The sequence below is a fragment of the Xenopus laevis genome, chromosome 6S (assembly GCF_017654675.1).
Source record: "Xenopus laevis strain J_2021 chromosome 6S, Xenopus_laevis_v10.1, whole genome shotgun sequence".
NCBI lineage: Eukaryota > Metazoa > Chordata > Amphibia > Anura > Pipidae > Xenopus > Xenopus laevis.
In genome coordinates, this window is record NC_054382.1 from 112,438,581 (window position 1) to 112,510,669 (window position 72,089).

At 40.1% G+C, this 72,089-nt stretch overlaps 2 protein-coding genes across 4 annotated transcripts in view; both read right to left on the minus strand.

Annotated features, from left to right (window-relative positions):
• Positions 1-22,251, minus strand: part of pip4p2.S (phosphatidylinositol-4,5-bisphosphate 4-phosphatase 2 S homeolog) — a 35,025-nt gene extending 12,774 nt beyond the window's left edge. The window contains exons 1-2 of one of the 2 annotated variants that reach the window (XM_018223857.2): positions 21,942-22,251; positions 1,476-1,624 (exon numbers count right to left, since the gene is read on the minus strand). In XM_018223857.2, coding sequence (XP_018079346.1) covers positions 1,476-1,624; positions 21,942-22,197 — 405 coding nt within the window. In that variant the 5' untranslated portion in view covers positions 22,198-22,251. The remainder of the gene's footprint in view (positions 1-1,475; positions 1,625-21,941) is intronic. The other variant, XM_018223856.1, reaches the window with a different exon arrangement.
• A 10,428-nt stretch (positions 22,252-32,679) lies between these two features.
• otud6b.S (OTU deubiquitinase 6B S homeolog) lies at positions 32,680-43,534 on the minus strand. Of its 2 annotated transcripts, none has more exons than NM_001098705.1 (7): positions 43,351-43,436; positions 42,503-42,705; positions 40,513-40,605; positions 38,702-39,014; positions 37,111-37,172; positions 34,429-34,535; positions 32,680-32,936 (listed from the first exon to the last, which is right to left on the minus strand). In NM_001098705.1, exons 1-7 carry the CDS (start codon positions 43,424-43,426, stop codon positions 32,858-32,860), a joined length of 933 nt encoding a protein of 310 aa, NP_001092175.1. In that variant the 5' UTR covers positions 43,427-43,436; the 3' UTR covers positions 32,680-32,857. The 2 variants fall into 2 exon arrangements, with proteins under 2 accessions (NP_001092175.1, XP_018124021.1); XM_018268532.2 differs by having other exon boundaries at positions 32,681-32,936; positions 42,551-42,705; positions 43,351-43,534.
• Between the last annotated feature and the right edge of the window lie 28,555 nt (positions 43,535-72,089).

The following is a 72,089-nucleotide window of genomic DNA, read 5'->3' on the forward strand; positions in this document are numbered from 1 at the left end:
TCACTGCATACAGTCAGGTTTCTTATAAAAACGGTACACAGTTTTTAATTAAAGTATATTGGAGATAGGTTTCTTTTTCATTAAAGTAAAAATGGGATTTTATTTTTTTGCCTTTACATGCCCTTTAAGGCCCTTTATCCCTATAACAGTAACGATTCAGACCTGCACAGGAGCTTACCATCTTGGATTTTGTTAGGCCATCTTTTGAGTGTCACTGACACTACAGGTGGTTCTGCCTCAAGTCCAGGGTAGTAGTGACCAAGGCTAGCTTGAGAACAGAATCCATCCAAGTGAAAGGGGCTCATGGGGGAATCTGCATACACAGAATTTTATTGTTTCTCAGGGATAACTAAAGTAAAACCAAACAATCTTATACTCATCCCTTTTCTAGTTCAAGACATTGTTTTATAACTCTAAGGCAGGATTAATTAAAAGTCATTAATGGAAAAAAAAATGATAAATATTGTTTCTTTGTACAAAATTTTTTGAGCGAAGGTTATTTGCTATTCATGAACCTAGAAAGTATCTAGGGACCCCATCTGCCAGTACAAAAGAGATTCCGGATTTTATCATTTGCACCAGTGCCCATTGTATTAACAAAAGGAACACCAAGAGCCCCAATAGTGTAATATGTATTGGTAAGGGATAATGAAATAAGAGTAGATAACATATACTCACAAACCAAGGTTACCAATAGGCAACCACTGTAAAGGCAGGTGGGGAGATTGTCCTGACCCCACTCAGGATTAAGAAGTCGCTCTCTGTAGATAGAAAAAGGGTATCAACCCTCCACCCAGGGTGGACTTAGTATTGTATAAAAAGAACAGAGGCGCCAAAAGAATAAAAGGATATAAACGAGTTTAAAAACCAAAACTTGGTAATCAGAGGAGGCAGTAGTGGACTTACCTCCTCCAAGCAGACACAAAACGACTGTAATTAAGCAGTCAAAATTTATTAACGAACTCCAATCAGTGCAACGCGTTTCACGGGCTCAGACCCGCTTCTTCTGGCAATAAACATAGGAGTTACAGCATCTGGCAGTAGTATACACACTTAGCGCCTCTGTGTATACTACTGCCAGATGCTGTAACTCCTATGTTTATTGCCTGAAGAAGCGGGTCTGAGCCCGTGAAAGGCGTTGCACTGATTGGAGTTCGTTAATAAATTTTGACTGCTTAATTACAGTCGTTTTGTGTCTGCTTGGAGGAGGTAAGTCCACTACTGCCTCCTCTGATTACCAAGTTTTGGTTTTTAAACTCATTTATATCCTTTTATTCTTTTGGCGCCTCTGTTCTTTTTATACAATACCCATTGTATTAACAGTTTAATAAAGAATATTACACTGTGAAATGCTAATTTTTGTTCTTTTCTTCCATCTACATCTTTTATTGAATTCATTATATCTCTTTTATACAGGAGCCAATAATCTAATGTTTCATGAAGACTTTTTTTGAATCTCAAAAATAAGATTTTACCGTGGCTTCATTGCAGACTGTGCATTTCACCACATGCTGATGAAGCTTGCCATCCAAATTAATAAGAGACTGACACACGCGACAGTTTATCACAGGAACACCGCCGGCATCTGGGCTGGCAATGGCTGTATATGGAGGTGGCAGTTCAGCTGCGGAGAGACAATATTTCTTGTAAAACTACACGTCAACATTTGTTAAACACAAGAACAGAAGGCAGTACAAACAGTAGGCACAACACTAAGGACAGAATAAGTTGCAGTTTGTTGCTATTCTTGAATTTTAAATCTAATCAAGGGCTGAGTTAACTTAATGCCAATGCAAGAGCCATTAGCAGCCATTGTATCTAATGTAGGTTTAGCAAGAGCTGTGCTTTGTCTGACATAACTTTCTGCGACTGATGCCAGGAGTAAATGTGCTTGTACTGTTCCCTATTTATAAGCATTAAAATAATGAATCCTGTATTATATAATTCTACCAGCTCATAATCCATTCTGAAAGTAATAATCCTTTTAGAGCAGTGATAGTGCTGTTGAATATGTTTCTCTCTTCCATAAAGCAACATTTATGAAAGTGCCTGGTCTTCAGTGAAAGGGGGAAGCAGAAAGGAATCAAGGTATACAGATTAAATAGGCTCTAATCATGCCTGTTCGTTGGAATTAAAAAACTATAATAGTATGAGACGTCACAGTAATAACAGTAGAACCTCAGCTCAATGTTCATTTTGAAACAGAATGCCCCAAAAATCAAATGTGCCATGCTTCACAATTACTCCATTAGCTCTTTGCATCTCCTCTGTTGCATTGTCTGTGATTATGTTAAGCTATGGAACACGCTCAAGTATAAATGATAACAGAGGACAAATGGTCTAGTCTCAACAGTTCTGTTGCTGGTCAGTCAGCAGTGGAGATCAAATGCATCATGTACCCTAGCTCTAACCAATGGTTGCCCAATATGCACATTAAGACACTTTCTTCTTCTCCTACATCTACTGTCCAATTGGCAAGTTTCATATGCCCGTTCCTCCTTGGCTTCTGTTAGCTCACCTCCTGACAGACCTCTCTACAAGGAAAGACTACTAGATTCCTTTCTTTGAGACTAAGCAGCCTACTACTGAGTAGCTGCAGACTTCAGTAAAAACACAATACATACCATAATCAAAGTCACATGTGTAGACTGTATTGCACATTCAGGTGCAAGATATAGAGAGTGGGTTTAAAAAGTCCAGAAGGCAGGTGTAGAGAATGTGAAGACCATTATGGAAACGGAATATATAATATAATTTAAATAGATATTAAATAGATGCAAACAACAAATGGTGGGGAAGTCTGAAAACTATAAGGAACTTAAAGAGGCAGCAGAATAAGATGAGCTGATGAAATCTGTGTGTTACTCTCATCAACAGCCAAAAATAAAAAGTAGAGGAGAAGAGAAGAGAAGAGAGCTCCAGCCCAATTTATATTTGGTGAAAGATGGTTGTAGCATTTTATAATAAATGATGAGGACACTTCTTCATGTGTCCATTACATGAAGGCCATCCTTCATAAAAACGAGATCATCTCAAGATCAGCCTTCTGAAGGTACAAGGATACTGGTGGGTTGTGCAAGTATGAGTCAGTTATCCATGTCCCCAGTGTTGCAAATTGATTTCAGTTTGCACAGAAATAAATTGTGGAGCGACAATAATAAGCCATTCTATACATTGTAGTACAAAAAACATTTTTTAAACATTTTTTAATTGCTGTAATAAATCATAATATGCTTTTCTACCCTTCCACAAAGCAATATTTTACACGTTAGCAGAACCTGATTTAAGTTATTTGGAAATTATTTTAGCTCTTTTACCTTTTAATATATTTTATAATACAACATTTGGGCTTCTTTTATACATCACACTCAGTGCATTTTTTGTATTGTAAACAACCACAGTTTATTGCCATGACAGTTCCTCTTTAACCTAGAAAATGGCCAAGACATCCAGCCTCCTCCTGACCATTAAACATGCTTCATTTTAAACATATTATCTACAAATTATACAACCGAGACATAAGGTTAAAACCCAGCCTGAAATACACAAATAGATGACAGTTATGTCAGTCCATTATCTTCATGTGACCCTGTCAAGCTGCACAGATAGTTGCATCCACTTGACAAGAAATGAGCACTATAGAGAAAGCCTTTTCCTAAAGCTCCACTGCAATTATATGTATATACAGAATACAATTCAAATTGGTGCATCTGTAAATTATTTGTTAATGCTGAAGTTTATATAGCAACAATAAGGACCATATAGGACAGTAGTTTTAGCAACCGGATAAAGGATCTTCAAACCTCAAGTCTACTAGAAAATCATGTAAACATTAAATAAACTCAATAGATTTGTTTTGCTTCCAGTAAGGATTAATTATATCTTAGTTTGGATAAAGTACAAGCTACTGTTGTATTATTACAGAGAAAGGGGAAATCATTTTGAAAAATTTGGATTATGTAAATAAAACAGAGCCTATGGGAGATAGCCTCTCTGTAATTCAAAGCTTTCCGGATAACAGATGTCATACCTGTATTTATTTATTTATATATTTATTTATTATACAGCATTGAACAACATGCACTGAAACAAAAACTAGTACAACTACAGAAAATAAATGAGAGGATAAAATGAAGAAAGTAGTTGTATTTATCCCCCTATATCACTACTGCAACAGTCACGGTTGAAGAGGTGGTACAGGCCCTGGAGATTTTGGTAAATGCCAGAGGGGCTGCTATTAGATGCCATAGACAGAATTTATTTATTGAATCCATTCCATGTACTTGAAATGCCAGGGCCTATTTTCTATGAAAATCTTGAATCGGTTTGTCTCCTTTAAAATAAAGGTGAGGAGGTTGTTGATGTGATATGATGAAAAGTAAAGTGTGATAATAATTCATCTTTTTGCATATAATTTGTCCTAGAAAAGAAGGTCTAAGGAATGCAGTAGGGAGTACAATGATGGGCTAAGAAAAAGGTATATTTGGCTACTGGTTGTTAATTTATTACAGTGTAGATAATGTTAAGGGTTGCTTGACCTTGGAAGAAGGCTCTTGCTCTAAAAGAAGCACCTTACAAGCAATGTGTCATGGGAGCAAGAATGCTCCCCTTATTGTAATGGGTAAAACATTTCAAATCATGAGACATCAATGGAAAATAAAGCATTTAGGCAGCCTACAAATAAAATTACATATATCTACAGTATAAAACAGACTTGTTTCTCTGAGAAGAGTCTTTTGCACTATTGGCATCCACTGGGCTGATGCCAACTCACATGGCATTATCATAACTCTGCCTGGTGCTGAGCTTTAAGCAAAAGACTGTCAAAATAATTCTGACATTTAGTGACTCAGACTTCAGAACAGAAAACCTGTCAACTCAAAGGAATTTGGGGAGGAAGCCGCATTCTGTGAAAAGATTTAACCCCCTCAGAAACCAGGAAAGCATTACTGAGCTCTGGACAAAAAACATGCAGTTATGGATAATCCTCTTTTCGGATGCAGCCCCCTGTATTGTCCCTTCTGGTTACTCCAGTCATAGGATTGCTAAATTGTAGTTCTACATATTGAAGTCATGAATGTCAGAATATTTTGCAAATACAGTATTTATGTGAAAATAGTATTGCTGGCATCTCAAATATAATATGCCATCCCCTCTGAATCATGTTATTATACTCAGTATAAGGTGTTTCTTCCTGTGTTACAGGGACAAAGCAGGGCTGGGACTCAGTAGGCAATAGAAAAATAATGAAATTGATGACCGGTTCTGTCCTCTGTCGGTTCACCTTAATACACAGTGACTTACAGCACCAGCCTGGTACCTTAATAGTCACTTCAGTCATTTAATACTTCAGAGCCCTGGCTGGAATTAAACCTTCTCCAATGCCAACCACTGCACCACCATATGCTTTACTTGAAAGCATTCAAAGCTTTGCAGCATTATACAAAGAGGTCTGTGGAATCCACGCATGCTGGGGCCAAAGAAATCTTTTTGCAAGCCACATCTGGCCTGTGGATCCCTAGTTAGATATTCCTGTTCTATATCACGCATTGGGGATAGTCTTGTCTCAGTTCTGAGATCTTACAATTATCTTTGCTGATGTTTTTGAAGGCTGCGATGATGGATTCCAAAGATGGGCCAGAAGTTACCGATTGAAATAAATTATCATCCCAAAGGGAATTTAAAAAAAAAGTCCCATCAGACAGATATTACTCACAGCTGTGATGACGTCCTGGATGGATCTGCCTTTCATTAACCTTCAAGTGAGAAGCAGAAAAGGAGTTTTTTTTTTGTATGTACCTTCAGGGGAGCATAATTAGTTGTAAAAAAATCAAACTTTACAGAAACAGTGACAAGCCGCAGAGATATTTCTCTGAAAGAAAGAACCCAAGAGAAGTCTTTTCCCACAGGCAATGGCAGTTCCTAGTAATTACATCCCCAAATTACCGCAACCTAGGAAAGCTGTGTGGAAGTTTAAAACTATAAATAAGGAACTGTTCAAAATAAAGAGATGCTTGAACGGCCCACAGGAGAAGAGGGTACAAGGGACAAACACATCAGAGATGTCCACCCTGCAGCTGCAACTGCCACTATCAAAAGGACAGGAAATGTTTTATTAGACGTCTAATCATCTTATCTCTCTCCTTACTCACAAATCAAGGTAGCCATATGCAGGCTGACCCATACCGTCAGGACCACCATCAGAAATCGCAGGGCCCCATTCGACAAAATTTCCTGGGCTCCCTGGGCTGCACCCACCGCAAGCCCCACCTACAGATCCACCCCCACCACACAGTAAAAAAACAAAAAATACATTGGTGGCTAGGGTTCCCACACGTTACTAAAAAATAAAAAGATATTGGTGGCCAGGGCCCCCCCATTAAAAATATTGGTGGCTAGGATCCCACATTAGAAAACAAATTGGTGGCCTAAATTGGTGACCAGGGCCCCTTAAACGTCCAAGCCCTCCCGAAGTCAGCAGCTCTCAGAAAGATGGGGTGCCCGACTAATCAAGTAAGTGTGGCGTGGCTGGGCCCCCCTTACCCTCGGGCCCCCTACAACTTTCCCCCCTGTCCCCCCCTGATGGTGGCCCTGCATACCGTACACCAATTGATCAGTCTGCAGAGCTGCAGATCCTTTTTACTTCTTTTCCATTAAGACTGATACTCAACCCACCAGGATTGCAGAATTTTCAGCCTAAATGGCCCTCAATATACCCTCCATACTTGCCCAGAAAGTATAGTTGAAACTTGTCAACCTGCTGTTCCAAATCTGGGCATGAATGGCAACATTAGGAGTGGACGTCTAAAATGGTAGGGGAATACTACTTCTTGTACTTCCTATATTTTTATGTTATGCATTTTATTTTGGCTTAAATCATGGGTTCTCCGTTATAGGATTTTTGCCACAATACGGGACCCCTTTTCTTAAAGCTGTGTAAAAACATGTAACTTTTTTTAAACACCCCAGGGTGGTTAAACCAATACATTTATAGGACTCTATGGGAAATGGCAATGCCATAATTTGGAGCCTTCTGGATAACAGATTTCCAGATAATTGACCATACTGGCTAAAAAGGACAGCATGTCTCAGAGGCAGAGATTCAAAGAATGATAGTATTTCAGCTCAGGAGGCACAGTTCATCCTGTCCTATTTTACACTGAACTGACACTAGCAGTGAGGCTGAAAACCAGAATCAACTTTGCCTAATGTCAGTTAGTATTAACTCATATTTAGAATGTCCCAACATATTCTACAGTGCTGTACAATAATTGGGTGTATATAATCAACATACAGACAACATACAATGGTACAACCAATAAGCTAAAAAAAGAGTTCTGCTTGGCTTTATCAATCGCATACTTTGTGTGAAAAAGCAAAGCTTAACTATGGGGAGAAAAGAGGTGAAAGAGACTGATGGTGGAATATTTTAAAGTCAAGTGCAACATTGCTTCTTTGAGATTTATAAATTAAGCATTTTGACACTTGCAACACCAGAACTGCATACAACTCTGTGTGTTTGCCCATAAAATGTTGTATACAGTCCCTGTCTCAATTGGAATTGGTAATATCTTGTTTGGCAAGAATGCTAGGACTGGAGGACTGGGTATTGGTGCTATGGAGTAGCAATCCTCTTCCGGCTTCTTCATTCTATAAATTTCCCAGGGGATACGCATGCGCAGTAGAACAAAATAGCCGACTTTTTAGTTAAAGTTCAGCTTTTCACTCTACTGCGCATGTGCAGCCGGGAGAAGAAAGAAGAAGCCGGAAGAGGATCGCTCCGTGGTGCTCGCTGGAAAAACCCTGGGCCAGTGCAGTTTCCTACTGATAGGAGCACTGGCCCGGGGTTTCAGGTAAGTAAATACAATCACTTGGGGTTGCCTAACATTTGGTGACCCCATGTGGAAGAAGACTTTCCTTTTCCTTTAAATAGCCATTTAACAAAAATACAGTATACGTCCCGTCCCATAATTCATAAAAATGTATGGCCAAAATGAAGAGGTTGGGCTAACCTTATTGATTGATTTTAAGAAGAATTGGGTGGGATTACCCTGGTTTTAAATTTCATGATTAATGTAATACTGGCATAAACACCTATGATTAAGTACCGGAGGGTACGAAGGTGGGTTATATGGGGTCAGTATGTGCTTACTTTTAATCTGTTATTATGCTACTTTAATACATTTTGGACATTTTATGAATTACAACTCACGGGACATATATTTTTGTTAAAGGGCTTAGGGGGGTACCTGCCTACCTGTTGTGCTGCGCTCAGTGAATGTACAGGGCAGCAGGATCATTTGCGTTAATCGCTGAAAGAAGGGAGCCACATAAAGTGGACACAGCATAAAAGTCAAGTGTGAAACCTGTTTTAATAGTGGCACAGTAAGCAATAATGCATTGCTGATATGGCTTCCCCTTCAGATATTGCATGAATGTTAACATATTACATCCCAGATGCCAGGCCATGTTTTTACTGCAGTAGGAGTGTGCCGCAAAGCTACATATCCAATTCACAAGTTAATTAAGCAGATCTGAATGTCATCATGCTTTGGGTACAAAAAATCTAAGCACTAGGCAGGTAATGTCAATATTATGGCTATCAAAGCTAGAGGGAAAGAAGTAATTTTTGGGGCTCCATATTTCACAGGAGCTACAGTGATGAAGACTGCTCCACATGCTGTTTGTTTATAAGCAACATTGTGCAGCAAAAGGCCATGTGGCAACAAATTCAGAAACTGGTACAAAAAAAATCAGAAGTAAAACATCATGTTATGGTCAAATAAGTCACCCATCACTGGTCTAAGTGGCTAATGCCAGAACCATCCTACTGCCTTGACAGCTTGTCCTTTCAAATACCACACTGTATATTTACCAGTCAAGGTTTGGGCCCTCTCAATCTCATCTATTAGAGGGCAAGGTTAATCTACTAGAAGTTATTTACTATCACTACTTTTTCATAGCAGTGCAATATTGCAAATTACCACCCCCTAAGGCACTAGTATCACCAAAGTAATTTGATAACAAAAAAAGGATGCAAATCACATACTATGGTTGACCAGGTCACCAGACCCCATCCCACTGGGCACACTAGCAGATTGTAACTAGGTTTCCAGTTTCACAGTGCAGAAAATGTAAAGTTTGGTGATACCTTTTATTGACGTCAAGCAAAATACCGGACGAAGGGGCCTGTGTGTTCCGAAAGCTTGCAATTGTTATTTATTCAGTTAGCCAATAAAAGGTATCACCAAACGTTACATTTTCTGCATTTTTTACAACATGGTCATAAATCTTAAAACAGTTTCACAATAACAGAATAACAAATAAAAAAACAAACAAAAAGTATTGCAGACGTGATACCTACAGTATATACTTTTTGTATTTGTTTTTTTATTTGTTATTTTTGCTACTGGCTAACACGGTTTTTGTTTTGTGTTACCATTAACAGAATGCGCAAATAAGTGGCATGGCAGCCTTAGGAGAAGAGTTATGAGTGGTCATATACTATGACGCCAGACATAAAACGAATGGGTGGAATGTCATAAAAGTGGGTAAAAGAAAAAAATCTTTTCCGGGGATTTAATATATCTTTTGCGAACTCGGAAACTGTTTAGCGACCACTTCCGACAGTGGAAGAAGGTTTGTGGATTTTATAGTTTGCACCAATGCGCAGTGAATGTAATAAAAGTTTTTACTGATAAAGTTGTTACGTCTGCTCCAAAAGATTACAACCCCTTCAAGCACTTCTTAAAAGTAGGCAATGCGCAATGACAATGCAAAGTGCACAATGAAAATTCGCAATGCAATAACAGTTTAAGAAAGAGTATTACATTGCAAAATGCAAAGTTTTATTCTTTTCTGTGCAAATTGTTTTGCTCTTTGCCACTTTTATTACATTTCCCCCATAAGGGTCTAATGAAGAGCAAGCTAGGGGACAGGCAGGAGGGCACCTATGTGCCTACCCTCCTGCCCTAAGGAATACTGCAATTCCAAATGCTTTATTTATGGGGCACATGCAGGGCTTGATGCTCAAAAATCAAACACAGAGAGACCTACGGCAATTCTTCTACCTATAGGGCAGAAAACAAAGTGCAAAAAAATGGACAAATTGCAATCTTTTTTTGGAATTTGCACCCTGTAGGTAATAAATGACCCCTATTGTGTTCTCGCAAAGCAGTGAATGTAAACCTTTTCATGAAATCATATATTTATATTAGTTTTATTTATATGTTCTGTATGAAAATAACGTCATCACTTTGTTTCTTTGCAAAGTACATTGGAAAAGAAACAATAATCAGAACCTGTAACAGTGATTGACTGTTAGATCCAGTTAGTTGTTTTTTAAAGACTCTCCAGCAAATAGCAGATTCATTATTCTCAAATAATGTTGTGTTTTCCCCTTTAAAACTCCAACCAGAAAATAATCAGAGTTTAGTAAATAACCCCCTAAGAGTCAAATAGGAGACCAGACAGGGATGAAACTGAGGGCTTTTTGGCCTATACCATTTAATAAATATGTACAACGCATACTAAACCACTGATTGTTATATAAATGCCTTTCTGTTAATATTTATTTACTTTTTACTTATTGTTAATGTATACATCACTGTGTAATTGTCATAACATTAAAAAAGAATAAAATTAAAAATACAAACATGTACGGGCAAATTTACATAGGGTCGAATATCGAGGGTTAATCAACCCTCGATATTCGACTGCCGAATGTAAATCCTTCGACTTCAAATATCGAAGTCGAAGGATTTATCGCAATTCCTACGATCGAACGATTCGAAGGATTTTAATCCATCGATCAAACGATTTTCCTTCGATCAGAAAATCGTTAGGAAGCCTATGGGGACCTTCCCCATAGGCTAACATTGGCTTCGGTAGGTTTTATTTGCCGAAGTAGGGTTTCGAAGTATTTTTTAAAGAGATAGTACTTCGACTATCGAATGGTCGAATAGTCGACCGATTCTTAGTTCGAATCGATCTCGAAGTCAAAGTGGTAGTTGAAGGTCGAAGTAGCCTATTCGATGGTCGAAGTAGCCATATTCGATCATTCAAAATTCTAAGTAATTTTTCTTCTATTCCTTCACTCAAGCTAAGTAAATGGGCCCCGTAAATGGGCCCCGTATGTAAATTGGATGAAGGGACCAGTTACGCTGTTACGCTCTGGAGTAGGAATTATTTGAATGTATCAGTCATCCTGTTGTGATTCTAATACCCTCTAAGGAAAATAAGTGCTTTTATTCCCAAATTTCAACATAATTGGTTGTCACACGGAGCATCCAGAAATACATGGAGCAACAAATTAGTAACCAACCCAAAAATTGCCTAAAATATGGGTTACAACTTTAAAAAAAAAAAAAAGGTGGGAGATCTCGTTACTTTCCAACAACTGCTTCAATGGCCACTTGCAATTCTGTGCGGGAGTGGCAGACTAAATCCAATTTCTCTATGAGTTTTCTTCATAGCTTTGATTACATAAGGATTTTATCATCACCTCTGCAGTGAATACATTAAATAATGCCAAGTTCAGTAATTCCTAGTAATTTGTTAACTTTGCACAAACACTCACTCTTCTTTCATTACATTAAATACACTGAGGCATGATTTTTAGCTGGGTTATGCAGGGTTGCTGACATGGGTTGTTCTTTTAAGGGATACTGTCATGGGAAAACATGTTTTTGTTCAATATGCATCAGTTAATAGTGCTGCTCCAATTTAATTTAAGTTTGAAATCGGACATGGGTCAAGACATATTGGGGGTCATTTATAAACTTTTCGCAGGGCAGATTGGTGCGCAAAGTGAATATATTTGACCTGCGCATGGTTATATTTATAAAGCTGAATAACAGGGTGCAAACAGAATTGCGAATTTTATTTTTTCACAATGCGAATGTCTATAGGAGCTTTTTAAATATGTCACAATTCACAAATTGTGAATCTTTATACGCACACTCTGCGACTCAATTACGCAGATAAAATGTTCGCAAAACAGTTTTGCAAACTGCAAATTTAAGTTACTGTCAACGCTATTTTCGCGCACAACAACCTCGCACATTGGGTGCGCTTGCGCAAACTCCTGTCTCATTTGCGCACCATTTGCGAAAATTTATTCACACTGCGAATTCGCAAAAACGGGCAGAGCAGTGACAGAATCTCTTTAAATATAGATCAATGTACCACTGAGTTTAAGTCTGCCATTGGAATTTTCCCAGCTGCCCCAAGTCATGTGACTTGTGCTCTGATAAACTTCAATCACTCTTTACTGCAAGTTGGAGTGATATCACCCCTCCCTCCGCCCCCCAGCAGCCTAACAACAGAACAATGGGAAGGTAACCAGATAGCAGCTCCCTAACACAAGATAACAGCTGCCTGGTAGATCTAAGAACAACACTCAATAGTAAAAACCCATCTCCCACTGAGACTCCTTCAGTTACATTGAGAAGGAAAAACAGCAGCCTGCCAGAAAGCATTTCTCTCCTAAAGTGCAGGCACAAGTCACATGACCAGGGGCAGCTGGGAAATTGACAAAATGTCTAGCCCCATGTCAGATTTCAAAATTGAATATAAAAAAAATCTGTTTGCTCTTTTGAGAAATGGATTTCAGTGCAGAAGTCTGCTAGAGTAGCACTATTAACTGATGCGTTTTAAAAAAAAACATGTTTTCTGATGACAGGATCCCTTTAAGTTTTAGGTGCAAATTACTGACAGAGGAAGATGTTACTGCAGAAGACCAGAGCTATCAAGGAAGCTCCTAACAAATATGGGGGGAGTTGATACAGTATTTCTGCCTGCATAGACCCATGTTGCTCCCTAGGCAACATCACCATGATTTGCTTCCTTCCTCCTCCAATCAGAAATTGCAAGTGACCACAAACACACAAACAATAATATTGTACAAAACAATGCTTTGTAGGGTTATTGATAGATATATAGTGGCCTGCCAATCAGGAAACAGAAAGGTTTGAAAGTTCCATTTGCCAATATAAGGGGCAGATAAGTAAATGAAGAGTAGTCGCAGCTCTCCTTCACTTTCTACTGTTCTGATGATTTGTGTTCTCTGCACAAATGACTATAATAATAAGAGAGGGGGCCATAGCTCATGTGTCCCTGCATACACAATCTCAATGTGGCCCTTGTAACACTAACTGTGGTTGAATGACTTATTCTAACTAAAAGTTGCTCTCAACTTGGATGGGAACAAATTGAAATGATTAAAAAGGAACCAGTATTGATCAGTGGATGTACATGCATGTGTGTGGTTTTATTATATTATGTATAATGCAGGGCAGATTGGTGCGCAAAGTGAATATATTTGACCTGCGCATGGTTATATTTATAAAGCTGAATAACAGGGTGCAAACAGAATTGCGAATTTTATTTTTTCACAATGCAAATGTCTATAGGAGCTTTTTAAATATGTCACAATTCACAAATTGTGAATCTTTATACGCACACTCTGCGACTCAATTACGCAGATAAAATGTTCGCAAAACAGTTTTGCAAACTGCAAATTTAAGTTACTGTCAACGCTATTTTCGCACACAACAACCTCGCACATTGGGTGCGCTCGCGCAAACTCCTGTCTCATTTGCGCACCATTTGCGAAAATTTATTCACACTGCGAATTCGCAAAAACGGGCAGAGCAGTGACAGAATCTCTTTAAATATAGATCAATGTACCACTGAGTTTAAGTCTGCCATTGGAATTTTCATTGAAAATGGTACAATATTATGTACACACAATATGTGGAGAAAGGTGATTTACAATACAGATATTATGCGGTTTCTTATGCATTTGGATCTCTTTTTTGTTGTTGCTGAAAATGACACCCCTCAACACACTTACACCAGTCTCACCAGCTATTGCTTTGTCATGAAGAATTCATAACTACAACCATAATAGGCTTAATGCCATGCTTAATACAAGATATAACAACCTAGCTTTGTCTGGCTCCCGCTTAAACCATGTGACCAGCTTCATGTGATGTTACGGGCTTGGGTAAGAGAAATGAATATGATGTATTAGCATGAGACAGCCATCTTCTATATACCATGGAAACAATCCCAAGAGAATGTTATAATAATTGCCGTTAACTGCAAAAAGCTGAAGAAAAAAACCATAGAAAAAAACCATAGAACCAACTAAAAGAATCAAGTCATATTCGTTTCAGCTCAGTGAAGCATGTGCAGAAATCAGCGTTTGTGGAATAGCTGAGCTACAGTCACTCCATATTAGCCTGTTAGTTCCTGATATTTTATTCAAGTGTTGAGTTTGGCCAGGGTGGAAACTAAGGGCCGTATTTATCAAAATCAGAATTTATCGCGCCGTTTTCTGAAAACTACTCCGACCAAACCCCGGACAGGGTTTTTTTTGCTCTTATTTATCAGTACATTTTCCCAAAAATTTCCCGTGCGGGAAAAAACACGATTGGATTGTACGAAATTTTCTGCACGAAAACCACAAAATCTTAAGATTATTGCACGAAACCCAGCGCAGATCAGGATATCTTCTGCACTTCTCCCACTGACTTATATGCAACCTCGGCAGGTCTGAGATGCCAGTTTTTCGGATTCAAACTTTTTCCATCCTCGGGGTATTTTTTTTTTATAGTAAAAAAACACGAATGTTTCCGGTTTTTGGCATTCAGAATTTAATAAATAACCCCCATATAGTTATGCTTCTCTTCCTCTGATGCTAGTGGAAAAAATAACTGAATAAATATGCCATGGCCTGTTGGAGACTGAGTGGTATGGGGGCAGGACAGAACAATAACAATCAATGAACATTTCCAATTCTCCTGGATAATGAAAGATAATTTGGATAGTGCTACAGCCTCAGTAACCTTCAGACTCAGGGAATGGTTGTTTTGCAGAAATATGCCAACCCAAACCCAAGGGGTTGTTCACCTTTAAATTAACTTTGATGTAGAGAATGACATTCTGAAACAATTTGCAATTGGTTTTCATTTTTTATTATTTGTGGTTTGTGAGTTTTTTAGCTTTTGATTCAGCAGCTCTCCAGTTTGCAATTTCAGCCATCTGGTTGCTAGGGTCCAACTTACCCTAGAAACCATGCATTGATTTTAATAAGAGACTGGAATATGAACAGGAGAGGCCTGAATAGAAACACGAGTAATAAAAATATAAATAAATATAAGTAATAAAAATATGAGTAATAAAAATATAAATAAATATAATTTTTCAGATTTTTTGTAAGTTAAGTTTTAGGTGCAAATTACTGACAGAGGAAGATGTTACTGCAGAAGACCAGAGCTATCAAGGAAGCTCCTAATAAATATGGGGGGAGTTGATACAGTATTTCTGCCTGCATAGACCCGTATTGCCCCCAAGGCAACATCACCATGATTTGCTTCCTTCCTCCTCCAATCAGAAATTGCAAGTGACCACAAACACACAAACAATAATATTTTACAAAACAATGCTTTGTAGGGTTATTAATAGATATATAGTGGCCTGCCAATCAGGAAACAGAAAGGTTTGAAAGTTCCATTTGTCAATATAAGGGGCAGATAAGGAAATGAAGAGTAGTCGAAGCTCTCCTTCACTTTCTACTGTTCTGATGATTTGTGTTCTCTATAATAATAAGACTATAATAATAAGAGAGGGGGCCATAGCTCATGTGTCCCTGCATATACAATCTCAATTTGGCCTTTGTAACACTAACTGTGGTTGAATGACTTATTCCAACTAAAAGTTGCTCTCAACTTGAATGGGAACAAATTGAAATGATTAAAAAGGAACCAGTATTGATCAGTAGATGTACATGTGTGTGTGTGGTTTTATTATATAATGTATATAACTTTCCCTTGTTTGTTATAGTTTATACAGGAGCAGTGACCAGCTCCATGTTGTAGCTCCCACCCTTTCCAGCTATAGTCAGGTGATCCCACTGGTGTCTAATAAAAGGGCAGCCAAGTTTGGGAGTTTTACTTTGAAAGCAGCAAGTAATTTGCATGTAAAACTTAGTCCCTGTGTAAAATGTATAATGAAGCAATAGAATTCTTAATGAATCAGATGAAAGTTGAGTGTAGGACTGGCCAGATATGGGATGACTTTGGCCAGCTTAAATATATTGCAATATATGGACACACCATCCCTGTTTAGTTTAAAGGGTAAGGTATTTTTGGGGTGGTTCACCTTTAAGTCAGTTTTCAGTATGTTATAGAATGGCCAAATCTAAGCAACTTTTCAATTGGTCTTCATAATTTATTTTCTATAATCTTTTAATTATTTGCTGTCTTCTTTTGACCCTTTCCAGCTTTCAAATGGGGGTCACTGACCCCTAGGGTTGCCACCTCTTCTGGTATAAAATACCGGCCTTTCTATATTTTTATGGTTTTTCCCTATAAATAACATTGGCATCAAGCATAATTTTTACCGGCCAGGCCAGTAAAATACTGGCCAGATGGCAACCTTACTAACCCCATCTAAAAAACAAATGCTCTGTAAGGCTACAAATGTATTGTTATTGCTACTTTTTATTACTCATCTTTCTATTCAGGCCTCTCCTATTCATATTCCAGCCTCTTATCCAAATCAATGCATGGTTGCTAGGGTAATTTGGACCCTGGCAACCAGATAACTGAAATTGCAAACTGGAGAGCTGCTGTATAAAACGCTAAAAACCTCAAATAATGAAAAACAATTGCAAATTGTCTCAGGATATCACTCTCTACAACAGTGATCCCCAACCAGTAGCTCGTGAGTAACATGTTGCTCTCCAACCCCTTGGATGTTGCTCCCAGTGGCCTCAAAGCAGGTGCTTAGTTTTGAATTCCAGGCTTGGAGGCAAGTTTTGGTTTCATAAAAACCAGGTGCAGTGCCAAACAGAGCCTCAATTTAGGTTGACAATCCACATAGAGGCTACCAAAAAGCCAATCACAGCACTTATTTGGCACCCCAAGAACATTTTTCATGCTAAGTGTTGCTCCCCAATTCCTTTTACTTCTGAATGTTGCTCACAGGTTAAAAAGGTTGGGGATCCCTGCTCTACATCATAATAAAAGTTAACTCAAAGATGAACCACCATGGAGGCATTTTATTACCAATAGATTAGCTGTAATAGTGCAAGCTAGAATGCTATATTTATTCTGCAAAATGCTTTACCATACCTGAGTAAAAATCTCTAGAAACTCTCTGTTTAGGATAGCAGCTGCAGTATTAGCTTGGTGTGACATCACTTCCTGCCTGAGTCTCTCCCTGCTCACTTATAGCTCTGGGCTCAGATTACAGCTGAGAAGAGGGGGGGGGGAGCAGGGAACTGAGCATGCTTACGCCCAGGGCAAGGAGGTTTAAGCTGAAGGCAAGAAGTCTGATACTGAAACCCATGTGTACACAATAGAAGGAAAGAAATACTGTGTTTCTTTTGACAGAGGACTCAGAGCAGCATTACTTTGAGGTTTTACTGGTGTATTTATATAGACCTTTCTGATAAGGCTTACTTAGTTTTAGCCTTTCCTTCTCCTTTAAGGCACAAAATGTCTCAATGTCTTAAATATATTGTTAATGGATTGAGTGCAGAGAATCTCTTGTATGTGTCACATATATATATATACACATATATATATATATATATATATATATATATATATATATATATATATATATATATATATATATATATATATATATATATGCACATTTTTTTCTGTCCCATGTAATGCTATCACTCTGCTTTCAAAGCAATCCACGTTTGTATGCAGAATGGGTGCATATGCTAAAGCAGCATAACAAAGCTAAATAATGTACACAAGTAGCATCTGTACTGTACCAAGCAGCTCCAATTTTGGCAGCTCAACCTGCAGTCCCTGATTGTTACTGAAATGTCCTGACTTTCTCTTTGATCTCCTGCACTGAACAGCCAGAAAAAGATACAACGTTTCTAAAACTTAATTGGCTTTGGGCAGAGAGCCCAGAATATGTGGCATGTGCATTTAAATACATTTGTTACAATTTAAGATAAGAAAGAAACAAGTGTAACAATTTAAGATAAGCAGGTCTCTTGGGGAAACTGTGACTTGCAGCTTAAAATGCAATTCACCTTCATTGGCAAAACTGTAACAACACATAAAAACCACAGAAATGTGTTCAAACTTTCATAAACTGCCAAATTTTATAACATGAAAATGGTAATTAGGGGTTGTAGTCACATAAATGGTTGTAGACCCATATATTTTGCCATGCAGCAAATCTTTTTGTCCCTCTTTCTGTTTCCAAAATGTTGAAAATTATGCTGTACTGTAGGTCTAAATACACATTTACTAAAGTTATTCCTGGGCCAAATCAAAGCTCAGTTATGTTCTCATTTTCTCATTGAGCTGACAACAGAAAATATAATGTATTCGGTTGCACATACGCGGAGACAATCTGTATGTTTCAGTAGCGCCTCCTATGAAATAACTAGCTATACACTAGGGAGTCTGGACATCAAATGTATAACCTCCAGCTGTTGTGATGTACAATTGCTGGTGTCCTTTGCTCAAGGACGTTGGGCATTGTAGTTCACAATAGATAAGAGGACAACGACTTTATATGCAGTAATAGCAGGTTATATTTTTAAATCATTTTTCCTTGTTGTTTCTACAAAACTCAGGCATGCTCGACCTACAGTCTGGCAGCTGTTGCTGCACTACAACACCCAGCATGCACACAGCCCTGGCATAATATACTGAAACTCACTTAGCATGGATTTTCATCTTATGCAGAGAGACAGCAGGCATTTCTCAGACACACATGCTCTTTATCCCACATGGAGTTTATAATGGACCTGAAAAGGCATTCCCTCAGGGTAAAAAGCTAAAACACATTCATTGCTGCTACTACCTTCCTAATAAGCCATATGCTCTTCTGTCCTAAAAATTGCACTCTTTGGATCTTCCCTGTCGTTTGATTTTTAAAATTGCTGAGCAAATAAGTCGATTCAGAAGCTTATGGCTTATTTTTCACTTTTATTAGAATATTAAGAGAAAGTAGAAATTGCATAAAACAGCTCTCAGATTTCAGAGCGGAAGCCAGAGTAGATATAATGCAAGTGTGCACCAAACGTAGTAATAATAATGTCATGTGCAAGGCTGTAATCTAGGAAGTCACTTTCTTCCTGGCACGTTCTTAAAAGTATCACTGCCTCACTGTGCTGAGCCCTTGCTTATAACCAGGGTACTCTCTGCGCAGAGCTTCTTTCCACCCATATTCCAAAACCCATATAGGCAGGTTAATTGCCCTTTAAGAAATAAAATAAATACCTATAACCAAAGTTGGGTGCACTAATATAATGCCCAAAACCTGATCACACTGTTCATACAGTGGGAGCTCCTCTCAGAATAAATATTACATACATATGAAAACCATACAAGAAGGGAGAGAATCTAGGGGCTCACACAAATATTTTGGTTATCAAAAACAAACCAGCTTTATTTCAGTTAAAAATTCACACACTATTAAAATGACATACAAAAGTGATACATTGGAAACCCTTTTATTATTCTGTAGTCCTATGTACACGGGTACAAGGAGAATCAATGATTCCCCTGGTTATTTAACCAATTATGTAGCATGTTGACATTGTATAATAAATTAAAATCATGATCCCCATCCCCACAAAGTCACTGGGCTCAGCAAAAACCTCAAGGCACCTGTTGAATACACATAAGACAGGGGTTACTCGCGTATCACCAAACAGCTTAAAACACCAAACACTGGCTTCCTCTTGGGGGACCCTTTAATCAAACTGATCTTGAGAGTATGTTTGTGTGGATAGGAGCATTAAGGCCCCCATACACCGGCTGCTGAGTGCAGACCTAGCTGGCAGCTTATTGGCCCGTGTGTGGGGCCATCCAACTGACTTCCCCGATCCATAACTGGTCTCAATCGGGAAGGTTAAAAAATCCAGTTGGATCGCACCCACATCTGGGCGTTTTGGTATATTGGTTTAGGCTATTGGTACAACACAGCATGATGTGACCCCTACAGATAAAGTTTCCCTGCAAAAGAAAAATGTTTCCTCTCAGCTACCTACAACAACACACTTGCGCATCTTAAACTTAAAGGAACAGTAACACCAAAAAATGAGAGTGTTTTAAAGGAACAACCAGGGGCGTAACTACAGAGGAAGCAGACCCTGCAATTGCAGGGGGCCCAGGAGGTACAGGGGCCCCATGAGGCCCTAACTCATGTACATTTTAAATAAATATTAGTAAAACAGGTCAACCTTGACATTTTAGGGGCCTGAAAATAATTTGCTGTGGGGTCCAGTAATATCTAGTTACGCTACTGGGAACGACAATATAATGTACTGTTGTCCTGCACTGGTAAAACTGGTGTGTTTGCTTCAGAAACACAACTATAGTTTACATAAACAAGCTGCTACGTGGCATAAGGGCAGCCATTAAAGGACATAATACATAGTAGGTAACAGATGAAGAATCGCATTGAATGCTACAGAACGTATCTGTTATCTGCTTTTTTCCTTTTTTACCTTTGAATGGCTGCCCACATGCAGCTTGTTTATATAAACTATAGTAGTGTTTCTGAAGAAAACACACAGCTTTTACCAGTGCAGGGCAACCCTATATTATATTGTCATTCCTTTAAAACACTTTAATTTTTTTGGTGTTACTGTTCCTTTAAACTCTGCCAACTCTTGTTGAAGTGAAGATGCTGGAGAAGAAATTGAAGCAGAAGGTGCGAATCAGCCAATAAGAGACAATTGTTTGTTCAACACCTAGGAAGGTCCTCAAGGAGGGCTTATAAATATGATCTCAGTTACGGGACTTCACTAACCTACAAGACACGCATTTCTGTTGGAAACGTGTAAATAAGTCCCCTTTATAGCAGTGTGATGTTTCTAAACAACTTCCAGCAACAATAACCACGTACATAGGGGCTGCAGAGAGTTGTAGTTCAGAGCATTTACTGAATGAGGTTTGAGTCAGCGGAAGTAAATAACATATACATACAAAGCAGCTGCTTTAATTCATTAATAATTTAAACTTTGTTTGAAACTAATTCAGATGCAAATGATTCCTCTCTATCAGTGACCAGGAAGCTAGCGGAAGATACTATTTATATATATTTAAATAAAACACCTGGCTGTATACATTACCCAGGAGTGCCCATACTTTACTCATGTGAGGTCTACTTTTAGTGATGTTGTCCAATTATGATCTACATCCATAAAAGCATTGTTAGCATTCTGTTCCATGGAAAATATTACTTAAATATTATATTGATGAGAGACTTTAGATTGCTATATTTAACAAACAACTATTTGTTATGTAACCTTAACATAATAATTATCTGACTGAAAAGCATGTAATAGGAGGGTGATTTAAACAACCTGTTTGTTGACAGTGTCTTGAGATCTACTGATCACCAGCTAAGGGTCTACTGTTAGAGCCCGATCTCCCTTTTGGGCACCCCTTCATTACACGGTAGAAATAGCACGGGTGCTGTGAGTTAATAACAAACGATGCATAATTAATCTTGTTTTAGAACTACCCTTAGTTAGATATAGACAAATGACACACATGGCATCCAAGACCACACTCAACCAAAATTCATGTGGAATACATGAGCAAATAACTATTAATTAAGGCCATGATCCAAGCACTCAGCACATTTTCTAGCTTGCCACCCAGATCAGTCATGCAAGATAATGGCAAAACTATGCAGGGAATTACATAAGCGGGACATGAGGGGGATTGTGCCTACTTTTGTTTATGCCACAGGCAAACAAAGCAGACAGAGACACTGCATTAGCCCAAACCTCTGCAGTCTAATAGAGAGCTATATGATTCACACACTCTGCAAAGCATTATCTCCTCCCTCCAGTGAGTTTGAATTAAGGGGCACATGCAGGTTGATGCTCTGACTCATTGTTTTTTGCTGAGTACCCACTAAGCATTTTTGCTTACCTTGCAGGTTGTTTTCATGGATGTATGGAGGTGCCGTAGGGGTGACATTGCCAGAGCTGGGAGAAATGAGAGGGGAGCGCTCGTCAATTCCATCAGCAGCCATGACTGCAGCAGCTGCAGCTCCAACACAAGGAAGGAAAGCACTCACAAAGTCTGTGTCACAGGGCTGGGAATCACAAGAAAGAGGGAGGAGACACTGGACCAAATACAACCCCCCATCTACAAAGAAGCCAGCCGAAAGCACATGGACTTTCATTTAGGGAATTCTTTAAGGCAAAGTAGATAAGTTAATCGGTAGACCTGTATGATTCCAGGCACCATTCATTGTATATCTTTATTAACAGGAATGAATCAGTATGGAGAGATATCAGTCTGGTGTGTGGGTGTGTCATGGTGATATAGTAGGGGTTTATTTCCCCTTTAATAAGAGCTTTTGCGAGATAGGGGTTATAGCTAATAACCTTGTGATTGAACCAATGCCCAGTGGCACAATTTCTAAGCTGTTTCCACATCATACAGTAGATTCGATTGAAGGGGGTGTGTCCCTGCAGGATAATACAGTGTATTTCTAAAATCAGATGCCAGGGCTCACAGGGGAACATACAGCACTCGCACCCCCTGGCTAACATTGAAGTTGCAGGGCATTTATGGCACATGGGCATTTTGATGGCTGCCTCCTTCCAATGGTTGAAATATTCCTCTCCGTCTGTCCCTGCTCTTGATTGAACTGAATGAAAAGCTCCATATTGAAAGCACATGGAGTGGTGACTTGTGGACTATGGTACCAAAACTATTAAACAGGGTCAAACTGGGCACTGGAAGAAAAACCAGTGGGCAGACCCAAGACCTCCTGACAATCATTTTGGAGGGTGTAGCCACCCCTTTCATTTTCTTGGCTGAACTGACCAGCAGGTCACCTGCTCTGGTTTCAAATTCATTATATCAGTTATTTAACTGTAAATTTTTAACTTGAAAACAAGAAATCAATTAATGTAATTTGCTTAGAATTGCTCTTAGCGATGTTACATTTGTTTTGAGGGTTTACATTTTCTTTTAATTATAAGGCTTTTCTTAGAAAGAACCAATTATTTTAAAAAAAAAAAAAAGCTTCAAAATGCTACAGAAACATTTTTATGTTTTAAATTTACATTTTATCATCGGTGGTGCCTGATATTTTCTTACTAGAAAGTGAGCAAATAATTATGGATTGATGTGTTTCAGACAAACATTTTTCCAGTCTATTCCCATCAGCTCCAGCCTTCATTATCCAGATATCTAGACAATATCCAGGCAATAGCTAGAACTTTCATTGATGGCTTACGGGATGAAGTCCTCAGTAGGAGGTTGATATGAATCCTCAAAGAGGGAAGGAATACATTGAGATTTATCCAAAATACCACTCTTTAGAATATACTAGGTACTGTATAAATGTCCCAGTGGGAAAGAGGCAGCTTTGTGAAATTCAATACATTTTCTATTCTTTGAATATGTAGATGAATCCACTTCAATCCAGTGTTGCTCTATGTGCAACTCTATCTGCTGGGATAACCATAAGAAAAGATGGCCTGCTGAGGTCAGTGGATCACCTTAGAAACAATCAGGCCAAGGGGTAAATTTACTAAGTGGTGAAAATTCGTCAGCAATGGCTTCGCAGCCATCACAACACTTCACCAGGCTAAAATTCGCTCAGACAATGCTAATTCACTAAAATGCAAAGTTACGTCCAGGGCGTTGAACGCTGGCAAATTTTCGCTAGCGTAACTTCGTCAATCAAAGCGAAGATACGCTAGCGTTCAATTATGCCTATCACAACTTCGTTAGAGGTCTTCGCTCAGGCTAATTTTTATTTTGAATTTGAATGGACGTATTTGTTGCAGCAAATACATTACACTACACAAGTCCAAGGAACCTTAATAAAGAAAATAGAGGTGTTATAATGCCCTACACATGAGCCCACTGTATAGTTAATGTTTAGTGATGGGCGAATCTGGGGCGTTTCGATGCGCCGGAAAATTCGCAAATTCCCCACGAAATTCGTGAAACTGCAGAAATTTTTTTACGCGAATTGCGGGAATTTACTGCGAATTCGCGCCTGGCGAATAAATTCGCCCACCACTATTAATGTTCCATATGTTAGAAAATGTATGGGGGAACCTGGTTACCCAAAATAATTTTTAAGGACTTTTGCAGGCTATCACTCTGAAAAAAGGAAAAGACGCCAGCGTTATTTGGAATTAGAATCTTTTTCCACTAAAAAATATGATGTAAGTAACAGAAGGTTGAGGAAGTCCTATCTACTCTACTGCACTTCTCCTGGTCTGAGGTGGCGAAGGCAAGTCTGGCAAAAGCGGTAACGTTCAGTAAAATCCTCATTTTAGTGAATTTGCGGAGTAATATCCATTCGCCAGAGCGAAAATTCGCCTGTTAGTAAATCTGCAAAGTCCCTGAAAAGGAGATTTTTTGTATAACTTACCGTTAAATCTCTTTCTCTCTAGTCCATTGGGGGACACAGGAACCACTGGGTTAAGCTACTCCAACCAGGAGGCAGGACACTGACACAAAAAACAATTGCTCCTCCTCTTCCACATATATATCCCTTGTACTTAACCCTCTAACTCAGTTTAGTATATCAACCGAGAATAACATAACCAAAAAATATATAGAATTAATTCAAAACAAATACAGAGAATTCTTGTCTCAGGGAGGGAGGTCCTGTGTCCCCCAATGGACTAGAGAGAAAGAGATTTAACGGTAAGTTATACAAAAAATCTCCTTTTCTCTAACGTCCTTGGGGGACACAGGAACCACTGGGACTTACCAAAGCAGTCCCTCTGAATACCAGGGAGGGAAGAGACAGACCGCCCTTAGTCGGTCATAACTACCGCATGAAGCACCTTCCTACCGAAACTAGCTTCGGCGGAGGAAAAAACATCAAAACGATAGAATCTCGTAAAAGTATGAACTGATGACCATGTCGCTGCCTTGCACAGCTGCTCTGCAGAAGCCTCGTTTCTCCATGCCCAGGAGCTGCTTAACGCCCTAGTGGAATGAGCCTTTACCTGTGCTGGGGGACTTCTCTGAGAACTCTCATATGCTTGGTAGATAGACTTTTTAATCCATCTGGCTATCGTAGCCTTTGTAGCAGCTGCCCCTTTCCTTGGACCTGAGGGAATGACAAAAAGCGAATCTGAACACCTAAAAGAGGCTGTTCTATCCACATAGTACCGTAAGGCCCGAACAACATCCAAGGTATGTAGCTTCTTCTCCCCCTCATTCTTAGGCTCTGGACACAAGGAGGGTACCACAATAGGCTGATTCACATGAAAATCAGATACCACCTTAGGTAAGAAGCTTGGTATCGTACGCAAGGTAACCTTGTCTTTATGGAAAACCATAAGCTCCGGAGCGACCGAGAGTGCGCCCAGCTCTGACACCCTCCTGGCCGAACAAATGGCCAATAAAAAGACCACCTTTGACGTCAACCACCCTAGGTCTACCGACCTCATGGGCTCAAATGGGGCTTCCTGTAATGCCCTGAGAACCAAGTTAAGGTCCCATACCGGAACCGACTGACGAAATAAGGGAGTGACATGCGCTGCTCCTTGTAGAAAAGTTCGCACATCATCACGTAGCGCTAATCGTTCCTGAAATAATACCGATAATGCCGAGACCTGCACCTTCAAAGATGATAGTTTAAGACCACCATCCAATCCTTGCTGAAGGAATTGTAGTACATTGCCAATCCGTAACCCTTCAAATGGAACCTGATGTCTCTCACACCACGTCTGATAAGCCTTCCAGACCCTATAGTAGGCCTTAGCAGATACGGGTTTCCTAGCCTTAATCATGGTTTCCACCACCCTGTCAGAAAACCCCTTACGCCTCAGGATGGCTGTCTCAATCGCCACGCCGTCAAAGAGAACAGGGCCGGGTTGTGGTGCACTATTGGTCCCTGACGAAGTAGGTCCGGTCTTGCTGGTAGTCTGAACCAATCTCCCTCTGCCAGGGAGATCAGGTCTGAAAACCATGCCCTTCTTGGCCAAAAAGGAGCCACTATGAGCAAGGTCAGATTCTCCTGCCGAAAACGCTTGAGGATTCTTGGAATCATGGGTATTGGCGGAAACACATACGCCTTGTGAAAACTCCAAGGAAATGTCATTGCATCCACTCCTTCTGCTTCTGGATCCCTTGCCCTTGAAAGGAACCTTGGCAGCTTTGCATTGTGCCTGGACGCCATCAGGTCGATGTCCGGCCAACCCCACCTTTCTACTAGAATGTCGAATACCTCTGGTATGAGTTCCCATTCGCCTGGATCTAAGCGATTTCGACTTAGATAGTCTGCCTCCCAATTCAGGATTCCGGGAATGTGAACCGCTGCTACTACTACATTGTTGCACTCTGTCCACTCCATTATCCTCTGTGTCTCCCTCCATGCGGATACACTCCTTGTTCCCCCCTGATGATTCAGGTAGGCAACCGCTGTTGCGTTGTCTGATTGCACCTTTATGTGCTGGTGCTGTAACATATCCTGCCACTGAACTAGAGCCCGGAAAATGGCCCGAAGCTCTAAAATGTTTATAGGCAGTCTGGACTCCTCGGGAGACCATGTGCCCTGTGCCCACCTCTGGTCGAGCCTTGCCCCCCATCCGGTCAGGCTTGCATCGGTTGTTATCAACATCCACTGTGGGTCCTCCCACGACTGTCCCTGAGCCAGTCTTGCTGAATCCATCCACCAGTTCAAGGACTGTCGTGTTGTCCTGTCTAGGGTCATAGTATTCTCGAGAGATCCCCTCTTCCATTTGCGTATTATGCACAACTGTAATGGTCGCAGATGAAATTGGGCCCATGGAACCGCCTCCATTGCTGCCACCATTAATCCTAGAACCTGCATGCAAAATCGTATCGTGGGTGTGTGGTTCTGGATAAGTTGTGATACCCTGTTCCTGAGTCTCAACTGTCTCTCCTTTGGCAAAAATACTCTCTGTGAGTTTGTATTGAATACTAGCCCCAGGAACTGCATGACCTGGCTGGGTACCAACGACGACTTTTGACGATTGATCATCCACCCGAATGATTCTAGTGTCGCCACCGTGATGGACACATTCCTCGTAGCTCTTTCCAATGATTCTGCCTTTACTAAGATGTCGTCCAAGTATGGAATAATCGAAATTCCCTGAAGTCGCAGAATCACTGTCATGGATGACATGATCTTCGTAAATACCCGTGGTGCCGACGTTAGACCGAATGGCAAGGCCACAAACTGGTAATGCTGCTGAAGAACCGCAAACCTCAGGAACCTGTGATGTCCTGGCCAAATGGGAACATGCAGATACGCATCCTTGATATCCAGGGATGCTAAAAACTCTCCTTTTCTCATGGATCTGATGACTGAACGAATGGACTCCATGTGAAAACGGGAGTACTTTATGAATTTGTTTAGTGCCTTCAGGTCCAACACTGGACGAAAGGACCCGTCCTTCTTTGGCACGATAAATAAATTTGAATAGAAGCCGTCGAAGCGTTGACCGGACGGCACCGGAACCACTACTCCTGATTGTAGTAGTGACCTTACAGTCCCGAAAAAAGCCTCGCGCTTTGGCTCCCTTACTGGTACTCTGGAAAGAAGAAAACGTTTTGGCGGAGGTGCCTGAAACTCCAACTTGTAACCCTCGCTGATTAGCGTTTGAACCCAAGTGTCGGACACCTCCCTCCTCCAATTCGCCTGGAACCTCCCGAGTCGTCCCCCTACGGCTCGACTGAGGTCCCACACCCCCCTCCAGTCATTGGGAGGGGGTCTTGTCCTTGGTCGACTTGACACTAGACTTGCGGCTATGCCACGGATGCTTGTTTCGCTGTTGAAACTTCCCCTTGGCACGATAGCCTTCCGATGTCCGTGTTCTCCTTGGGGAACGAAAACTGGAACCTCGAAAAAATCTGCCCTGTTTTGAACCAGACCCATACCTAGGCTTGGTCTGTGCCAATAGAGTGCTCTTTCCCCCTGTTGCTTGGGAAATTATTTTCTCTAGCTCCTCTCCAAACAAACGTTTCCCCTTAAACTGCAAACATGTCAGAGACTTTTTAGAGCTCAAATCTGCCGTCCAATTCTTCAGCCACAACGCTCGTCGTGCAGCAACCGAGGATGCGGATGTTCTAGCTGTGGTCTGTATCACATCCAAGATGGCATCGGTCAAAAAGGCGTTTGCTTCAACTATCCTTGAAGCCAAAGAAACTAGCTCTGTCCTAGGAGTATTATCTCCCAATCCATCCAGAAGAGCCTGGGACCATGTGGTAATTGCTCTGCTGGTCCAAGCGCCTGCTATCATTGGTCGCAGCGTGGATCCCGCCGAAATAAAGATAGCTCTCAGTGAACTTTCCAGACGCTTGTCGGTGGGATCCTTAAAAGCTGCCGCATCAGGAACAGGAAGCGCCGTGTTCCTCGACAGTCTAGACACTGGAGCATCCACTGTGGGCGGGACACTCCATTTTTCCACCAGATCCTTGGAAAAAGGATAAGAACGAGAAAAACGTTGTGATGGCTGAAACTTTTTCTCAGGCATGTCCCACTCCTGCTGTATAATGTCTTCCAGCTGCTCATGAAAAGGAAATTCTGTCGCATGCTTTGACTGGCGTTTAAAAGGTCCCTTCTGAGCCAAACCAGTTGACTCTGGATCTAAATCCAAGGTCTCCCTCAATGCCCTTATCAGGCCTTCCACATCATGAGGAACCTCTTTATCTAGCTCCCCAGTTCCTTCGTCCTCCTCTGACGAAGACACCAACTCTCCCTCGCTGCGCTCGGACATTTGTTCATCCGAAGATTCCCCTGAGGCCAAAGCAGTCAGAGACTTTCTTTTCAAGTCCTGTCTACTATGTTTAGAGCTAATGCTCTGCCTGTTAACAGGAATCTCAGATAGCTGATTCATAAACCTGTCCAGAGATGAAGAAAGGTTTGTAATTCCCTGCAAGTTAGCCAGGGACTGGGACAGCTGCACTGCCCATAAAGGAGCTGGCTCATTTAGAACAGAAGCCCCCAACATAGAAACCCCAGAAGAGTCCCCAGCAGGGGTATCAGCATTGAGGAAATTTCCTGTACTGCTATCATTCTGAGCATTAGGGACAGAGGACTGCTCCACAGCAGCTGAGCATGCTGCGCATACGGGCTCCCCCTGACCCCTGGGCAATTTTGCCTTACATGAGGCACAAGAAAAATACCTGACCGTAGCAGGGTTTCTGCTCTTCTCCCCCCTGGTGAACATTGTTCCAAGCCAATAATCCTAACTGTCCGCCCCTCCCCCGTCACCACGTTACCACTCCGCTGGTACCTGCCTCCCGGTTGCGAGCAGGGTGCCACAGGCAGCCACCTAACACCGCTGGTCCGATATGCGCACTGACTGAGCGCTCCCTCCTGCAGACGCGTTTCTGCGAGCTTGAAACAAACCGGCGCGGAAAACGCTGACGTCATCAACATGCGACGCAGGTGCACAGACCCGCAACGCCTCCGTAGCAGGTACCTAATCGAGAAGCGGGTGAGGGGGAGGGGAGCGGAGAACGTAGAGGCAGGGGGAAGGTATTGTCTCTGCAGCTGCCGCCTGCTGTACTCACCAGACCGTGCGCTGTTTAGACAAGAGTGCAGCCGTGTGTCCGGTTGCTATCTCTATATAGCCTCTGTATGGCCCTTCTGCTGCGGGCCAGGACTGCATTCGCCCCAATATGGTCTGCTTCACCAAGTCTTATGACCTATACAGAGATGTCCCGCGTGGGGGGCTGACTATTGGAACACAGGTATGTCCCTGGCTCCTGTCTCACCCCTGGTGTCAGTGCTAAACACTGACCGAAGATTTCCTTGTGTAGGGTCTCTCTAGAGACCAAGGTCCTACTCTCCTTTCGAGGACACTGAAAAAACTGAGTTAGAGGGTTAATTACAAGGGATATATATGTGGAAGAGGAGGAGCAATTGTTTTTTGTGTCAGTGTCCTGCCTCCTGGTTGGAGTAGCTTAACCCAGTGGTTCCTGTGTCCCCCAAGGACGTTAGAGAAAACGGTAACGCTGGCAAATCTTCGAATCTTTGCCAGCGTTAGTCACCTTGCCCTTTTGTAAATCTGCCCCCAAGAGTCTTCTGCGACCAGCGTATGAACATGGAGAAGAACCCCAATTGGAAGAGTTGTCCTTCTTTGTGATCCAGATATGATTCAATTAGACACTTGTTGAATCAATGGCTTCAAAGTTTGATGTCCGGCTCTGAAATGAAGGAACAGTAGAAAAAAAAAATGTAACGGCAGTGAACTTATAGGGTTTGTTCACCTTTGAATTAACTTTTCATTATGATGTAGAGAGTGATATCCTGAGACAATTTGCAACTGGTTTTCAGATTTTTATTTTGTGGTTTTTGACTTCTTTCTATGCAGTTTTCAATTTCAGCAATCAGGGTTCACATTACCCTAACAACCATACATTGATTTCAATAAGAGACTGGAATATGAATAGCAGGGGGTCTGAATAGAAAGAGGAGCAATACAAATTAACAATACATTTGGGGAAAAAGTCTGACAACTACTGCAGTAGCCCTGGTGTGAGATGGGCCTTAACTCTAGTAGCCAATGCCAGTGAGTCACTGCTAGTTGGAAAGAATTATATGCCAGGCTGCTTATGGGTAAAGACAGCAAGTGCAATAAAATACCAGGACCTTAATAACCATTACATTGGATTTGGTTAGGCTGGTGTTGTTGAGTGGATGATTTGTCCTAATAGAGAAGAAGAAGAGATCTAAATGACCAGACACTAAATTATTCGCTGCACAGCCTCAGAGACAGTGGGGCAGATTTAAGGGTGAAGTGGCCGTCGCTAGTGAAAATTCAGTAAAACAGCAATTTGCAGGGACATCAGCAATTTACTAACAGCCGTAGAGGACAATTTAACGCCCTATCGCCAGGCAAATTTTTACTCAGGTGAACGATCGTTACGCCGCAAATTCACAAAAGTGTGAATTTTACAGAACGTTAACCCTTTCGCCAGAGTTTCCTTCGCAACTTTAGACCTGGTGAACTGATAAGATAAAGCTCAATCTTATGTCAGTGACATCATATCATGTGTGCCGGAAAGTCATAGAAGTTCTAAAAAACGCATTTTTCATATTTTAAAGTGGGATTGCCTTCCTGAATTCTAACTATTAAAGTTTTTTGTGTTAACATTTTTTTTCCAACCGTTTGCGGTGCATGCCACATTTGTTTTATGGTGGGCTCATGTCTAGGGCATTCGAGGATCTCTTTTGCCTTTATTTTGCTTCCTTGGACTTGTGTAATAATTAGTGATGGGAGAAAAAATTCGCCTGGCACATTAAAGAAATGTTTTCTTTAATGAGGATGGCATGGGCCCTGGACCCTAGATTTAGAACCTATTTTTGAAATGAAAACAAATAAAAGTGATGCTTATTTTGGATAAAAGTAGTCACACATTAGCTGATCCTCTTTAGTTCACCATTGGCATTATATAGCATTTTAACTGAATGAGCTGGTAGTATACCAAGGTGGCTCTTTGCTACTTATTTCACAGGCATAGAGATTGCAAACTTTAAAGCTTTTGGAGTAAATTTTAAACTAAGGGCCAATGCATGGCAACTCTAACAGCAGGGCCACCATCAAAAACAGAGGGCCCGTACATAAAACTTTTCTGAGCCCCCTGAGTTCCACCCAGGCCAGCCCCAGACCCATTGGTGGCCAGGGACCCTACTACAAGTTAAAAACAAAATGGTGGCTAGGGTTCCCTCATTTACAAGTTAAAAGAAAAATCACTGATGGCCAATGTTTCCACCCTACAAATTAAAAAAAAAATCAGTGGCCAGGGTGAAAGTTTTTTCAACTTACTTGTTTTCCAGCCCCCCACAGGGAGTTGCAGACTTCCAAAATTAGTGCAGATGCGATGCGTAGGTGCCTGCATATTCTTTCTGCCCATTGGTGATTGAAATCGATTGGTGATTGAAATCGAAGTCCCGGTATAGCTGTACAGGAATTGTATAGGTCAAGTTTGAACTTCCTCTCCAGCCTATCCAATCCACAAGCAGCTTTCATAGGACTTAAACTTCAGTGACCAATAAAAAGTATAGAAAACTGTTACAGTAAAGATGATCCCGGCACATGAGCTCCGCCCTCCATTCCAAAGTCTGCAGCTTTCTGACAGCAGGGGAGCCCGACGAATCAAGTAAGTGCAGCATGGCCGGGCCCCGCTAAGACATAAAAACCCTTTAGGGCCCCGGGACAACTGTCCCCCCTGATAGCAGCCCTGTCTAAATGTAATGGCACACAAGGAGATTTGTAACCAACAAGGAATCTGCACCACAGCTGCTGACAAATCTCCCAAAAATAAACATTCGGTTTGCAGCAAATAAAACACATGAGATGCAGCAATCTGGCTTAATCACATTTTCTTGTAATTAAGCCGGATCACTGTATGCAACGTTTTACGGAAAGGCATTTTTGGGAGATCTATTTCCCATGGTAGGGCAGATTTCACGAGGGTGTTCTCTCCTTGTGTGCCATTACCATAAAAACAGCCAAATATGTATTTTCATAAAGCTGACAATAAATGAAGAGACACAAACCCTGCTGAGACTTTCAACAGAGGCAATGTAAAACATAAGTGTATAGTATCCATTCAAGCACTATGAAACACTTCAGATCTGTGATACTTTGTCATGCTTAGAATACTTGCTTGGTTATCCTACAGGAAAATGAATACGTAGGCCCAACAACAACAACAAATGCAGTTTATTGTACTGAGAGCAACAGCACATCACCAGAATGTTTCATACAAGGTCAAATGGACAGATGGTGATGAAGCTGATGCCTTCCATAGATAAATGTCAATAATCCATATTCTTTCTTAGAGATCACCGTACTCAAGATGGCAGTTAACGACAGGTACAACTAGCTGTTCTCTGTAATTGTGTCCAGATTTTCAACGGAATTGTAATGTTCCCCCAGTCCATACGCATGTCGCATATATCTGTAAATAAAAAGTAGAAAGTCCAATATCACCTTTTGCAGCCAATCACAGTAAAAACACTCTAGTATTATTTACTTCACTGAATAGAGAATTTATACTTCGCTGTATTGGCCACAGAAACATTTTGCTAGCTGTCCCAAATATTTACAGAAACCACAGTAAAAATGCATATAATATATGTCCCTTGTCAGGGGGTAGCCTTTGCACATCACCTTCACTGCAGACATTTGGAGACACACTTTAAAATGTAAGTTCAACTATAAATTAACTCTAAGGGGTTATTTATCAAAATCCGAATTTATCTCATCATTTTCTGAAATATCCTCCAACCAAATCTCCTTTTTTATCAATACATTTTCCCAAAAAATTCCAGTTCAGGAAAAATCTCAAAACAATCGCGAAAATTCATACGATTTTCCGCCCAAAAAAAATGGAGTTTGTTTTCAGATTTTTTCCCGAAAACCACAAAATCTTCTGATTGTTGCACAAAAGCCAGCACAGATCAGGATATCCTTGGGACTTCTCCCATTGACATATACAACCTTGGCAAGTCTGAGATGCCAAATTTTCAGATTGAGACTTTTTCCATGGGTTATATAAAATCCAAAAAAATTCAAATTCACTAAAAATTCGGATTTTATAGTAAAAAAAACCCTAAAATTCTCAAGTTTTTGGCATTTCGGACTTTAATAAACAACCCCCTTAGATCAATTTATAAGAACTCTTTGCTCAGTCTTCTTTTTTTATTGCTTATGTTGTCTGAGTCATTTGCGTTCATACTGTGTTTCTAAACTGCAGGCTGACCAAGGCAACCAATAAAAAAAATTATCGTCTGAGGGTATACATATTTCTATTCTAGTTGTAATTATTTTTAATATGTTTTCATAGAGACCTTCTCTTAATCTTGCATTCTGACTTGCAACCACTTCTTCCTGGATGCCATTGATCTCACACCTTAAGTCAATTGCATTGCAGTTAAAGGAGAACTAAACCCTAAAGTTAAAAAACCCTTACCCCCTACCCTACATAGACACCCCCTCCCTCCCCCCCTCAGCCTAGCTTCTACCCCGGGCAAATTCCCCTAAGTCTTTACTCGTCCGTGCAGATTCTGTCCAGCAGAGTTAACGGCAGCCATCTTCAGCCGCTTCAGTCATTTTCGGACTGAGACCGGTGCGAGTTCCATTGCAAGTTTCGGCGCATGCACAGTTGTTGCAAAGATTACCAAAGAGAAGAAGATGTCGCCCGTGAACTCCGCTGGATAGAATCTGCACGGAGGGGTAAGTAAGACTTAAGGGCATTTGCCCGGGGTAGCAGCTAGGCTGGGGGGGGGGGGGAGGACAGAGGGCGGTAGGGGTTTTTTACCTTTAGGTTTAAGCCAAAAGATATATTCACCAGGGTATATACAATGGGGGTTTGCAGAATCAAGAAGCAGCTCAGCAATAACTTAGAAGTCTGCGTAAATAAATGACTGGCAACTCTATTATGTACTTACACTAAGGTGATCGATTTGTTTGAGTATTCTTCACCAATGACAATAGGTGAGGATTCTGCCTGGATCACTTCTATAGGTGTTTTCAGAATATGAGACAGGGCTCTAAGCTAAAAAGAAAAAAAAAAAAAAGTAAATAACATTTATGCTCAAGCCAACCCAACGCATATTAGGTTATGATTGTGTCCCAGCGATAATGTGTTCAGAATAATAGCAGTGTGTTTAAAAAAAAAAAGTGAATAAAACTCAAAATCCTTATAATAGTTTTGATTTCCATACACGCAACTGCATTGGGAACACTGCAAATTCTATTCCAAATGAAAACATGAAGAAAAATCTATCAAATGTGAGTTATTCCTTTACAGAAAGTGAAGAAAGGGGAATATTAGGCTGTTCCAAAAAACCAAAAAAAATAGCAGTGTCTGCATTCTTCTTTACAAACTCAAACATTCACTGTATAAACTGAAAAATGTTTCAAGATTTTGCTTTCCTTTGAATCACTGAACTAATATTTAGTTGTATAATCAGTGTATCTGAGAACTGCTGCACATCTGTGTAACATGGAGTCCACCAACTTCTGACCTGTTACATTTCACAATTCTTCTGCATTTCTTGCTTTTGCCTCAGAAACAGCATTTTTGATGTCACCCCACACGTTTTCTATTGGATTAAGGTCTGGGGATTCTGGTTGGTCTAGAACCAAGATGTTGCTCATTTACTGGTGTGTTTGGGGTCATTGTCTTGTAGAAACTCCCATTTCAAGGACATTTCCTCTTGAGCATAAGGCAACATGATCTCTTCAAGTATTTTGATGTATTGAAACTGATCCATGATAAATACGTCAAACAACATATTATGAGAAACATCCCCATATCATGATGCTTGTGTCACCGGCTTCACTCTGTACTGTGACTTGAATTCAGTGTTTGGGGGTCGTCTGACAAACTGTCTGTGGCCCCTAGACCCAAAAATCTTGCTTTCATCAGTCCACAAAATGTTGGGCCATTTCTCTTTAAACAAACCACAAAAAAAAACAAAAAAAACAGGGCTATCCAGCACTATCCACAGGGCCAAAATTATAAGTTAAAAAATGTCTTAGTTAGACCTAGTTAAAAGCATAAGTGCATCTCCATAAGCCCTACACGTTTCATACCTGCAAGGTACTTCATTTCTCTTTTGTGTTTATTGGCAAATTGTAATCACTTCAGCAAACGTCTTTTTTTGGGACATTTCGGAGGCTTCTTGCCAAGGGTGTTTTTGCGGTTTTCTCTGCCAGAGATAATACAAAGCGACGGAAGATGGTGACAGGGAGCTCCGTTGCACTTCTATGCATTTAAGTGTCAGATTTTTTTACAAATGCACATCGTGAGGAGGAAGAGGGGGCAGAACGTTTAGGGGGGCTTTTGGTAGAGGGGTTAGTTAGTAGAAAACATATTAAAAAAATAACTTTGCTTAATAAAATGAACCTTATATTGAAATGCACAAAGCAATCCTGTCCTAAAAGTGGGGGCTTCTCAGTACTATTTTTTTTACTGTTTTTCCAAAATCTAAGTTTAAAGTTGCATGTTAGTGTCTCTGGTGTTTGAGTCTGGCAGCTCAGTAATTCAGGTTAGAGTCCTGAGCAGGTCCATTTTTTGGAACCTGCAATATGCAACCCGGGCCGCAACCCGTATTCTTACGCACTTGGACCCACTACCCGACCCGCAAGTACCTTATCCGCAAGACGGAGCCGCTGACCATCAAGAAAAAAAGAAGTGCTGTCATTGTAAACCGGAAGTGACATCATCGGAAGTGGGCGTGATCAGAAAAAAGGAGTAAAGATCGCTATTGAGAAGACCGGCGGCCCAACCCGCAGAACCTCCGACCCGCGTCTATACCTGCACCCAGAACTTCTACCCGCAATCCGCAGGTTTTTGCATGTAACCCATGGGTATCCGCGGGTACCCGACCCACTGCAGGACTCTAATTCAGGTGCAGACGACTCTAAACTGTTACAATTTTTCAAAAATGAGTTGATCCATTTCTCAGCAGCATCTGTGGGATATTAGCAACTATTGTATCAATTCTAACAGCTGCCTGTAATGAAACCCAGAGATTCTGCTCAGCAGGGACAAAGATAAGAAATGTATCAACTAAATGTATCCATTTAGAACAGTTTACAGGGTCGGCCATCCCCCCTCCCAGGGCTGCTTCAGAAGGTGAAAAATGACACTTTATACTTCAATATTAGAAAAACGTTCACACATAGAAAATAGAAAGTCGTTGGCAAAAGTCATTATTTCTGGTGATCTATCTGAAAACAACTAGTTGTTTGAAGGTGAACTACCCCTTTAATAAAGACATTTAAAAATTTTAAATGGCCAATAGAAATATGGTGATATTACTAAAGATGCACCGAAACCAGGATTCCGTTCGGGATTCGGCCTTTTTCAGCAGGATTTCAATTCGGCTGAATCCTTCTGCCCGGCCGAACCGAATCCAAATTTGCATCTTAGGAGGGAAATTGCGTGACTTTTTGTCACAAAACAAGGAAGTAAAAAATGTTTTCCCCTTCCCACCCTTAATTTGCATATGCAAATTAGGATTCGGTTCAGTATTCGGCCGAATCTTTCACGAAGGATTCAGCCGAATCCAAAAAAGTGGATTCGGTGCATCCCTAGATATTACTAATCACAAAAAGCTTACCTCTAACTGGCCACCCCATGCTGGTGTATTCACTATGTCAGTGCAGTATTTCAGAAACTCTTCTGTTGGCAAATAGTAAAAGAATGTTATAAATTATCACCTACCCCCACATCACCAATAATTTGTTTAGTATAATTGGTTTTGATAAAGAAAAGTATTAACTTACAATAGCAGATATTAGTATTATATAAATAGCAGGACTAAATATTCTACTTGCACAATATACAGTTCGGGCAGTTCCATATGGATAATAAAACAGACTTGAAATCTATGGCAGATGAAAAGGTAAGAGGGACCTTCCTACACACTTACAGATAGATCTCTCAAAATAAGACTTTATTCCCTCTGTGTATATAGCTTTTCTTTAGCAGAAAATGTATACATAGATAATTATTTTTGTGTGTGTTATTTTAAAAGGGTTGTTCACCTTCCAAATATTTCATTTGAGTTATTTTCAGATTGTTCACCAGAAATAAAGACTTTTTTAATTGCTTTCCATTTTTTAAATTTTTTTTTACCTTTTTCCTAAGATAATGTTCGTGTCTCTGGGTTTTCAGTCTGGCAGCTCAGTGATCCAGGTGCAGGTTCTGAACTGTTACAATTTGCTACATTTAATTGCTTTATTTAGCTGGTCGTACTCAGAGATACGCTCGTTTGGCGAGGTCGCCAAAAGTGCGGATCTCTACCAGATATGCCCTCTTTGAGGTGGGAGAGGCTGATCCAACATTAAATGATCGGATCACAAAGCTGAAAATACAGGAGATCTGATTGATTATTACATCAACAAACAGATATGGCGTTTGATCTTGCTGGATTTTAAAACCTGGCTGATCCACATCTGCCCAATTTCCGGCCAAACATCAGTTGGGAAAGTCCAGTAGGAGGGCCCCATAAACTGCCGACTCAGTCTGTTGGCAGTTTATATCAGGTCGTGTATGGCCAGTATTAGCAGCTATTGTTTCAATTCTAAGGGAGCTAGCACACAGGCAGATTTGGAGAGATTTAGTCGTCTGGCAACTAATCGCCCCTTCTGCGGGGCGACAATTTCCCCGAACTGCCTTTCCCATGCTATAATGAGAAAACGCCAGCGCCAACTACTCACGAGGAAACTTCGGGCTGCTTCGGAAATCTAAGCACAGCGAATGCATTGGCGCTGCTGTTTTCTCATTATAGCAGGCGGAAGGCAGGGGAAAGGCAGTTCGGGGAGATTGTCATCAGGCGATTAGTCGCCAGGCTACTAAATCTCGCGGAATCTGCCCGTATGCTAAAGCAAGGCCAATGATAAGAAATGTATCAACTTAATTTATTAGTTTACAACAGTTTGTAGAGTCAGCGACCCCCCCCCCCCACAAGCTGCTTTAGAAAGCAGGTGAAAAATGTTCACAAACAAAAAAAGTCTTTGGAAAAAGTCTTTATTTCTGGGGAACTATTTGAAACCAACTGAAAAAAGTGTTTGAAGGTGAACAACCCCTTTAAGTGTTCTGTGTATGCAGAACAAAATTGAAAGCACTTAAATTTAAAAAAGTGTTCTTTTTATATGCTGTGTTTAATTTCAAAAAAGTATATAGAACCAAATAGCAGCAAAGCTTACCGTGTGTGTACATCCCGCCTGTTGAGGAGTTTGTTAAGAATGGAAGGAAATCTTCAGCATGATTTTGCATATAGTCTGCAGTTTGGCTTCTAAAATTTGCTACAGTGAAGGCATTACCTCGCTCGTTCAATTGGTGTTCAATAGCTTTGTACATGCAGTGTCCATCAGAGGGGATCTGCCTGATCTGCAGCTCCCTCTCTAACAAAATGTGGGCAAGTTTCTGGCTTTCAATGTGCCTGGCTCCTGATAAATTGACTATTTCTGCCTCAGCAATGCGTTCATCCCTTTCTTTTTCCTGGGCAGCCTTTTTTTCCTATAGGGATTAAAAAAACAGGTGATCAGTATGTTATTATTATTCTTTTATGTTACTACTACAAACACTGCTACAGAAAGGATTAAAAATTCTCTTTTCAATGTGCAGGGATATAAAAATTGACCACAAACATTCTTTTGTAATATGATCAGTACCATGAAATCGGATTGAATTGTATAGGTGCAATCTAAGTAGTGTTTCAGGCTAATTTATTGAATATTTCAGCAAAAACCTTAATAATCCCTCCCTTCTCTTCCACTTCCTGCTCCCTGAATTCCCAGGCTGTGCAGGGGAGATGGCGGCTCTCAGCTCACTGCACTGTAGGACAGGAATCAATCAGCAGATAACAGGACCTGATAGGGAACTGAAGCCTATCTGTGCTTGTGTGACTGCAGGGCTGTGATTGGCTGTCCCCCCCCTACTGTATTTCTGGCAGGGACCATTAGGACACGCCCACCACTTATTTGAAACAGGGACACGGACCAGTGAACATCTATAGGGAGCTCCAATAAAGGGGCTATTTTTAAAGATAATATAAATTTTTAGCACCATGTAAAAGCAACATCATATTTTTTGTTTCATTTATCCTATGTCTCCTTTAAGGTCACATAATATTTAAAATAGCCATTCCCTTCAATGGTCAGCTGGAATATTATGATCAAGTCCTAATAACACTTCACCACTTAAAGATCTTTTTATATGGTCAAACATAGAGATTTGAAAGACAGTATGCCAATTGATTTCGTTAAGTCCTAAAGGAGAAGAAAACCTACCCATAGCTTTTTAAAAAAAATGTCCCATACCAAATGTTCCCCCATTGGCGGCCCCCTTGCCATGTACCTGGAATGACTATGCAGAGCAACACAATGGGGTTGGGGCCTGATGCTGTAAAGGCTCACAGGCATTCATAGACAATTTTTCCCTGATGAACAGGAGTTCACCCTTAAATGTTGTGTGTTTAGTCACCCTCTATGGCAACTGATAAATAGGTTTCTGAATGAATATGTGTATTATTCCTGTTTCCACTGGAAGTTTGTTCCATTACATCAAGCAACCAGAGCGTGGGTCAGCATACAAACTGTTTCCTCCTGATTCTCAGTCTCCTAGTTTTGGAATGGAAACATCATTCTAAAGCATTCAGACATTAATTATGTAACACATGTACAGTATAAACTCATTATAAAACAATCATTATTGCATGGGATGTAGTGCAGTGTCCAGAAGTAAATAAATTTCTTACCCCCATATGTAATAAAAGGCACTAAGTTTGCCCAGGAGCAGTAACCCATAGCAATCAATGTGATGTTTGCTTTTAAACAGATGACCGGTGAATTGGCTGCTGATTGGTTGCTATAGGTTACTGCTCCTGGACAAACTTAGTGTATTTTATTATATTACCCCATTATTGCTTTAAGTTAGGATGCAATCGGTGTTTCCTAAAATGATAAAAGACATACTGTCAACATAATATACGCATTAAACCATACAATTGCCCTACCCGCCTCTTCTTTGCCTTGGATACGCGTGGCTGCTGAACTGGCTCCTCACTTTCCAAATCTAAACTGTTCACGCCATTTGTAATACCGCTCACCTGCAAAGCAAATAGTACAAACATATAACCATTCATTGTCTGTATTTTAAAGCATGCCATAACAGAGAACTGCAATAAAAATAGGGACACATTTCTACATTAGTGTTGCCTTCTACCAACATAAGCAAGCATCCAAACTATTGGTCTGCTTAGTAAAGCCAATATATTTATCCTGCTGCAAACGACATCGTGAAAAGTGCACTGCAAACTGCTGACTCGTGCACAATATAAAAGCTGCTTGCACAATAAAATACGGCTTCCCTTGGCATACATCTAAAGGCAGCTATGCACAGGCTGAGAAGGGGGGACAATCTGATTGATCAACCGAAAGCATGAAAGCACAAAAGCTTTAAAAGGAGCCATACATGCTATGGTCATCTTTCTATTGTTCTTAACATTCAGACATAAAAGCCCAAACGATTAGAACAGCAGGAAGTGAAAAAAGGTTTCTTTTACTTGGCAGATATGATTTTCATACAGGCCTGATCCCCGACCCAAATGATATCCATAGTACAATCAGTGGGCAACACAGATGCACCAAAACTCATATAAAGATGTTATTTGTGCATGAATGGCCACCTTTAAAGGATCTAAAACCACAAGATCTGACAGTTCTCACTTATAAAGAAAACACTTACACTAGTGCGCATGGCATATTCCATTTTGAGCAAAGACAGAGAGTGTAGGTTGTGGCATTAAATACTCATAGACAATAACAAATCCGACAAAAGGCTCCCCCATTAGGATTAATGGGCACTTTACATGTAATAGTAAGGAAGTAATTTACATGTTAAAATGAACATGTGGATTGACATATATAGGGCAAATGAGTAGATCCATTAAGACTCGCTTGAATGAACACAAAAGTAAAATATGAAATTATACCATAAAGTTGGAGGATTAGGGATGCACCGAATCCACTATTTTGGATTCGGCCAAATCCCGAATCCTTCGTGAAAGATTCGGCCGAATACCGAACCGAATCCTAATTTGCATATGCAAATTAGGGGTGGGAAGGGGAAAACATTTTTTACTTCCTTGTTTTGTGACAAAAAGTCACGCGATTTCCCTCCCCACCCCTAATTTGCTTATGCAAATTAGGATTCGGTTCGGCCGGGCAGAAGGATTCGGCCGAATCCGAATCCTGCTGAAAAAGGCTGAATGCTGGCCGAATCCCGAACTGAATCCTGGATTCGGTGCATCCCTATGGAGGATGGAAATAAACAGGAAGAAAAGAAAGATAGAATTTCTGAATGATCTGTAGTTAGGAATTATTTTCATAACAAACATACAGTCTTGCAACTAAGATGGACAATATTGGAACAGGTAAATACTATTAAAGGAGGCAACATACCAAAACAGCCACTAAGGAGAGAGGCAGTTTGGATAAATAGATTAGACTCTCTTATGCCAATTGGATTAAATGAAAATTTTAGTTTACAATGTAAAGACTTTGAGATTGGATTGAATTTGTAATATGTATTAACTGGGTTTTTTAATTGAGATGAATTATTTATTTATTACAGGTACTGAATTATGCACCTAAAGAATTGAGACTGTATGACAATGGAATAAGGACTTTTGCATCATGATGTTAAGGGGTTAATGAATTTGGTGATTGGTCACATGATGTAAGGGGTACTTAATGCATGAGGTTCACTTAGTGTGTAATGCACCTGAGAAAGGGGTTTTCCCGAAAGCTTGTGTTACTTTTCCGCTGTATTAAAATGTTTTAAAGGCAAAGCTGGAGGATGATGTGCTTCATATCCCATTATTCAAGAAAGTCATTTGGCTGGCTTAGAGGCAGCTTGAGAGTGGATGCACCCAGGAAGAAGTAAGTGGTGTGCTGAAGGAATTGCACTGTATTAAATACTCATAAACCATAACAAATATAAACCTTAAAGTGACAGCACTCGTCACACAGCTGCTGCACAATGGGACACACTTGGGTTGGTCCAGTTTGCTTCTGTGACAGGGCTTCCAAGTCTCCTTTGTGTCTCGCTTCGAGTTCTGCTTCCAACTTAGCAATATCTTCAGTCAGCTGCTTCCTTCTCTTTTTGTCATTCTTGGGCACATTATTCTTCATGCTCTGTATTTTGGCTACAAAACAGAAAGCAAATACAAGACGTAATAACATACAGGGGATCAGCCATCTGGAAAGTCATCCTCCTATGGATATTACCTATAATTCTATATCAAGCCTGCAATTATAAACATATATGTATTTCAATGTATGGCTTTGGGGCAATATAACAACCAAACACGTGTAATAAACAGTAACAACCCCCCAAATACCATTTATTTTTTACACATGATGATGGGTGGCAAAGAAATGTATTCAGCCCTTTAATAGGGACATTTCAAACAACATCTGCCATTAAAGGGTGGTACAGCTGGCATGTTCACTAACTTCACTGGCTACATACTTCATACCAATATAGAACACCTAAATGACCTACTGACAAGCCATGCAGGCTGCAGCATGTATAGAAATCTGGTTCTACATGTAAACATTGTCACATGACAAGTATATATATACAGCATAAGATACTGTATGAAAACGTGCCCATTTATACTAATGCCCCAGTGACAGGCCGTTACCTTTGGCAGCAATTCTGCTCATGCAATAGGGAGAATAAACTCCAGTCCATGTCTGATCCACAATGTCCTAATGTGCGTTCCGTAGTAATAGTCTAACACACAGCTGATACTGCCATCGCTTTTTTCCTGCAGACTTAAACTCACCTTGCAGGTCCTTCTTCTCCTTACGGTGCTGCTTAATCAACAGACCCTCTTCCGAGTTCTCTTCCACCTCATCCATGTTATAGTAGCTTCATCACTGCTCTGCCAGAACCCAACGTGAGGCACTTGCACAGCTGTAGTGACAGCCAATCAGCTTCCTGCTAAGCACTCTCCGGGAGGGCAAATCAGACACGCCCAATCCATTGGCTACTAGAAAGCCCAAGCGCGCCGTGATTGGATCATCCATAACCTTTGAACTTTAGTTTCCACGTGGGGAAAGTTGAGCGACGTCAACACGCTGCCTTCTCACTCTATACCTCTGGCAGACATTTTTGATGCTGGAAGCTATGCTATTTGTTGGCTGGAAGTCTGTTGCCGTTTTGACTTTTGTTTTTTGTTTTCTCCAATTGCTGGTATCTTCCGCCCTCTTTACATACTTTACACGTAAATTCCATACCTCCCAACATTTTGGAAGTAAAAAGAGGGACAAAAATTTTTTCCCCCACGTAGCGCAGCAATTTTTTGACAACACCCCTTTCTGTGGCCACACCCCCTAATTACCATGTTTGTTTTACAAAATTTGGCAGGTTATGAAAGTTTGAAAATATTTCTCCTTATCTAAACTGTGTTTTTGTGTCTCAAAATTGTTACAAAGTATCTTATTTGCACCTGTTAGCTGTTCTGGGATCTCTGCTAAAAGCCAATGAAACGTTGTTTCTTTTTCTGGCTGTTCAGTACAGAGAAAAGAGGGACTTTCCAGTACAAATGAGGGACTGCGGGTTGAGCTGTCAAAAGAGGGACTGTCCCTCCGAAAAAGGGACAGTTGGGAGGTATGAAATTCTAATTTGACTTTGCATTTTTTTTAAAAAATAAGTTAAAGGGGGACCTGCCACCCAGACATAAAAAAATATGTATAATAAAAGACCTTTTTAAAATAAATATGAAATCCAAATGATTTTTTTTATTAAAGATTCATAACTAATGTAAATGCTTTTAAAACATCTCAGCTGTCAATTAAATATTGTCTGCCCCTCCTCTATGCCTTAGGCAGACACTAGCCTTAGGACATCAGGTCCCCCATTCTGGTGCACAAACAAGATTCTGAGATGATGCAAGGCTAGGGTTGCCACCTGGCCGGTATATTACAGGCCTAGACAGTGAAAATGATGGTTGATCCCAATGTTATTAATAGGGAAAAAAGATAAATATATAGGAAGGCAGGTATTTTTTTCCGGAAAAGGTGGCAACCCTATGCAGGGCTTGTCTTAATAACAGTGTCTACAAAATGGCTCCTGCCAGCTTGCTGTAATTATGAATTCCCAGACCAAAGCAAACAAGATTCAAATAATTTATATAGTGTCATTAAAGTTCATTTTGCTTTACTAACTTGATAAAATAGGATTTGGAATATTTTTTTCAGGTGAAGGGTCCCCTTTAATGGGAAAATGTGTTTTTTTCAAAACGCATCAGTTAATAGAGCTGCTCCAGCAGAATTCTGCTATGAAATCCATTTTTCAAAAGAGCAAACAGATTTTTTTATATTTAATTTTGAAATCTGACATGGGGCTAGACATTTTGTCAATTTCCCAGCTCCCCCAAGTCATGTGACTTGTGCTCTGATAAACTTCAATCACTCTTTACTGCTGTACTGCAAGTTGGAGTGATATCACCCCCTCCCCCCCAGCAGCCTAACAACAGAACAGTGGGAAGGTAACCAGATAGCAGCTTCCTAACACAAGATAACAGCTACCTGGTAGATCTAAGAACAGCACTCAATAGTAAAATCTAGGTCCCACTGAGACTGATTCAGTCTTATCCAAATAATACAAATTTAAAAAAAAAATGTATTTCCTTCTACTCTGTAGTAATAAAACAGTACCTTGTAAATGACCAAGCTAAGATATAATTAATCCTTATTGGAAGCAAAACCAGCTCGTGGGTTTATTTAATGTTTACACGAAGAATTCTGGATAATATGTCCCATACCTGTACCCAGGGCCGCCATTAGAAATCACGGGGCCCCGTACAACAAAATTTTTGGGGCCCCCTGGGCCCCACCCACACTGACGACCAAGCTCCACCCCATATCCCGCCCACTCCACATCGCAGTTAAAAGACCACACAGACATCAGCGCTAAAAAAGTAACCCCCCCCACACACAAGTTGTAAAAAGCTATTGATGGTCAGGGCCCCCTTATAAAAAATTGGGGCCCCAAAAAAAAATTAAAAAATTTTTTTTTTTCTTTTTTTTTAAAAAAACATTGGTGGCAGGGGCCCCCTTATAAGTTTAAAAAAATTTGGGGCCCCAACAAAAAAATGTAAAAAAAACTAAAAAATAAACAAATATTGGCGGCAGGGGCCCCCTTATAAGTAAAAAACAAATTGGGGCCCCCAAAAAAAATTTGAAAAAAAATTTTTTTTGAAAAAAAAACTGGTGGCAGGGGCCCCTACAAATTAAAAACAAATTGGGGCCCCAAAAAAAAATTTGAAAAAAAAATAATTTTTTTTTGAAAAAAAAAAAAAAAAACTGGTGGCAGGGGCCCCCTTACGAGTTAAAAAAATTTGGGGCCACCAAAAAGAAAATTATTATTTTTTTCTTTTTAAAAAAAAAACAAAAAAAAAACAATGGTGGCAAGGGGCCCCTTACGAGTTAAAAAAAAAATTGGGGCCCCAAAAAAAAAGTTTTAAAAAAAAAGATTGGTGGCAGGGGCCTATAGAATATTAAAATAATACATTGGTGGCCAGGGGATTAAAAAAAAAAAAAAAACACAAACTGGTGTTCAGTAGAATTGAACTCATGGCTTCAGTACTTCAACTTCGCCTCCTTTCGTGACTTCGGGTCTTTTCACCGCTTCAGGACTTCAATTTCGGCTATTTTCGTGAGTTCAGGTCTTTGCGCTGCTTCAGGACTTCGGCTGTTTTCGTGACTTCGGGTCTTTTCGGCGCTTCGTGACTTCGGCTTTTTCCGTGACTTCGGGTCTTTTCGGCGCATCGGCTTCGGCTTTTCGGCACTTCCGCATTCGGCAACGCAGAGGGAGGACGTACGGCTTGGGCGCTCGTAAGGGGGGCCCGGATCTTCAAAAAATGCAGCGCTGCCGGGCCCCCCTTCATGCCCGGGCCCGGTACGCTTGTCCCCCCTGTCCCCCCCTGATGGCGGCCCTGGGTGGTTCAGGTTAACTTTTTTTAATTATAGAATAGCCTAGTCTTAACAGTGATTCAGTTGGTCTTAATTGTTCATATTCCTCAAATTATTTTCCTTTCTCTGCTGACTCTTTCCAGGTGTCACTGAACCACCCCTCATCCAAAAAAAAATATTGCTCTGTTATGCTACAATTTTATATGTATTGTTACTAGGGATGTAGCGAACTGTTCGCCGGCGAACTAGTTTGCGCGAACTTCGACTGTTCGCGTCCGCCGAATGTTCGCGAACGTCGCGCGACGTTCGCCAATAGGCGTTCCCGTCAAAAATCGTTCGACCATTCGATTCCTTCGACCGCTAAAATCGAAGGATTTTCGTTCGAATCGAACGATCGAAGCCATTGGATTGAATGAAATCATTCGATCGAATGGCTTCGATCGTTCGATTCGAACGAAAATCCTTCGATCGAACGATTAAAATCCTTCGATCGTTCGAATCGAACGATTTTCGGATGTTCGAAGTTCGCGAACTGTTCGCGAACTGTTCGCATTTTTTGCCAGTGTTCGCGAACGGCGTTCGCGAACACATAAACGGCAGTTCGCTACATCCCTAATTGTTACACTTTGTCATATTTATTTATTTCTGCCCTCCTCTATTCATATTCTTGTCTCTCTATCAAAGCACTGCCTGGTTGCTATGTTAAATTGGACCCTAGTAACCATACAACTGCTGAATAGTGATGGGCGAATTTATTCACCAGGGGCGAATTCGTGGATGAATTTCTGCGTCTCCCCGCCGGCGGATACATTTGCGAAATTGCCACAATTACGACAATTCCGATGCCGGCGTCAATTAAAGGCTAATTGACTTATGCGTTTCAAATTGTCACAATTGTCAGAATTGACGTCGGCTTCAGATTTGTCGCAGGTGTATTTTTCATTTGCTTCGGCGGAAAATTTGCGAAATTTGAGAAACGGCGAAAAATACACTGCCGACAATTCCAACGCCGGTGAGAAATTCGCTGATCACTACTGCTGCAATGACAAAATGGAGAGCTGCTGAACAAAAAGCTAAGTAACTAAAAAACAACAAATAATAAAAAAGACCAAATTTACTGCGAATAGTCTCTACATCAGACTTAAAGTAAATTTAAAGGTGAAACACGCCTATAATTGCAAACATACTCAAATGAGCACTCTGAGGCAGTTTACATTAATTTGTTTCAAGGATTTACATTTCCCTTTAATTTGCCTATGAGAACAATGACAGGCGTATGTCTATATGAGGAGAATGTAATGACAAGGGCAAAGCCTACTCCAGGTCTAGTAACCCATGGTAACCAGTAAGAGTAAGGTTCCAACCAGGGAATGCTTCCTGCTGATTGGTTGCTATGGGTTACTAGAACAGGAGCAAACTTTATACTAGGGTTGCCATCTTTCCTGGGGCCGGAAAACTGGCAGGGGGCCGGGGCAGATGACATCGGACGTGGGGATGGTGACGTGTTCAGCGATTGGCTGATCACCATGTCAAATCCTTCCAAATACCAAGCTGTCCGGGTGAAATACATTATCTGTAATTACATTGCCCCCATATTTTACAATATTACTCGTATATATACTTACTACTAGTGATGGCTTGGCGTAACATGAAAATTGCCGCCTGCGTAAATTTTGATGCCTGCGTTAAAGTAAATGGACATACGAAGAGTGTTGACGCGCGGCGGTTTTGACTCGAGCGACTTTTCTGACGTGCATCCAAAATTTTTTGACGCGGACGAATTTTCGAGTTTCGCAAATTTATTCGCTGGCGAATGGGACCATGTGAAACTAGGAAATTTGCTGTGAATTTGCGCCAGGCGAATTTATTCGCCCATCACTACTCATTACCCCTTTGAGAACCTTCTCCTGCTGACAGACTGTGCCCCCGACACAATCAGCTAAGGAGGGAGTCGAACAAAGGGAGAGTGAAATGTTACAGTGATAAAAGCTGCTCTCAACGCTTAATATCATAATTAAATTGTTTTTCTATTTTTTAAATTCCATTAGTGCACAACTCGAATCATTTTAAATGGACTTGTGTTTACTTATCCAATAGGACTGTGCATTGACTATATTTTCTTGTGTTTTTCCTATATTTAGTGATATGGAAATTTTCAAAATAAAAGAAAAATACTATCAGTTTCTATATTCAGTACAATCCAACAGGGCTGTGGTATTAATTATGAATTAGTTCTCTTCTATATTAAATTGAAACTCCCATCAGCAACCCATGTTATTGACTTCCCTGCACCACCCTCATTTTGGAGATCCAGATTATGGAACGACCCCTTATCCAGAAAGCCCCAGGTCCTGAGCATTCTGGATAACAAGTCCCATACCTGTAAAGACATTCTACGGTTGATCACAAATGCCATTAGTTGGTTTTGACTGACAAGTTTATGACAAATCCTTTCATTAGCATTGTTTATTCATTGTCTAGGATGGGGTTGCAATATTTCACTATTTTATGTGAGAATGGGACAAAATCAAGCTTTGTGGAAATGTTTTGCAACTTTACTGCAGGAAAGATTTTCATTTAATAAGACAAGAGTTCCACCTAGTGGTAGATATACATTACTGCAATGAAATATACATAAACTGTTGAGCAACCTCTGCAATAATGTCTGATAACCTCGGGGGATCACAAATCATCCTTCTGTATTCCTTATTATATGTTCATGTGTAGTTGTATCAAACATCTGCAAGTAATGCTACAATACAGAGGCGACTGAATCCCTATAATGCTTGCTTTCTCTTGGTTTTCATTACACTGCCTTTCCTGGTTTTCTTCTTAGCTTTCAAATTGCTCTTTCAGAGTCTTTTATAATGGAGTATCATTGTCTCCCCTACCTCTCTCTGTTGGGGTCCCACAAGGCTTTGTGCTCGACCCCTCATTATTTTCACTCTATACTTCCTTCCTTCCTCTGCAAATGAATCATCTGATATAATACCATCTATCTATGCTGATGATATATCTCTCCTTTCTTCAGGGTCAGAAATAGGGTTAGGCAAAAGAGGCGCACAGAGCGCGATAGTGGGGTGCGGGGCATGTAACTCTTCTGTTGCCCAATCTGGGCATTTATCCCTCCAACGCTTGCTCGTCTGTGAATACCCCCTGCCCCGTAGGCAATGTGCTGCCTCTCCTAATCTCTACCCAGATATCTTAAAGGAACAGTTCCGTGTGAAAATAAAAAAATAAAAATAGAGACGTCAGAGGAACAAAAAGAAACCTGAGTTAAATTGTTCAGTGTAAAAATAAAAACAGGGTAAATAGATAGGCTGTGCAAAATAAAAAATGTTTCTAATATAGTTAGGTAGCCAAAAATGTAATGTATAAAGGCTGGAGTGACTGGATGTGTAACATAATAGCCAGAACACTACTTCCTGCTTTTCAGCTCTATAACTCTGAGTTAGTCAGCGACTTGAAGGGGGGCCGCCTGGTACATATCCATTCAGTGAGTTTGCAATTGATCCTCAGCATTCAGCTCAGATTCAAAAGCAACAGTTATGACCCATGTGCCCCCCCCCTCAAGTCTCTGATTGGTAAATGTCTGGTAACCAATCAGTGGAAACCAAGAGAGCCGAAAAGCAGGAAGTAGTGTTCTGGCTATTATGTTACACATCCAGTCACTCCAGAATTTATACATTACATTTTTGCCTAACTAACTATATTAGAAACATTTTTTATTTTGCACAACCTATCTATTTGCCCAGTTTTTATTTTTACACTGAACAATTCCTTTAACTCAGGTTTTCTTTTTGTTCCTCTTGCGTCTCTACTTGGATGTCCCAATGCTTCCTTAAAAGGGATTTAAACTCAGAAATATAAATTGGTGGTCCTCTGAGCACTTTCAATTTACATCCATGTTTTTAAAGGGCATGTAAAATCCCATTTTTGCTTTCTTTAATGAAAAAGAAACCTATCTCCAATATACTTTAATTAAAATATGTGTACTGTTTTTATAAGAAACCTGACTGTATGCAGTAAAATTCTCCCTTCATTTACAGCTGTGAATAGGATTTTTTATTTAAAATAAAAAACAATACAAAGCATAACAAAATCAAAGTATATCAAAATGACATTAAATATGTACATTATCAAAGTTCATCCAATTTTTTTCATTCATGCTTTTTTTCTGAATCTCATTCACCTTAATAAACACAATTTCCCTTAAGATTTTCCTTATTGTTTAGTCTATTGATTCATTTTCTTTCCCAAATGTTTTCATACATCGGTTAGACCACAGATGATATCGAATGACTGACAGTATAATAAATACAGTCTCTTGGTTAAAGCAGTGCTTCCTATGAATGATCCCATAGGCTCTTTCTGCATAGTCATTAGCACATGTACTATAAATACCCAACACCTTCAGCACACCCTCATATAAACAGTTTGACACTGAACAATCCACCAAAAAGTGCTCTTGACTCTCCTCCACCCCACACCCCCAGGGACACTCTTTTCTTACATGACTTAGATATTTCATGTTGCCCCGCACATACAACTTGCTCTGCAGTGTCAGCCAGGCAGTGGCATAACTAGATGTTGCTGGGCCCCACAGCAAATTAATGTTAGGGCCCCCAACATATCCAGTGTTTGTCCTGTTTTACCAATATATGTTCAAATTGCTCATCAATGAGAACCTCATGGGGCCCCCTGTACCTCCTGGGCCCCCCTGCAGCCGCAGGGTCTGCTTCCTCTGTAGTTACGCCCCTGCAGCCAGGAGTTATCAAACCATTTTGGGGGGAGTCTCACACTGTTTAAATACTTTAGTATCTCCTCCAGGGTTTTGCTGGTACAGTCCCTTATAGCCAGAGGGACAGTAAAGAAGGATGTTAGTACCCTGGTACAGCTGTGGATAGGAATTGTCAGATGGTCCCTAACTGCTGAGCACAGTGGCGTAACTACCAGGGGAGCAGGGGGTGCGATTGGGCCAGGGCCCACACCCCCTCAGGGCCCCCCGGCAGCTCGAGCGCCATGAATTCCGGGCGGTTCCAGGCTTATTCTGGGCAGTTCCGGGTGTACAGAGGGGGGCCAGGGCCCGCCCCCCCAGTTACGTTACTGGCTGAGCAGGGAAACAATCATACTTATGAACAGCAGGGGGATCCCCCGCCTTACTACCCAGCCATGCATGTTTTCTTAAAGGGCATGTAAAGTCTAAAATAGAATAAGGCTAGAAATGCTGTATTTTGTATACTAAATAGAAACATGAACTTACTGCACCACAAGCCTAATCAAACAAATAATTTATGCTTTCAAAGTTGGCTACAGGGGGTCACCATCTTGTAACTTTGTTAAACATCTGTGCAAGACTAAGACTGTGCACATGCTCAGTGTGGTCTGGGATGCTTAGGGATCGTCATAAACAAAGCTGCTTGAGTTCTGCATGGCTGGGAAGTAAGGTGGGGTCTCAAAATCGGGACTGTCCCTTGAAAAAAAAGGACAGTTGGGAGTAGAAATGCACAGAATCCACTATTTGGATTCGGCTAAACCCCTGAATCCTTTGCGAAAGATTCCGCCGAATACTGAACCGAATGCATATGCAAATTAGGGGTGGGAATAGGAAAACATTTTTTATTTCTTTGTTTTGTGACAAAAAGTCACGCTATTTCCCTCCCCGCCCCAATTCGCCCAGGCAGAAGTATTCTGCAGGATCCGAATCCTACTGAAAAACGCGGAATCCTGGCCGATCCCCAACCGAATCCTGGATTCGGTGCATCCCTGGTTGTGAGGTATGATATATATATATACAGTATATATATATATATATATATATATATATATATATATATATATATATATACATACAGTATATATAGTGAATAAAGTACCCCCTCTTGTAAAATATAAGGATATTATAAGTTACCGAGGAGTTTCATGGCCATATAAAAACACGAGGCCGAAGGCCGAGTGTTTTTATACAGGTCATGGAACTCCGAGGTAACTTTAATATCCTCATATTTTGCAACTGGGGGTACTTTATCTATTATAATACACAAGTTTCAGTGCGTCATCAGACAGAAATGACATCAGAACTCACCGTTTATAACTGATGACATCAGAACTCACCGTTTATAAGGATATAATTTACAGGATATTCATGGCTTTTGTGTATTATATATATATATATATATATATATATATATATATATATATATATATATATATATATATATATATATATATATATATACACATACACATACACATACACATACACATACACACGTGTGTGTGCGAGCACCAGACAGTATGAAATTGGGTAGTGGAGCCTGTGTAGAGAACACAGCAAGGAATTGAGGATGCTCATACAACTGTTGAAAAACAATGAATTACCTAATTACTGCTATATATCTTCCAATGTTAACACAATATAATGGAAATGTGAAGAGGATTTGCTACTTTACCCAATCTGATGCCAGAGTCTCAGGCAAGTTCTGATATCCCAGGCCAGTACTGGGGCACAGATGCAATACATTTTTCTGTCTAGATTTATTATTGGTCTAGAGTGCTAGAACAGCAACTGAAATAAACATTTTCTTATGCAGTGACTTATGTGATTTTTCCTGAACAAGTTGCCCAGAGGAGGCTGATTGTAAAAAGCAGAAGATCTATTATGGAAGGTTTTATAAGGTTTCCTATTTTTAAAGATCTGTTTTGATACTGACACCGTCTGCCAAGGAATTACCAGCCAAGAATATCTAGGCAGAATATCAAGTTTTCTTTCTATTTTCTTTCAACAGAGAGCAGTTTGGAAAGCTGAAGCTCATGGGTTGGGGACTGTAAGTATTGCTGATTTTATTATAGCCTTATTAGCCTTTAATTATCTCTAATAAAACATTATAATTTTTTCATCATGACGATGGGCTGACTAGTAACCAACAGCAGCCAATCAGCAGGTAGTATTTACTAGCAGATATCTGATTGGCATCTTTGGGTTTCTAGACCTGGTACAAACTGTTTTTTTTTTTTTTATAACACTAACCCCTTATGTTTTAAAAGCTATTCTCTAGTGATTGGCGAATTTGCGCCATTTCGCTTCGCCAAAAAATTCGAAATTTGCAAAACGGTGAAAAATTTTCGAAACTGCGCCAGCGTCTCATAAATTCGCCCATCACTACTATTCTCTCAAGGTATTAGTGTAAGCAAAGGGAGCCAAAGCTACCTGAGCTCACCTAGGAGAGGCAGTGAGTAGATAACAGCTCCTGAATTAAAGTTAAAATATATACATGCCAAGCTGGTGTTTTAGGGACACCTCTCCCTCTCTACTTGCAGCTATTTCTCAAGTTTAAAAGCCAATTATCAATTATAGGTCAGTGAGTGAAAAATTCAGAATGTTTGAGACCTGGGGGTTTCCGGATAACAATATTTCTGTAATTTGGATCTTCATACCTTACTAGAAAATTATGTAAATATTAATTAAACCCAATAGGATGCTTTTGCTTCCAATAAGGATTTATTATTTTTAGATGTGGTAAGGCCTCATCTGGGGTATGCAGTGCATCTTTGGACTCCAGTCCTTAAAGGGCATGTAAAGTCTAAAATAGAATAAGACTAGAAATGCTGTATTTTGTATACTAAATATAAACATGAACTTATTGCACCACAAGCCTAATCAAACAAATAATTTATGCTTTCAAAGTTGGCTACAGGGGGTCACCATCTTGTAACTTTGTTAAACATCTTTGCAAGACTAAGACTGTGCACATGCTCAGTGTGGTCTGGGCTGCTAAGGGATCATCATAAACAAAGCTACTTGAGTTCTGCATGGCTGGGAAGTAAGGCGGGGGCTCCCCCTGCTGTTCATAAGTATGATTGTTTCCCTGCTCAGCAGTTAGGGACCATCTGACAATTCTTATCCACAGCAGTAAATGAAGGGAGAATTTCACTGCATACAGTGATATAAAAACGGTACACATTTTTTAATCAAAGTATATTGGATATAGGTTTCTTTTTCATTAAAGAAATTAAAAATGGGATTTTATTGTTTGCCTTTACATGCCCTTTAACCACACCATTGTCTGCCACACCTATTGACTGGCAGAAAAATCACTTATTTGGGAGTTTAAAAAGAAAACGAGGGCTTTGTGAGCAAAAGTAAATATAATGACAAGTAACTCCGTTATTTATTGTGTCTGGGGACCAATACTCTTTAGCTGCATGTTTGTCTTTCTCTTTTGTTTTAGTCATAATGTGCCCCAAGCAAATATTTCTGGATTGTACATTTCTTGACAAACCTCTCATGGGAGGGTGAACAAGTGTTGTCTAGAAGGATCCACCTTATGTTCTTTCTCTTTCTATTCTAATCTTAGCTCAATAAATCATTGGGATAACATCAACACGTTACACTGTCTGTGTGCCCATTTGGTTTCTAGTCTATAATAGTCAAATAATAATAATGAAGAGATAAATCTGGAACACCAACGTCCCCCACATCCCATCCCCAAGTGTATTATGACCACCTTTCACATTTTTTTTTATGAGAAGCCTTGTAGTAAATGTAAACCTTCAAAACAAATTCATGTAAAATTGCTCAGAGCTCTCTTCTATGGACATTTACAATGATGATTTATTTTCTAAATTTCAAGATATTAGCAGTTTTTAAACTGCTAATATAATGAATTTGAAAAAACAGCACCACCTGCTGATTATTTTGGCCAGCAGAAAAATGAATTGAGCCAGAAACTTAAAAGGGTTCATGTTTACATGGTTTACTAGCCCTGTCCTGTTGTCCTGTTCTAATGCTGTGCTTGTCACAGTGGTGCTCTATTCCACAGTAGAACAGGGACATAAATAGGGGTAGACAGGAGAGATAGTGGAGTGCAATTCCCTCCTCCAAAAAAAACCCCATTGTCACATGAAGCTCTCTGCTTGGGTAAGGTCGAAGTTGAGCATAAAGTGAAATGGGGCTGGTAAGGCAAGTTGGCAGGAGAGTGGGGGAGGGAGGAGGTTCTGTTTTAGAGGACCAGTGGGCAAACAAGAAAAGGTTGGTAAACAGAAAGGAGCAAAAGGTACTTGTCTGGGATGCAGATTCCTCTTCACCCTCCTTTGAAGTGGAGCTCAAGCTCCTTTGCTTATTCTTGACTCTCATCCCAATAAGATAAGCGCTATAGAATCTGACCAGTTTGAGCTATATACAGGGTTTTGGCTCTCACCTGGAGACCCTCTCTAAAGTAGGTTTCCTCAGGCCTCTGGCTCATAAATTATTATATCATAAAACAGTAGGAAAAGAGACTGGGGCAACTCCTCAATGACTTGTCTCTTCCCCAGGGCAATCCTTTCCCTCTGACTGACTTTGAGAGACCACCTCCAGCTAGAATGTTCTAAACCATGTGATTTCTCAGCACCATGTTGTTTTTTTTAATCTAGTGACCAAGAGAAGCAATTAAAATAAACTGAGTTTGATTATAATGCAAGAAGTTTCACTTACGAAAGCAGTCACAAGTGTGGTGGTGCTAAAATGGGCACAAATGTTGAGTATTTTAAAGTAATTGTCCAGTATAAAAGTAAAAACTGGGTAAACAGATAGGCTGTGCAAAATGAAAAATGTTTCTAATATAGTTAGTTAGCCAAAAATGTAATGTATAAAGACTGGAGTCACTGGGTACTATTTCCTGCTTTCAGCTCTCTTGGTTTCCACTGATTGGTTACCAGGCAGTAACCAATCAGAGACTTGAGGGGGGGCACATGGGTCATAACTGTTGCTTTTGAATCTGAGCTGAATGCTGAGGATCAATTGCAAACTCACTGAACAGTTATGTCCCATGTGGCACCCATTAAAGTCACTGACTAACTCAGAGTTAGAGAGCTGAAAAACAGCAAGTTGCATTCTGTTCTGTTAGATATCCAGTCACTCCAGCCTTTATACATTACATTTTTGGCTAACTAAACATTTTTAATTTCATTTATCTATTTACCTAGTTTATATTTTTACACTGCACTGTTCCTTTAAGGGGGTTATTTATCAAAGTCCGAATTATCTTATCTTATTGGGGTAAAGGGAATAAAAACTTGAGTTTTTCGGGATTTATTTAGCCCCGAGGGTGTTAAAATTTAATATAAAAAAGTACTCCCACTCAAACCTGCCAATTTCATGTAGATGTCAAAGGGAGAAGTCCTGAAGATATCTTGATCAACGATGGGTTTCGTGCAATTATCCAAAGATTTCGTGGTTTCTGGGGTCAAATCCAGAAAAGTTGCAGATTTTGGCAAAATATTCGAAACGTCGCAGTATTCAGTTTTTTTCACAATTTAATTTTTTCAGGAAAATGTCACTCCAGCCTCTATACATTACATTTTGGCTAACTAACTATATTAGAAACATGTTTTATTTTGCACAGACTATCTATTTATCCAGTTATTATTTTTACACTGAACTGTTCCTTTAACGCCATTCATTAAGCACTATCCTTGCATTTCCTAATACTTGAGTTAAGTTTTGATGCACAATCAATTCTCATAAATTGCACCCAAGTGCACCTATTGACGCTTAGCACCTAGGGGCACATTTACTAAGGGTCGAATATCGAGGGTTAATTAACCCTCGATATTCGACCATCGAAGTAAAATCCTTCGACTTCGAATATCGAAGTCAAAGGATTTACCGCATTTACTTCGATCGAAGGAAAAATCATTCGATTGAACGATTAAATCCTTTGATCGAACGATTAAATCCTCGAATCGAACGATTCGAATGATTTTATTCTATTGATTGAACATTTTCCTTCGATCAGAAATTGCTAGGAAAGCTTATGTGGAAGGTCCCCATAGGCTAACATTGGTGCTCGGTAGGTTTTAGTTGGCGAAGTAGGTAGTCGAAGTTTTTTTTTAAAGAGACAGTACTTCGACTATCGAATAATCGAATGATTTTTATTTCGAAGTCGAAGGTTGAACTAGCCAATTCGATGGTCGAAGTAGCCAAAAAAAACCATTGAAATTCGAAGTTTTTTTCATTCGAATCCTTCACTCGAGCTTAGTAAATGTGCCCCCTACAGTTACTCCTCTTCACTTTTATCCTCAACTTTTCCAGCCTATAAACCCTTGCAACTGATTGCTTAATGTGACCCCCCCCACCTACAAAATGGGAAGCCGTCTCCGAATTCCATTCTGCTGTTGTTTTCTCTTTAAGTCAGTGTCTGAAGATGCTCTTTATCACAGTAGAACCTTTAGTTTCTCAACCCCCCCCCCACAATGTTTAAGTACAAATAGGAGAAAGCCACATAAAATAAATACCATCTGCAGAAAGAGGCATGAGATATCTTGCAGATTAAAAAAGAACAAAACAATCATTCCCATTGCCGATCGCTGAACTGTTTTATGAAGCGTTTTTCTAAAGAAAATGATTGGCTTTGTAAAAAGGAAAAAATGCTTTTTTTTTGCAACTCCACATAAACAGAACAGGATGAGTGTTTCCTAAAGCCACAGAGAAAGCGTTAGGTTTAATTGCTTTTATTAATGACTGAATTCATTAAGAGAGCCAGGCTTACTAAAAAGCTGACACCAGACAAAGTCTTGGGGAACTCTGGAGCTTTAAGACAGAACATCTGTTCCATTTAATCTAACAGACACATTCAGAGCTCGCAGGCCGAGTACAGTAGCTGCTTTTTGCTGCTTTTCCAACAGCTGCTTTTTTTCCCTTGGATATAAATGTTAAGGATCCAACCCATGAGCCCCGCAAACCTCCAATAAATCTCTTAGGCTGCATATATTAATGGCAAGCTGGAGAGAGATTCTAGGTACTCTAATTAAAAATCATTTTACTACTTTTGTTTACCTTATTTAATGTTCAGGTTTAACCCTTGATGTGCTGCCAAACATAGGGTTGTCATAAAAGTTCCATTGTGTTTATTGCTTTATAGGGGGTCTAGTATGAACCCACTTGCAAGTGTGGGGGGCACGATCATGTTGTGTAAATGCCGTACTTTTTGGTACCAGCAGTTTGAGCCAATCATCATCATCATCATTTATTTATATAGCGCCAACAAGATACGAAGTGCTTTACCTGAGTTATAACAAACAGGGAATAAATGGTAAATAACAAACAAGGGTTTACAGAGAACAATAGGATTAGAGGGCCCTACATGCTATAGTTTACAAACTAAAGGTTATTGTTTGTCCATATATTGCAATATATTCAATAGAATTCTTAATGAATCAGATGCAAGTTGAGTGTAGGAACTGGCCACACTGGGGATGACTTTGACGTAGTTGGCCATCTTGAATATATTGCAATATATGGACAAATAATCCCTGTTTTGTTTAAAGGGTAAGGCATTTTTTAGTAGCTTAAAGGGCATGTAAAGGAAAAAGAAACCTATCTCCAATATACTTTAATTAAAATATGTGTACCGTTTTTATAAGAAACCTGACTGTATGTAGTGAAATTCTCCCTTCATTTACTGCTGTGGATAGGAATTGTCAGATGGTCCCTAACTGCTGAGCAGGGAAACAATCATACTTATGAACAGCAGGGGGAGCCCCCGCCTTACTTCCCAGCCATGCAGAACTCAAGCAGCTTTATTTATGACGATCCCTAAGCAGCCCAGACCACACTGAGCATGTGCACAGTCTTTGTCTTGCAAAGATGTATAACAAGTTCCAAGATGGTGACCCCCTGTAGCCAACTTTGAAAGCATAAATTATTTGTTTGATTAGGCTTGTGCTGCAGTAAGTTCATGTTTATATTTAGTATACAAAATACAGCCATATTCTTAGACTTACATGCCTTTTAAGGCACAAAATGTTTCAGCGTCCTATATATACTGATAATGGGTTGATTGCAGAACTTGTATTTGTCTATGTGAAATAGCTAAGTCAGGGGCCCATATGCAAAGAAATAAGAACTTGCTGGCTGCTTTCCTAGCCCGGTGGTTAGGGGGCAGACACCAACCAGGAGGTCCAAGGATCCATTCCCAGCAGAGCCTGATACTAGCATGTTGCTCTTGGCTTCACAAATGAGCCCTCTAATATTATACAACTTGATTGCAAATGTTTAATTGGGATATGACGCAGCAAATTTATTTTTTACTTTGCAATGTTTGTAAAACGTTGCACATCGAAATAAAAGACTAATCTATAAAATATCCAAAGGATTAAGTTGACCTCTGCACCTCATGATACAAATGAAGTACGCGCTCTCCTTGGAGGGCATAAATATTGTGCGACCGAAAGCAAAAAACTTCCCAGCGAGGAGACCTCACAGTACAGTACAGTAAATGTTCAGGACTCATTTAACAGAACTGAAAGCAAAACAGCTTTCATTCTTCATTATGCACTGAGCTTATCATTGCTGCTAGTCAATTTGCTCTGGGAACTCTATTAGCGCTGACATCTAGCAACGGTTCAACTAATCAAACAGAAAAAACTCTCAATGGAGACACAAAAAGTTATATAGCCAAGTCTAATAAAGTCGATACTCAAAAGATTTCTAGAATTCTACCAATACTAAGAGGCTGAATCATTAAACCCCAACTTTTTCTGGTTGGGCTTTTTGACACCAAATATCAAAAAAAGTTGTGGGGAAAAATAGCAACTTTTCCAGGATTTTTTATGCAACGAAACTGCAACAGTTCCAAAAAATTCTTGTGCTCATTGAAGATCATTCTTTGATTCATGGTTCTAGAGGTGTTTTTGATAATGGCTTTTGTGTGACAATATGGAAAAAGACGTAGTTATTTTGCGAAAAGTTGGCAAAAATCCAAAAAAGTTGTGGGGAAAAAAAGTGCAACTTTTTGGGGATTTATTATGAGATAAAATTCTGAATACAAAAATTTTCAGCTATAACCTGTCGAATAACTGGAAGAGCTTTCTTTAATTCGCCGTTTTAGATGTTTTCGGGTGTTTTGGATGCTGCCTTTTGTGCGACAGTATGAAAAAGTCATAGTCATTATGCAAACAGTCAAAAAAGTTTCTGTGACTTTTTCGGTTTGTGCTTTTTCATTTTGGATATCCTAGTGGTTTATGAGAAAGTAAGTTTAGTTGTAGTTTCAAAAACCTTTCCATAAAGTTCATTCAATATATTATTAGACCTTTGTATTATTAAATTCAAATGGTCGTCATAGATCTGGCAGAACCCATCGTAAATACTTTTTAGAACACTCATCAGATATAGGCCACAAATAGTGATGGGCGAATTTGGGGTGTTTCACTTCACCATAATTTCCAGGGAAATCCTCGAAACGGCGAAAATTTGCGAAACAGCGTCCGATTTTTGGCGAAATTGTGCTGGCGACCAAAAAAACAGATGCCGGCGTTCAATTTTTTTGACGCCGACGAATTTTCTCAGTGGTTTCGCGAAGAACAAAGAAACAGCACAGGAAAAGAACGAAGAAGCAATGTCAGAGAAACATGAAGAAGCTGTCACAGGAAAAGAATGGAGAAGCCGCGCCGGAGAATGAAGAAAATGAAAAAAAAAAAAAATGAAAGAAAAATGAAGAAGACCACACCCAACTTTAAAGGTCAGTTCCACTGAACACCAAGGTTCTTATTTTATCTTAAACCCCTGACCACCAATGTTTTTTTTAATGGGTGGGGACAGAAAATATTGTTGTGCAGGGTCAGGTGAATTCTGATGACAGCCTTGCTACTGAATATAAAATATAGGCAATGATTTTACCAAAAACCTTTCTTGTTTGTCAAGCCATTCCTGGATTTGTGGAAATCTTTATACATCAGGCCTTTGATGACATAGTATTCCCATTTGATAAGAGCCTGTTATTGGTCAACCAACCCTTGATGAAAGACTGAAATTCCACCGTTATTTTTTCTGTGTTTCATTTAATTTAGAATGTATTATGTTTATATTCTGAAGCCCCCATTGATCATCACACCATGGAGCACTTGCGATTTAAGTCAACATACAGGAAATCCTTGAAGATCTCAGATCTATGAGGTGAAACCTTGTAGGGTCCCAGGCTTAGCCACCAGTAATGGTTGTGTAAAGTGCAGGAGAACATGTGCTGGCTACTATTGCAAAACAATGTGGGTGTTGATTTTAACAAGCCACAAACAGTTTGACAGATAACATTTGTAGCTTATAGATGGACCCAGCTGTATCTCAAAGGAATACTTCAGACTATGCTGGACAGTGGTGGAAGTCACATAAGTAAAAACATGTAAAAATATCACTCCGTTTTTTACGCCGTATTTCACACAGTGAAGCGTGGCGATGTGTGGTATATTATCCAGCTGTTTTTTTGCACTGTATAATAAATATAACCCCTAGGAAGCCTTGAGGATCCTTTATTTTGGCAGGTCAACCTGTATTCATCTTTAAACCAACAACACTTATGTGACAAAATAATAAAAAAGTAATTTCAATTAGATATTTAAGACACTCTCCTTACTTGAAAAGACAACTCTCATCAATCAAAGCTGACTGTAGCAAAGGAGGAGAGAATGGAATAGAGATCGGCCACTTGATGTCACTGTTTCTCTTCCAGCTGGAGACAACTGCGTTTCTTCTCTGAAAAGTGGATGTAATGTGAACTTAAACACTTCTCTTCTAAGTGGCAATTAGTGTGTTGCCGACTTCACTGCAAACGTAAGAGCATTATTCCTTTACTTGCCAGACAGTATTGTGAGCTAAGTGTTCTGTTCTATTGCCTATTTTTATTTGACTAACAAAAACCTAGTGCTAGCACCGTGCAAATATTCATCTTCAACCTTAAATTATTCTTCATTCTATGCATGTTTATTTTCTTCTTAGCAAAGTGCTACATTACTTTCACTCTGGCTCAGTATATGAAGAAAAGAGAAAATTCGGCAAAGATTTAATCTGGCTGTGCAATGCAAAGTTCATAAGTATGGTGTTTATCTTTAGCCTTTGTCATTTTTCGGGTGAAAGCTTCTGATCTTATACTCTGAATAATTTATATATGACATGTGTCAACCATGGTGGGATGTTCAAAGAAACACTAGCACCCATCACTCTTCAAAAGAGCACAAGGAGAGAAGGGAGGTGCAATTTCCTCAATGTACCTTCATTTATTTTTTTTCCTATGGATTGTGTCAATAATATGCTGAATATATCATTATTACCCTCTTTGAACGAGTTTCTATGATGGTATTACCACCTCATTCGCGCTGTACACAACCTTCATTGACAGCTCCCTTTGATTTCCTATGGTCTTATAATCTCCATTAAATAAGGTTGAAGGGAAATCTTATATTATAAATGTGCCCTGGCATCATGGAGGTCTTGGCCATGCAGACTGGGCTATAAAAAAAACTCTCCATAGGACACATAGTCATATATTTTTTATGGCACATGGTTATATTAATAGGAAAAGGAATAATACCAACATCCAATGACCACCTTAGGGTAGCAAAAATTCAATTATGGGTTCTACTCCAATAACTTGGTCTTGTGTTATGACATCCCTACAATAAGCTTTTTCTAGTTTTCAAGATATTATCTTTTTTTTTTATACAAAGGTAAAACATTCAACACGAGACAAAAGTGCCAACTGCTGGTCATTTCAGTCATCTGAATTTGAATCCCTCAATAAAAGAAATGACTTTTCATGCCTCTCTGATTAGAACGGACCAGAGAAATTTCAGATAATTACTCACTAACTTTTATTTTCTAATACATTACAAAACTTTCCTTGTACAGGTATGGGATCCATTATACAGAAATCTGTTATCCAGAAAGCTTCGAATTGCAGAAAGGCCGTGTTCCGTAGACTCCATTTTATCCAAATAAACCAATCTTTTTAGAAATGATTTCCCTTTTCTCTGTAATAGTGATGGGCGAATATATTTGCACGATTCGCCGCCAGCGAATAAATTCCCGAAACGCCCGCAAAAATTCGCGGCAAAAAAACGGGTGCCGGCGTCAAAAACGAGACCCCGGGCGCCGTTTCGCTGTTTCGTGAAATTCGCCCATCACTACTCTGTAATAATAAAACAGTAGCTTGTACTTGATCCCAACTAAGATATAATTAATCCTTATTGGAAGTAGGGATGCACAAAATCCAGGAATCGGTTCAGGATTAGGCCAGGGTTCTGCCTTTTTCAGCAGGATTCAGATTCAGCCGAATCCTTGTACCTGGCTGAACTGAATCCGAATCCTAATTTGCATATGTAAATTAGGGGTGGGTAGGGAAATCATGTGACTTTTCGTCACAAAAGAAGATTTTTTTCCTCTTTTTCCTTTCCTGCCCCTAATTTGCATATGCAAATTAGGATTCAGATTAGGTTCGGTATTTGGTAGTGGATTTGGTGAATCCTTAATTGGAAGCAAAACGAGTCTTTAAAGTTTACATGATTTTCTAGTAGTCTTAAGGTACGAAGTTCTAAATTACAGAAAGATCCATTATCTGTAAAACCGAAGTTCTAAATTACAGAAAAATCCATTATCTGTAAAACCCCTGGTCCTGGGCATTCTGGATAACAGGTCAAATACCTGTACTGTTTCAGTACAAGTGCAAAAAAAAACTTGTATTTTCCTTACAATTTATTAGGTGGTCTATGAATATCAACATTTCCTTCATTTGGTTATACAGACATATTAAAGCAAAGCAAAATGTAAGTGGGTGGAGCCTTTAGCATATAGATTCCCGAAATGTGGGACTAGATCCCATAGCAGGGGCAGGATAGTGCAAGTGAGGCTTAAATTAAAGAATAGTATAGGGTCTTAATACTCCTGAGGTCCCATTTGGATTACTTTTAAGGATAAAATGGAATGGTGTGAGAGCATTTATTTATTCTAGATTAGATATTAAAGGAACAGTAACACCAAAAAATGTAAGTGTCCTCAAGTAATGGACACGGGAAGGCACATTTATTAAAGGTCGAATTTCGAATTCATGTGAGTTTTTTTTAAAACTAAATTGGGGATTTATAATTACTGACTCAAAAACTCGAATCAAATTCGCACTGGTATGGGACCTGTTATCCAGAATGTTCGGGACCTGGGGCTTTCCAGATAACGGGTCTTTCTGTAATTTGGATCTTCACACTTTAAGTCTACTAGAAAATCATGTAAACATTAAATCAACCCAATAGGCTGGTTCTGCTTCCAATAAGGATTAATTATATCTTAGTTTGGATCAAGTACAAGGTACTGTTTTATTATAACAGAGAAAAAGGAAATTATTTTTAAAAATTTGGATTATTTGATTATAATGGAGTTTATGGGAGACGGTCTTTCCGTAATTCGTAACTTTCTGGATAACGGGTTTCCGGATAACGGATACCATACCTGTATTGAATTTAACTGAACTCGATTCGAGTTTTTTCTCCGAAAAAAAACTCAAATGTCAGGAAGGCTATTATGATGTCCAAATTGGTTCCTGGACCTCTTTCGTTGACTTATACATGAATTTGGCAGGTTTTAGGTGGCAAATAGTCAAATTTGAATTCTTAAAGGGTCAGAGTTTGATAAATCTCGAAAAATTTAATTACATTTTTTTTAAAGAATTAGAATCAAGTTTGGATAATTCACTAGTCGAGTTTAACAGTTTTGACCATAAAAAAATTTGAAAATTTGAATTCTAAATTCAACCCTTAATAAATCTGCCCCATAATGAAATGTTGTTCTGCACTGGTAAAACTGGTGTGTTTACTTCAAAAACACAACTATAGTTTATATATACAAGCTGCTGTGTAGCTGTGGGGCAGACATTTAGAGCTGAAAAAGGAGAAAAGGCACAGGATACACAGCAGATAAGCTCTGTAGTATACAATGGGATTGTCAGAACGTATCTGTTATCTACTGTGTATCCTGTGCTTGAATGGCTGCCCCCATGGTGACACAGCAGCTTGTTTTCATAAACTATAGTTGTTTTTCTGAAGCAAACACAACAGTTTTGCCAGTGCAGGCCGCAAGTACATGATGACGTCTTTCCTTTATGATACTTACATTTTTTGGTGTTACTGTCCCTTTAAATGGGGATCTAAAAAAATCCAAGTAGTCTAAAAATCACGGCAACAGCCAAATATGGCATAAGCATACCTCTCAATATTTTGGAAAAAAAAAGAGGAACAAAAAAGCCACGTACATTGTTGTGGCTACACCCCCTAATTACCATGTTCATGGTAATTTGGCACATTATGAAAGTTTGAACATATTTCTGTGTTTTCCAGTTTATACAGTTTTGCTGATGAAAGTGAATTGCCCTTGAAGCTGTGAGTATAACTTTCCCAATGGACCTCCTTATCCAAATTGTTACAATTAATTATTTGCTTATCTCAAAATTGTTACAAAGTATCTTAGCTGCACCTGGTGGCTGTACTGGGCTCTCTGCCAAAAGCCAATTAAGTTAAAAACTTTGTTTCTTTTTCTGGCTGTTCAGTGCAGAGAAAGTCGGGACTTTACAAACACTGGACTGCGGGTTGAGCTGTCAAAAGCGGGACTGTCCCGCTGAAAATGGGACAGTTGGGAGGTATGCATAAGTATGGATACTGATCCGTTGATTTTCAAACGGGGTCCTTTTCAAAGCTACGATACACATTATGCATTAGCAATTCACAATATTTATTAGGCTTTAGAAAATAAGAATGTTCCGCTGTTTGACATGATGTTTATGGAAGAGAACTGAATCAGAGAACAAAGGAATTATAACAAGACAGTGATAGAACAGGAGCCATAAATTAGTCTGCCAGTTTGCCCTTATGTATATTCAGTACCGACGCTGGAAATTCTCAGGCCCATTACAATGTATCATGCGGTTTCACAATGACATTTACCAAGTGACATCTGCCAAAGGATAGAAATAAGCAGCTATTTATTTCAGACACATTTAATGGGCTGCTGTAGGTGTGAAAGGGAAGGAGATACCTCTGCATAACAAGGATGGAAATGTGTCTTTACTGGAGAGAAATATATAACATAGGTACATTACTTTGCCTTGAATGGACATTAAAGTATGACACATATGGAATACACAATGCTTTCCCCAGTGCAGACCTGTCTTTAATTCAGGCAGGCCTCAGAATCTAGGGAAAAAAAATCGGCAAAATGCAACTCGAAAACTTTTGAAAAATTTCACAAAATGTGTATACAATTTTAATAACTGATGGGTGAGGTTTCCTGAATAATAGAGATTTTCACAAACGCTTCTTCCTCTGGGCCCCATTTAAATTATACGCTAGTGATGGGTGAATAAATTCGGCAGGCGCGAATTTGTGGCAAATTTCGGCGTTTTGCCGTCGGCGAATAAATTCGCGAAACACCTTTCAAAATACTTCTGCATCAAAAAATTTGCTTGCGTCAACATTATTTGATGCCCATTGACTTTAACACGAATTGACGCAGGCATCAAAATTCGAGTTTCACAAATTTTTTGCTGTTTCGCAAATTTCACAAATTTTCCGGTGAATTGAAATGGAAGAAATTCCCCCCTTAACTGTTATACGCTAATAAGAGAAGGGCTGCATGCAGGATTTTGTACCAGAGATTTTGTACCAGAGAAGGGCGGATAGTGGGCGGAGTCTGGGTGCCGGAGTGGGCAGAGTCCGGGCAGGGAGTGGGCAGAGTCAGGGCAGGAAGTGGGTGGAGTCCAGGTGGTATAAGGGTGAGGCAGGAAGGGGATTATTGGAGTTCGCTGGTCCTCTCTGAATAATTTTTTTGCAGGGGGGCACGGCGCTTTCTAGTTACGCCACTCCTGCTGGGGAATATGGGTGGATACAGGAGAAGATTTGGAAGAGTCTAAGCTTTATTTTTAATATGTCCTTCAAGTGAAGAGTACTTTTTTAGCATTTGGTTGTCCGTTAAAGACTATTATTATCTGAAAGTGATCTTGTGGGTAGGGTAATTCTCTGTATTGGGGATATGTTACAGTTGCTGCTGCTGCATTAAAAGGATAAAGCAGTTACAGGTGCAGTTGAGAGGGTAAAGCAAGTATAGAGGTGCACAGAAGGTGCAAGTAAGGGCTTATACCAATGTATGTGGCATGCCCAAGAAGCAGCATTCATTCAGGAGGTGAGGTGCAAGCTCCTGGGGTTTTACACTGCAGAACATACAGTATGATGTTGCTAGAAATGGGGAGCTGCTGGGAGAATGCATCAGCAGAAGTGTTATTTAAATGTAATGAAGAGAAAAATGATCATTGTATTTATTGTAACTCTGCACCTGCATTTGATACAGGGAGCTCTGAACATTCCCAATCAATTTCTCCAGTCGGCACAATATCATCACTGTATAATATTTCTCAGATGGGATTTCTGTGCATAAAGAGATGCTTCGAAGAAAGCAATTAGCACATGCTATGGTATAATTGTTTTACGGTCATATGATCTTTTTTTGTTGTTAATTTTTTCTTTCTTTCTGTTTTTTTTTTTTTTTACTCCATCTCCACTAAATGAATAGCAAATAGAGTTCAAATGCTAGAGGGACTGCCAGAAATAAATTTGTTGTAAATGATAAAGCTTGTGTTTCCCAAGATCAAGGCACCAGGAAAAGTCATATTTCCTTTGTTATCATCATTTCTCTTAGACAGATATGGAGCCAGGGCAACAGGCAGAGACAATACGTGCACACACATTCATTAAAACCCTATCTACTATTTAGCTGGGGCTAAATTAAAATCAGATGTTGTTCTATGCTGGTTGCAGACTCATATTGCCAAATGTCCTAAAACTATCTGTTGAATTCTAAAAAGTTCATGTTTTCCCTATGTTTTGCTCACATTAATTCTCAGGAAAAAAAACGTCTGGTGCAATGATGGAAAAAGGACAGAACAACTGAACACAGGAGAAAACAAATGGTACAAGAACTTCTGTGTAGTCCCATACCATGCCTTTTCTGGCCCATCTGCAAAAAAAATTAAAGCCCCCCTTCCAGCACCATTGTTGCTGTGGGAGATCTCCATCACTGCCCCCTCCCCCACAGCGCACTCCTATGGTTGGTTCAGAAATGGGTGGATTTGATAGTTGACCATCCTTGTATTGGTGGAATGGTGGTGGGTATTACAAGTGAACTGCTCCAGAGCTTATTTAACCTACAGTTTAGATTTGTTCGTTTTTGTTGGTTGTTTCTTTATTGTAAGCGTATTGAAAAGCGTAATAAAAATACGTATGGTTGGTTCAGGTGCAGGCAGGGTGGCCCTCACAGCACCCCTCTACTTAATGCCCCCAGCAGTCACAGTCTGTTGTAGAATACTTCCACCACTGGACTTTAGCTCTCAGACCATTGATTTGTTTTAATTTTTTATGCACTCATGACTGAAGTACACAGGGATGCTCCTAATCCAGGTTCCAGATTCAGGTTAAAAATTCTGCGGCATGGCCAACACTAGGAGTAGGCAGAAGAGGCACCTTTCTAGGGCACAACAATGGGGGGAGCTGGGCAGGTACCTGTTAAATGGTCTTCTGCCTACCCCTAGTCCATGTTTGCTCTCCTCTGTCACTCTCTCCTCCCTCCCCACTGCCACTCTCCCTCCTCTCTTCTGCCACTTTCCCCCTTCCTACCATGCCCTCTGCGCTCTCTCCCCTCCCTTCACTGCCCTCCCCTCTGTACTTTCTTTTCCCTTCTCTGCCCTTCCTCTGCACTCCCCTGAGTCCTCTCCCTTCACTTCCCTCCCCTCTACACTCTCTCCCCTCCCTTCTCTCCCCTCTGTGCTCTCTCCCCTCCCTTCTCTCCCCTCCTCTCTGCACTCTCTCCCTTCCTTTCCTTCACCTTTGTGCTCTCTCCTCTCCCCTCCCTTCCCTCCCCTCTGCACTCTCTCCCTCCCTTCCCTGCCCTCCTCTCTGCACTCTCTCCCCTCCCCCCTGCACTCCCTCCCCTCCCTTCCCTCTGCACTCTCTCCCCTCCCTTCCCTGCCCTGAGTGCCCTCCTCTCTGCACTCTCTCCCCTCCCTTCCCTCCCCTCTGTGCTCTCTCCCCACCCTCCCCTGTTCCAGTGCATGTGAGTCAGATTTGTGGTCACATCGGGGGAACTGCGTGGGGACCCTGATGGCCGGCTGAGTTGCCTAGGGTGCCCGGTAGGCTTGGCCCGACCCTGCTCAGCAGAATCCAGGAATTCTGGAATTTTTGCAGTGGTCAGTTGAACCAAATCTAATCATGTGACTAGATCTGGACAACTGAAAAAATTTTTGTTCACAGGTAATGCAATTTTTTTTCATTTCTCTCAAATATGAATATGCTATTTAGAATTTGGCCAAATTTTTTGTGGATTATTCAGCATAATCCAAAAATTATGGATTTGATGCAGGCAGCCAGGGCTGCTTTATTAAATGGCCAAATGGGGCATCTGCCCAGGGCCCACTGATTTAAGGGGACCTCCTGTGCCGGTGGGCGGGGAAGGATTTAGCCCACAGGTTGAAACCAAGATTCAGGAGACATTTACTCCAAGTAATGTTATTAAGCAGAAAGCTTAAAGATCTTTTATACTTTGACCAGAGGTAAACAAGTTAGGGACCACCATGTGGGGTTTACGTGGTATGGTAGCTTATCAATTTTATGATCATAACTTTGTAACAAAAAAAACCTTGTTTTTAAAATTACATGCACTTGCATATATACTGAATTACTTAGACAGGGGACCAGGGGATGTGCATTGATTAATTGGCCAGGTCAGTAGCACTTCCATTGTACTTAAACATATTATAATTTAGCCTTAAGCTGGTCATAGACACAAAGATCCGATTGTGCGAATCGAGGATTCGTACAATTTTCGGACCATGTATGGAGAGTCCCGACATTTTTCAACCCACGGATATAGGTCGTTTGGTCGATCGGCCAGGTTAAAAGATATCACCAGCTTTGTCGGACATAACTTTTGTACAATTGCTGTCAGGGGCAGAACATCAGCTGATCTGTTCTTTTACTACTGGCTATCGGAACGGGAGTAAAATAACTTTATTGGCCTGCAGAAGGTACCAGTCTCTACCCAACTAAACCCCTTTGGGATGAATTAAATTGGCAACTGCAAACCAGGAACCAATTGCCCAGCACGAGTGACCAAACTTAATAATGTTCTTCTTGTGGCTGAATGGTAGCAAATCCCACCAGCAACAAGGAATTTTATAGAAGGGCAACTACTTGTAGTCTTGGTTTTGGTACAGTATTTTGTACAGGAGCAAATACTCTTTTCCATATGGTAAACATAATACATAGAAAACATGCAGCTTGAAGATTAATGATTCATACCCAAAGACATAAAACAAGGTTTCTTGGCATAGAGCCGAAGGAGGGAAAGCCCAGATGCAAAAGGTTCTTTGTGGACGGGTCCAATATGAGAACAGTCAATTGCATTAATGGGGAGATGATTAATAATTAGAGCCCTGGAGCTGGGCCAGCAACCCAAGGTCTGTTAACTGCTGCTGTAGTCAGAGACACCTTTTGAGTAGGAGTGCCATGTGCTTAGAATACTTTCTATACCTTTGTTATTTTTTTATCATGTAGGAGGGATATCCATATGTTGTTCACAACTTTCAAGATCAGCATTCTCAATATAAAAATCCAGCCATTATCTGAGGTATATTTATTAATTAATGCAGCTAGAGCAGCAGATATTGCCACTTTCATGATGAGTTTTCATTTTTCTAACATACTGTAGCTGTGACATCCACATTGAGTTTAGGCAAGATAAAGGTGATTTTGGGACTTTGTAGCCTTGAAATCAATACCGTTTTGGGTCCTATGGGTTATATGATATGGTGTGAGTGAATGGCACAAGGGTGAGTATATTTAGGAGAACGTTACACTATATGTTTTTCTTGTTCTTTTCCCTCCCTTCTCCACTTTTGGAGTTTACCAGCAACAACTTTTTTAATCCTGGAGTTGAAGCTGGATGTGGTCCCAACCTGCATATACTGGAGATGACACATTGGGTGCATAATAAAGGAACTTCAAGTCCCAGAATCCATCAAGTGGAACAAGGTGATTGAGGGGTTGAATAACCCTTTCATCCTGAGGGCGGTCAACATATCAACTTTGTGGTCGATGTTGTGGTTGAGAAGATGTAGCGTTTAGTGCAGAGGTCACAGAAATTGGAGATCACTTTGGAACAGGTGGTGTACATGCTGCAATAGACATCTGCAGAGGCCACATTGATGTATATAAACTGGCCAGTTAGTAATCAAAGCAACCAGTCACTTAGTTTTATTGTCTGGTGCATTTAGAATACATTTAGAAAAAAGAACACATACACAGTATGCTGTTTTGAGTTAAGCCAAACTTTGCTTAAGTTATAATGTATAAACCGCCATATGCCCCATCTAGCATCTGAAAATGATCTTGCTATGAGGATAATGAAGGTATATAGATGTGCTATGATGGGATGTATGACAAGAAAAAAATACATTTTACAGGGAGTTAATAAGTTTTTACTAGCTTTAATTAAGATAAAAAAAACTATATGAGTGGGACAACTGAACCAATTTCTGAAACCCGGGCCTGCTACCAGACCCTCAGCTGCAACCTGATGAACACCAATCAACATAAAGTGGCTTAGCCCACAAAACGTGTCAAGCATGCCCAGGAATGTATGTCTTGCTCTAATTTTTAAATGAAGACCTAATAAATTACGGATTTTAAAGTCTGCTGGTGCTCCGTGTTCAAATAATTGTACTTGGAGGCTGAATTTATCGGGAGTGTTTCTGCACGTGACAGCACA

Coding starts and splice junctions, on each gene's coding strand:
- otud6b.S (NM_001098705.1), bottom strand. CDS start 43,426: ATGGATGAGGTGGAAGAGAACTCGGAAGAGGGTCTGTTGATTAAGCAG. Junction 42,706..43,350: donor GGAGAAGAAGGACCTGCAAG/GTGAGTTTAAGT, acceptor TCTGTTTTGTAG/CCAAAATACAGAGCATGAAG. Junction 34,536..37,110: donor CATGGGGTGGCCAGTTAGAG/GTAAGCTTTTTG, acceptor TTTTCTTTTTAG/CTTAGAGCCCTGTCTCATAT.